This window comes from Peromyscus leucopus, chromosome 1, assembly GCF_004664715.2.
Source record: "Peromyscus leucopus breed LL Stock chromosome 1, UCI_PerLeu_2.1, whole genome shotgun sequence".
Taxonomy (NCBI): Eukaryota; Metazoa; Chordata; class Mammalia; order Rodentia; family Cricetidae; genus Peromyscus; species Peromyscus leucopus.
Window position 1 is genome coordinate 4,370,497 of NC_051063.1, and position 64,394 is coordinate 4,434,890.

General features: G+C 55.2%; 1 protein-coding gene across 1 annotated transcript; it reads right to left on the bottom strand.

Moving 5' to 3' along the window:
- Positions 1-358: 358 nt before the first annotated feature.
- Positions 359-58,388, bottom strand: Dagla (diacylglycerol lipase alpha). Its single transcript, XM_028884279.2, has 20 exons — positions 58,256-58,388; positions 24,808-24,945; positions 24,238-24,449; positions 22,912-23,013; positions 22,368-22,506; positions 19,283-19,370; positions 17,390-17,524; positions 16,756-16,833; positions 14,934-15,058; positions 11,727-11,880; positions 11,161-11,244; positions 10,989-11,066; positions 10,513-10,593; positions 9,643-9,785; positions 9,215-9,283; positions 8,828-8,900; positions 7,463-7,662; positions 6,440-6,569; positions 5,754-5,941; positions 359-3,699 (listed from the first exon to the last, which is right to left on the bottom strand). The coding sequence occupies exons 2-20, from the start codon at positions 24,900-24,902 to the stop codon at positions 2,742-2,744; spliced, it is 3,132 nt and encodes a 1,043-aa protein (XP_028740112.1). The 5' UTR covers positions 24,903-24,945; positions 58,256-58,388; the 3' UTR covers positions 359-2,741.
- Positions 58,389-64,394: the final 6,006 nt, after the last annotated feature.

The window sequence follows — 64,394 nt, forward strand, 5'->3', positions numbered from 1 at the left end:
ACCATAGGATTCCTGGGAATCAAACTCAGGCAGTCCAGCTCAGTGACAAATGCCTTAACCTATCTATTAAGCCATCTTGCTGGCTTAGCACTTGAATTTTAGCAAAACCATGGGAACTGCATCAACTTTGAGTCACACAGTTCTAACCCACTGGGCTGTTCTTAGACAGCCCTCCACGCCTTCTGTCTTTAGTGGCACAAAAGCCTTGATCCCAAGTATCCTCACGTTTTCCCCTTATGCTTTCTGGCTCATCTAGGGAATGGGCTCAGAGGTCCTCATTCCCTGCTGTGATCTTGGCAGCATGTCCCCACACTGCCTCCATTCCCACCTGATGAAAAAAAACCACATGAGGCAGAGGTGTGCTTCTACATCCAGTTTATACACAGCTCTATACAATATACAGAAAACTTTATATACAGATATATTTATAGAATAAGCTATATTAATTTGTCTCTCCTTTTTACAGCAATATTAGTGTGGATCTTTCATACATTAGGTACAAAAAGTCACGGGAGAATGGCAGGTGGAGTGCAGAGGGTTTCCGGGGGCCTGGCTGCTCGCTACTATTTGCATATGGAAGTCCCCCACTCCCTGGGAGGACAGGCCAGCTCACGGCTGGGAGAGCTTGTGCTGTGGGTCTGGGGGACGATGTGGGGGTCAATCTGAGCTGGGGTGAAGGGGGTGGCTCAGACCCCCCCAGATGTGGCATGGAGTGACAGGAACGTGCAGCAGGCCCACCCTTCTGGGGGTCAGGCAGGGAGAGGACAGGGAAGGAAGCGGTGGGCTGGCCCTGGGTGTCTAGGGCTGAGTCCAAGTCTGCCCCAGCCCCAAGCCTGTAACACAGTATGGCTGCAGCCTTGGGGCTGGGGGGTATGTCCCTGATGGCTCAGTCCTGGGCATAGGGGCACACCCTAGAGGAGCCCCTCATACCTACCCTGGCAGAGGAAGAGTTAGAAGGCCAGATCCATACCGCTCCTTGCTGCTGCTGGCTGGGGTGCTTGTTGTATTGTTTCTCTGATTTAAGATTTCTGTCTAACATTCGAATTCTAAGGACCACTGATTTTTATCTTACTTCTGTGCTAGGCTGAGGCACTGCCTTGGCAGGGGGCAGGGAGGCCAAGAGTCTGGTGAGGTGGGAAGTCACAGAGGAAGGGGAGGCCCAGCTCCTGGGTCTCTGTCCTCATCTGTTAGGGTGGAGAGCTATCTGAGCCACCCAAGCTCTGGGGGTTACAGTTAGGGCTCAGGCCCAGGTACCAGGGATCATGAGGTGGTCAGGGGAGTCTGGGTATCCCCGAGAGGCTGTGAGTGGATCTTGAGTGGGAGGGACCATGCTTCCAAGGAGACCAGGGCACAAGTGGGCAGTTGCTTGCCTACACACGCCAGTAACTGGCTTGTCCCAAGGCTTCATTCACTTCACAGGCTGTGTTCTAGGCAGGTTAGGGGCATCAGGAGGCAGGCAAAGTGGGGAAGGCGAGCGGCCCTCTGCAGCCCCTTCCTCAGGAGTGGCGCACATTCATGCGCATGCACACACACACCTGACACTAGCATGCACAACCGCCCCACCCCAGCTTGGGGGAAAGACTAGGTTCCTACCTCCCGGACTGCTTCTCCAGACCATACATAGGAAAACCTATGAAGGCCTCAGGCTAACTTGGGACAGCCCGAGTCCCTGGCCCCTCCCCTCAGCAGTGGGCAGAGGTTTCCAGCCAGGACTCACAATACCCTACTCTTGGCCCCTCTTCTTATGGGCAGGACACAGTAGGAGGTGAAGCCCAGACCCGGAAAGGAGCTAAGTAGCCAGGAGAGCCAGTGGGCAGAGGCATGTTTGGTTTCAGACCCCAGGGCCCAGAACTGCCTAGGCATGGTGGGGTGACATAAAGGGGTCAGGCAGGTTACCCAGGAGACGGGGCTTTGGATGCCTTCTTTCTTCCCAGGGCCCTGACTCTGCAGCCAGGGTGATGTCACAGGAGTGTCCACCACCCTTTGAATGGCCAGAGTCCTGGGGGTAGAAGGTGAGCCAGGAAGCCAGGGAGTGGCAGGTAGGCAGGCAGGCCCAGTGGCCAGGGCCCATGAAGATCAGGGGCACCAGGCAGAGAAGGGATAGCCCTGACCCTACTCTCCTCCAGACCCCTCTGGTCCTCAGGTCCCACTCACAGGGGACAACTGAACACGTGATTTGGGGTGGGGGCTTACAAGCCCAGGATGCAACCTGAGCCAAGCCCAGCAGATTCTGTAAACATATACATCACTGCAGGCCACCTTGGTGGGGATCACCCCAGGGGGCTGGCCAGCAGGCACCAGATCTGGGGGATAGTGGCCAGGGCAGGTGCCAACTTGAGCGACATATGAGAATATGTGGAAAGGGGGCTGCTTTCTGCCTCGGCTCTGGGAGAGTAGCTGGAGGGCAGTGACAGGAAGCTAGCTTGCCTAGCGCCATTCCCAGAACGGAGATACCAGGCTGCCCACACAAAGGAGTCAGGCTGAGGGCTGAGGACTGACCATCCAACCTGAAGTCTCCCCCCTGTACCAAACCCACCCCTGTTCTTCCCCGACATCTTGGTTCTGAGGGTCCTAGGCTGAGGTAGGGATGCAGACCCTCTGCTCAGCAGCAGGGCTCCAGGGCCTGAGGCCACTCGGCCTCCGGGAGCCTCTCCTCAAAGCTATCGGGCCCCAAGTGGCCATTAGGTACCCACGGGGCCTTGAGTTCTGGTTGGGGAGGAGGTGGCAGCCACTGCCAGGTGCTAGCGTGCTGAGATGACCAAGTCATCTTGCTTGGTCGGGCTGGCCCCGTGGCCTGTGGGGGTGGAAGTCCGGATCTTGTCTGTGGCCAGACACTCCTGGCTGCTGAGGCCTGTGGGTGTCAGGTCCATGAGCTCCCCTGAGGAGCTGAGTGGGAAGGAGGGAGAGAGTGAGATGCCAGAGGAGGGGTCAGCAGATCCCGCAAAGAGCCTCGGGGGCTTGGGTACCAGGTTGGGCTCAAATTGGGCCCGAAGCAAGATTTCCTGTTGGCTGGGGGACTTGGGGCCTTCCGCGTAGTCGCTCGTGGGGCTCTCGGGCACCACCATGCAGTAGAGGTCCTGGAAGGAGCTGCTCTTGCTGTCCAGGTTAAAGAGGCTGTCAATGAACTCCGCAAATTCCAGCACCTGAGGGCTGGGTGAGTCCCCCAGGCGCCCATTGTGCAGGGCCAGCTCTCCCCGGGGGGCCACTCCGCCACCCTCGCCACCTGCTGCCTCCTCTTCCTCATTGGTTGCACTCGGTGGCCGCTCGGGTGTGACGCCCCCGCTGCCCAGAGCTGCCTCCAGGGGCTGGGTGTCCTGCGAGTGCTTGGACAGGCTGTCGGCTGCCAGAAGCTCTGTGCGTGAGCTGAGGGACGGGTTCTCCTCTGGAATGGCCGGGTCGATGTAGAAGAGATGGCCCTCGTCACGCTCCAGTACTGCGTGGAGGCTGGGCGAGCCCCGGATGCTGCGGAAGCCCGAGGAGCGGCGCGAGTCGAAGCTGTACAGTGATTCGGTGTCTGAGAGGCTCTCCATGGTGGCCAGTGGTGCCCGCCGGGACTGCAGCTCTGCCGCCAGCCGCTCCTGGGTGGACAGCAGTAACAGCTCTACAGGGTCTTGGCGGGCTGCTGATGCAGCAGCCACTGGGGACAGCAGCCGCCCCTCGGAGAAGCCCTCCAGGCTCATCTCAGACTGAGACTTACTCCTGCAGAGGAAGAGCATAAGGATGAGACTCAGAAGGACAGAGGAGACTGACCCAGACTGGAAAGAAGTGGGGGACAAGGACAGAATTTATCCAGTTCTCATTGAATGGTTTGGGGCAGAGAATCCTGACTTTTGAAAATCAACTCATAGTGTCTGGAGAGATAGCTCAGTGCTGTAAAAAGCACTGGCTGGGGCTGGAGAGATGGCTCAGAGGTTAAGAGCACTGGCTGTTTTTCCAGAGGTCTTGAGTTGAATTCCCAGCACCCACATAGTGGCTCACAACCATCTGTAACTCCATTTCCAGGAGATCCAACACCCTCTTCTCACCTCCAAGGGCACCAGGCATGCACATGGTATGGTACACAGGCATTCCTGCAGGCAAAACATCCACACACATAAAAAAATGAAATAAAATTAAGCCAACCCATAGGGCTTGAGATATGACCCAGAGTACTTCCTGCCCAGTCATGGGGACATGGGTTCAGATCCTACCACCCATATCAGGCAGCTCACAGCCCCTAGTAACTCTAGCTCCAGGGGACTCAATGTCCTCTTCTGGCCTCCATGTGCACCCACACATATGTGTACAGATGCTCACACAGTCACATACACACAGATAAAAAATTTTAAAAAAAAGGCGGTGGTGGCGCACACCTTTAATCACAGCACTCGGGAGACAGAGGCAGGCAGATCTCTGTGAGTTTGAGGCCAGCTTGGTCTACAGAGCGAGATCCAGGACAGGCTCCAAAACTACACAGAGAAACCCTGTCTTGAAAAACCAAATAAATAAAATAAAAAATAAAATAAAAAAAATCTAAAATAAAATGAAATAAACCCAACTCATAAGAAGTTAAGACAGAAAACAAAAGGCTGACGCTAGGTGGACAGGAATGGGGTCCCCAAAAGGCCTAAGATCCCACCAAGAGCATTACGATTCCCGGGGGAGTCTGGGCCCTGTGCATCCATACCCATTATGGTACTAACCCTTCATGGCGTCAAGGGATTGGCTGCTCTGGCTCACTCCTGAGGCCACAGTGAGTGGGAGACACAGAGGGTAGGACAGAGGGACAGGGAAGGAAAGAGAGCAGGGAGGAAGGGAAGAGGGATTCTGCCCCCAACTCTCAGATCAGCACTTTGCAGGGTCTCTTCTATCCCTTCCTCACCTGGGGTTCCCCCACGTCTCCCATGATCCTGCTCTAGGCTGGAAGGAGCAGCAAACTCTGCGGCCACCTTGCTGTTGGGAAGGAAGGAGAAGCTGGGAAATGGGTGGTGGCCTCATGTACAGCGGCCAAGGACAGGCTCTTCATGGAGACATGCAGCCACCACAGGAAACACACAAGGAAGGGTGTCTTGAGGGGTCCCTACCAAAGACCGGGAAGCAGTGACATCCTACTTCTCAGCAGCCAGATTTATAAGGAAGGATGCAGGCCTGGAGTCAGAACAACCCCTGGAAGAGGCACTGCTCTAGAATCTCCCATGACGTGTGTGCACATCTGTGAACGCGTGTGTATGCCTTGGTACCTGTGTGCGGCTGGACCACATGTACCTGTGTGCTGTGGGTATGGCACAATACAGCCATGTGTTTGCATGTCTACCTCTCCAAGTGTGCCCACAGCCATGTGTGTTCTGCCTGCCTTGGTGTGTATCCTGTGTAGAGTATTCTGTGTACTTATGAGGAAAGCTTCTTGTCATATGCCCCAGTATATATGCACAGCTGTGTAAGTATGTGGGTGTATATCTGTTAGATCTAAGTGGGAATGGGCAAATTCGTGTTTAGGTCTAGTGTATGTGGGTCTGTATATGCCTTGGAACCCCCCATGTTCCCTGGAGACCACCCCGTCCCCCACCCGAGACATTGATGGCAAGGTGAGAGACAGCCACAGCAGAGCGAACAGGATCCTGGGCAGACTTTAACTCCCACATCGAGCATATGGACACAGCTTGGGGGACATGCATGGGCCCAAAAGGCGCACAGAATGCATGGATGCACACATGCGCAATTAGGCAGACTCTGAACCCACACTCCCTGGGGTGGAGAGGGGATGCGAGACTCACCTGACGCTGCTGTTGCGATGGTCTGGGGCAGGCAGCTCCAGGGCCAGGCCGGTGGGCAGAGGGGGCCCCGTGGGCAGTGGCTGCTGCTGGAAGATGAGCTCAGGAGTGAGGTCTACCTCAGTGGGGCTCACCATGACCTTTGCAGCAGAAAGCAGTGCTGTCTTTCCCTTGTTGTAATTCTCCAGCACCTGGGGACAGGAGGGGGTGGCGCTGGTGGCAGGCGGGTGGCCAGCCCAGTCTTGTGCCTTCCCAGAGCAAAGAGCCTGATAACTCAGTGGGTCCCCTTTCGTTGTGGAAGGCCTGGGATGTGCCATGGGATGCTTGTCTCTAGAACAGCCAAGGTGGAGTACTCTTCTCTTTCTAGTCCTTCCGTGGTCCATGAAGGTAGATGCTGTCCCCACTCGGCTACATATCTGGTAATGGCCTTCAGGGCCTCTCAGATCAGTCTGTCTCAGGGATAAGCCCCTAGGAATCTTCTAAATTCCCTCTTCCCTACCATGGGGCAACTCGGTGTGTGGAAAGAGCCAGGAGGGTGGAGCAGAAAGACTGGAGGTCTTTCTGACTACCAGGGCCCGGCTGGGGACTGTGCCTGGGCTGTGGGGCATCCGGGTCTCAGGACCCTGTCTTTCAGAAGGGGATACAGGGACTCAACCTCTAGGGCACCCATGGGCTCTGCCTGCACTCACCTTGTTGAGCCCCTCCATGACCACGTACGGCAGGTGCTCATGGAGCATGGCTGGTGAGATGATCACCTCGTTAAAGGCTTTGTTGTCACCCCAGATGGCGAAGTATGTGGGCTCCTCCTGCTCACAGCAGCTGAGAGGGACACAGGTAGGGAAGAAAGGGGTCTGGGGCTCTGTTCTGTGCACTTGCTTAGGGATCTAGGCTGCATTTGGATGCCCCTGTTTACCCTAGGCGGCAGGTCAGTGTTCCCAGGCCTGGCTACTTCGCCTGTAGTCTATGAAAGGCTGATCTGGAGCCTCAGTCACAGTCCCTACAAGGCCTCTTGTCTGCTTTTGGTCTAGGCTACATCTGCTACCCCTGGGCAGGGCTCAGCTCCCCAGCTTTTTGTTGAAGGTGGGGGCAGCCTGTGTTAAGAAAGAGGGCCCAGGACCCAAGGCTCTGAGAGTATGGAGAAAGAGAGTCTACCTACTAGCACACTGTTCTTGTGTTTGCCTTGGCCACATTCTTGCCCACATTAATGCAGGGACACTGAGGTATGAGCTGGCCAGAGCCTGGTGGCTGCTATAGGTCATCTATTCCTAAATGCACCAAGACTAGAAAGAGCTGGGAGACACCAGTGAAGGGCTGATAGTGGGGTGGGTGCCAGTCAGAGGTAGGAGAGGCCTCAGTTTATCCCAGCTGGACAGCCACTTTTGGGTCAGGTCCCTGACACCTGCTTCTGGATCTGATGAATGCCTGGGCCTGAGTGTGGCCCTGTGAGGTGTAGACACAGCTTCCAAGGACTAGGCTCCTTCAGAGAGACAGAATCATAAAGAAAGCCCTGTTGGAGATGGCTGCAAGCTGGATCTTGTTTCCCTTTCCACGGTGAGCAGCTGGGGGAACCTCTCTATAGGAGTTCTGGACTGTTACCTCTATTTCTACCCCGGTTGTGAGTGGTTAACTGACCAGAGGCTGGTCCAGCCCTCAGCAGCCCCTGCCCTGAATTCACACCTACAGGAGTGGCCCAGATCTCCATCAGCACCTACCAGCATTGTTCTGCAGGATGGTTATGGACCACGTGGATGATGCGGCCAGGTGGGTAGAGTGGGGTGCTAGCCGAAAGGGCGATGGTCAGGTCACTGGGGTGGGTCCAGAGCCGTGTGCTGGCCAAGGTGGTCACCTCCACCTGATCCTCAGGCAGCTCTGACTTGGGGATACACTTCGTGGCCCCCACGATGATCCGCCACTGTAGAGGGCCAGAAAGAGGGGGATAGAGCTGAGTAGCTCTGACTGGGTGGGTAGGATCAGGGGTGCTTGCAAGGAGAGGCTCAGCAGATGAGAGGAGAGGGCTGGTGATGGGGGCAGTGGTTAGAGCATTAAAGGTCTGTGCCCACCTGAAGAGGCAGTGGCTGAGGTGTATGGTGGCCCAGTGGCCAATAAGATGCCAAGGACAGATGACACAGAATTGTTGCATTTCAGGACTGGAAAGGGCTTGGAAGACTAGCCAAGCCCTTCTCTAGTGGGTAAGAGACACACCTGGTAAGAGGAGGGATCTGCTGTGGGTCCCTGTGCAAGGCAGAGGTGGGACAGGCCTCAGTTTGACCCAGCGGGACCTGCCGGGTCAGGTCCCAGATCTGATGAATGCCTGGGCCTGGCTCTGTGAGGAGCAGACACTGCTTCCAAGGACGAGGCAGTCTTCAGGGAGACAGTCTCCTAAAGCTATGCTGACCCACTGCCTGACACCCGACCCAGGGTCCTGACTGCAGAGAGGCATGGGCAGCAAAGGCTAGGAAGGCTGCAGACAGGCAGCGGAAAGAGGGTGAGCGGCTGCGGGTGAGCGGCGGCGGTGGGTGAGCGGCTGTCTCACAGAGCACCCTCTGGGGAAAGAGGGCTTCTTCCTATTTTTGGCTTACCCCAGGATGTCTGGCCACAACACCTTGCCCCACCCCACCTGCCTGGCAGTGAAGGTCTTTTTGCATAGAAAGGGCCTCCAGGATCTTCCTCGGCCTGGTGTGTATTAATAAGCTGGCTCTCTCCTAGCCCCAGCAGAATAGTGGAAGACGCTGGGCACAAACCCTCGACATAGAGCCTGGGCAACCTCAACAGGCTTTTCTCTGCCTGCTCAAAGCACCCTTCAGGGATTGCCTTTCTCATGGCAGGCAGCTCTGTGCAGAGTTCCAGCTCTGACACCATGACAGCTTACTATGTGAGCAAAGTTCCTTCCACACTGGACCTCAGTCTCCTCACAATGGCAAGGATCGGATGGGCTGAGCTGGGACACTGAGGGTCTGATAGCCTGAAGTGTCCATAGCACAGCTGTGGCCTCTTGCGCTCTGTCCCTGGGTCAGTGAGGGAACAACGAGAGGGACAGCCAGGACTTCCCAGTGGTCAGGGAGCCGGTGGGGACTCACTTTGGGCTTGGTGCTTCGCTGCAGGACATCCAGAAGCTGCCGGCGGAAACCTTCCAGCTGGGAAAGGCCGATCCTGTGGAAGGGGGCGAGCATTAGCCTGGCCCAGGCCGGGGCTGGAAAGGGGCAGGAGAAGGGGCAGTGGGGGCGCCTGGCCTCCAGGAACTAGAAGGTAGGTCCAGCTGGGTCATGATGTGGGGGCAAGTCAGGTCAGAGAGCACTCAGGAAGGTGTGGACCCCACACTGTCTGTCTTCTCACCACAGGGCCATTAAGAACGGGAAGGGTTACTAGAGTCCTTAGGAAGAGGGTGAGGGGGGCTGAGTGAGACGTGAGCGCTCTGGCGTGGGGTGAGGCTCGCTAGGGGACCAGAGCAACAGAGAGGGACTTACCTGGGAACAAGGTCTTTGCCCAGAACCACAGCAGTGACAAACTCTTTGGAGTACTCCATGGCGTCCTCACTGCAAGAGAAGTTAAGGAGAGGGGCTTAGGCCCGGAGCAGGGCCCTGGCGGGAGTGGCCCCACTCTGCACCTGGGTTTGAGGCTTCCCAGGGAGCTTAGAGTGCCAGGCCGGCCTTCAATTTCCGCCCTTTCCGCCTGTGATTTTTCCAGAGGTCTTTGGAGGAGGGTCCACTTGGCACGTCATAAAGCCCTCGACCTACCACCCAAATCCTGTCCCGTGCCCTTCCCAAGTCTCCAGTGGTCAGGAGGTGGGCTGCCCATCCAGCCACCAGCTTCCAGGCCTGGCCAGCCCAAGTCAGCCCTTGGCTTTCAAGGGTCCTAGTTGCTCCAGGTAGCTCGAAGGCCTCAAGCTTCTTACCTCAGCAGGCCTCCTGGCGGGGAATAGGCGAAGCACTTGAGGGTCGGGTACTGAGGGCGCAGCAGGAAGGAGAGGATGGCAGCTGTGCCAGCGCCCAAGGAGTGGCCTACCACAATCAGGCCATAGTGTTTGGTTCCACGGCCCTGGGGACCAAGAGATGCCTGAGAGCCCTGCCTCAGTTTCCCAGCTGGCACTGGGAGCATGAGGGCTCTTCTCAGAGTCCTGGGATCATGCTGTCCTGCACGGATACTAGGGCTAAGGGAGAGCCAAGCTAGGTCCGTCCTCACAGGGCGAAGGCTCAGTGAGACTGTTTTCACACACTCCTGTGCATCCTCTGAAGCCTTTCTCAGAAATTCCCTCCTTGAGGAAGCCCTCCCTGATTTCCCAGAAACAGCTCCCTCCCTCCTAGGCATTGCACCTGCCCTGTGACCACTCTGGTGATTAGTTATAATCTTTTGATGACCCCATTCCTCCACCTGACCACTAGCCTAGAGTCTGGGAGACCTGGGAATGGGTGCTGGCAGCATCGTCGGGAGCTACCCATAGAGGGAGCAGTGGCTGGGCTGACTCAGGCTCCACTTAGCTGAGGTGCTGAGGCCCCTGCTCGGTGGATGATTTTGTCATTGGGTTCTGTCAAATGCCCAGCAACAAGTTGTCCCGACTACGAGGCTGGCAGAGCACACATCTGCTAACTGGGTACAGGGTACCAAGTAAGGACACTTGGAGAAGGGGGGCCTGGGAAGTGGGGTGGGCAGAGTGGAGCCAGCTATAGGGAGTTGGGAATGAGGGAGGGACGGACAGGAGCTGGTGTCTGGGGAGGGGTGCCATCATTCACCTCCTCTCCAGCATGGGACGGCATGGAGAACTCACCAGGTCCCGCCCAAAGGCCTGGGACAGGACCATCTCCTGCTCCAGCTTCTTCTTGATGTACTCAGCCGAGAGCACCATGCCCTGGGTGGGAGGAACAGAGCAGGGCTGGTGAGAAACCTCAGGGACCGGCACAGCCAGTGATCTCAGCCAGTGCCCGCTTCCAGCCCTCGAAAAACAGGCTGTGGGGGCTGGTGGGTACTTCTCCGGTTCCATTTTGAATTGCGTTTTGCAAGTGAGAAAACAGAGGTTCAGAGGGAAGTCTCCTGACAGAAACAGGTATGACATCTCCCCACTGCCTTCCCTGGAGATTTTAGGGACAGCCCCTGGCCCCCCAAGCCTTGGACTGGGCAGGCAGACGAAACCACAGCCTCTGACTGATCTCTGAGAGGGACGGTGATCCCTCAACTGCACGCACCTCAGTGCTGTCAGGGTTTGGGGGCAAAGGTCAGGGGACCTCAGGATGTTGAGGCTGATACCTTGTGGCCCAACCAGGTGCCTCGGTGTCCCTCCACAGGGAGGCGTTCAGCATCTCCAGTCAGGTCAGTCAGGGCATCCTTGAGGAAAGAGAGAGGCCACATGAGGGTGGCTGAGGAGGTCAGGCAAAGGCCACAAGTACTTGGGCCTGTGGGGGAGCCACGGGTAGCTTACCTTGGGGGACAGGGTTCCCCGGATACTGATCACCACTTTCTTCTTGTCATGGTCCACAGCTACGTAGAAGGGAGTTTCATAGACCTAGGAGTACCAGCTCATGAGCCGAAGTGACCCCAGAATGAAGTCAGACTCAGGGAATATCAATGAAACTCCCCACTGGCCACAGGGTCCCTAACACCTGCCACATCCAGGGCTCCTGGAGCTCACCGAGGAGTCTTTGGTCCCCGACCCTCCCACTCCACTCTGCCTCGGGCAGCCCTGTGCTCAGTCCAAACGGCCTACTGCCTCTCCCCAGTATCTCTGGGTTCTCCCATTCCCTTAAGGCTGAGCCTGGAGGTCCTAATTCTGAATGGGACTGGCATCCATTTCCCCACCTAGCTTGAGGCAGTGTGGGTCTGGGTCACCAAAATGGAGGAGGCCATCTCTGGACTACATACTGGAGATGATTTGGAAACTTACAGCTGGCTCCACTGGCCTAGGGATTGCTTTGGTGGCCTGGGTCCCCAGTGGCTTCCAGAGGAGCTGGGGCCCCAGCTCTTCCTGTCCCCAGCCTGGCCCCTCACCGCGTCATGACAGGAGGTGTAGACGATGTCGACGGCAGTCATGTTCTCATCCAGGAAGTGGCGGCGGATGGCGATCGCGTTGCAGCCACAGCAGTTGTCTTCCTCGATGGTGACACCAGGGACGAATCGGGGTCGTGCAGGGCAGAGACAGCACCTGGAGGGGGTGGCGGCAAGCCCAGGGCTGGTCAGCACCAACGGGGTGGCTTGCTCCTTCCACCCTCTCTGTAAGTGGCTGGGGGGTGGGCTTCAACCTCGCCCTGTCTCTGTCTCCCGACTGACCCTTGCTAAGCCCTGGTGACCTCTACGTGGTCAAACCCTGGACCAGCTCATCACACTGTCTCCAGGCAGGACCTGACTCAGGAATCCCGCCCCCCCATTTGGTTGGAGACCCCATCGCTCTTCTTTCTTCCAAGACGGAGCTTCCGCTCCAGCTTTCCAAGGTCCTGGCTCCAGCCTGGACCTCCCTGCCCTCTAGCAGCCTACTTCATGTGCTTGCCATCAGTTCACTCTGGACCCCAGTAGACCCACTGCAGACCTCCAAAGGCACCTTACCGGACTCCTACATGGCATCTCCCCTCAGCCGGACTGTCGGCCCTCCGGGTCCTCAGCCTGCTCCCTGGCTATCACACCAGCTCCTCTCAATCACTCCACACCAGTCCACTTTGTCTTTGCATTTAAAACCAAACCCACCCACTGTCCTTTTCCAGGAGACTAACTTAACTTCCTCTCCCTTGTCAGCCCTGCCCCTGCACACCAACCCAGCAGCACAAGGACCCTTTGGAGAGACATTACGCCACTAGGACATTTCCTCATCGGGCCCACAGGAAGGCCCTCCTTTTCAGCAGACAGGTCTCAGTCTTTTCCAGGCTCTGCCCCGTCTGGCCTTGTCTGACAGGCTGCCCGACCCCCTCTGGTCTATACCACTCTTGCCTTCCCTTCCTCTGCCTCCGCTCCCTCACCAGATTCTATGCACCTTATCCTCCTATACCCTTTAGTTTCCACCCCAGGGGACCCTACAGTGAGGTCGGCCCCAGCTACCTCTCTAACGGGCCCGTCCTGACATGACCCCTGGTCCAGCACTCAGTCCTTCCAAAGCCTCCATGTGTTCCGACCTGCCCTGGAGTCCCTCATCTGCCTACTATCTTGGCAGGAGCTACACAGGGCAAGGTCTGCTCTGTGCTAGTCACAAATGTTTCCCCGAGCACCAAGCCTAGACAGATGAGCCAGGGCTGAAATGGTCACTCAGTTAGGGGCGGGGGTGGGGGATGGGTCGGGGAGAACTGCATCTGCTTCTCGGGCCACCAGAGGGAGCCAGCACCCAACAGACTGGGTTCCAGGAGCTGGGAGAAGTGTGCCTGGGCTGCCAGCTGTCTTGACATTCAGCGTGGTGTTTGTCCTCCCAGAGCAGTGACTGTGGGACTGTGACTTCCCAACAGGGAGAGGCCTCACTGAGAAACCCCAGCGTCAAGCCGAGACCCGGAAATGCCTGAGTCTGGGAGTGGGACTACCCCAAACACAGGATACAACACACAGGATACACATCCCAGAGTTGAGCCTGGAGAAGCCACCATACCAATCAGGCCAAGTGGTGGCAGGCTTGGCCCAGGGTCTGAGCTCCTACCTTCAAGCCTTCAGGAAGCTCCCCTCTTTCCTCAGCTGAGCAGGAGGCTCTAATGAGGTAGAGGAGAGTCAGAACTTGGGTTCAAATCCTTCCTGGCATGTCACTTCCTGATTCTGTAGCCACAGTCCGGCTCAGCCTCAGCTTCCTTCCGGCGCTGACTGCTACTTCCCCAAGCTACTGGACCCCTGCCTGTCCCTTGTGTCACGCCCCTTGTCCCGCTCACCCTCCACGCACAACAGGCCCTGACAAAGTGGTGATGGCGCACCTGCTGAGGCAGACAACCTCAGGGTAGCATCAGAGAGCTAGTGGAAATGACAGCGGCGGCAGCGGCGGCGGCAGCGGCGGACGGCAGACGGTGCCCAACCATCTCTCTCTCCAGTTATCCCTGTGCTTTGGGCCTTCCTCTCCACCTTACCCTAAGCTCCTTCTCCCAGGACGGGGCCTGACTGTGCCCCACCGAGGCTGCGGACTCTGTCCTCTGCCGCTGCAGCACAGGCTCATACAGGTGCTTATCTTCCCACCGTGCCCAGAGCACTCAGAGCCCCACCGCCAGTGGCCCCGTGGTTCTGAACTGTCCTATGGGCTGATAGCATTTGCCAGAACCAGGGAAACAGGCCCCTGAGAAGTGGAGTAGGTCCACCTGCTTGGAATGCAGGGGAAAATAACAGGCATGGACATTTGGCAGAGATGGGAGAAGCATGTAGTGACCTGGTCTTCTCTGATCAGTGGCTGGGGGGTGGTGAGGACAAGGTCTCAAGAGCCACCAGCTTTCTCAAGAGAGAGGCACTGCAGAGCAGGTGTGGATGCTGTCATCCCCCAGGACAGGGCGTGGAGGACAGAGGTACTGGCCTATCAAGTCAGCTTTTCTGGAACAGGAGCCCAGGGAACTGTCCCGCTTCTGTCTGTCATGGACTGAGGGTGGAGACACCACAGAAGGACAGGGTCCTTCCAAAGCCCTTCTCTGGCCCACTTAGAAGCACAGAGCCCCGCCCCTGGGTGGGGCTGAGGGCGGAGCCAGTTACAGGCCAGATTTGGTTGGGTCCAGCCAGGTCTTTCTCTGCTCAGAGCCTGATAAAGCCTTTCAAAGTGCCTTCTTGGAGCATTTCAAGAGACCTCTGTGGAGTGGGCCTTTGTCTCCAGAAAATTCTTCTAGAAAGGCAGAGCACAGGAGGGGAGCCAAGAGAAGGGAGATGTGGTCAGACAGGAATGGCTGTGGGGGGCAGAGGAAGCCCAAAGAGGAGAATCGGCAGTGTAGACACTGCAGTATTGCATCTCAAAAATGGATGCGTCAACATCCCACCTCACAGATGCAGAAAGCCAGGCTCACAGAAGCGCACTGACTTGCCCAAGGCTGCAACTGAAAGTCTGCATTCAAACCCAGAACTGTCTACTTCGAGTCCGTGAAGGAAGCAGGAGGAAGGCAGTGGCCCAGTGACCATATGGGAGAGAAGCTGCTTGGTGGGGACCAGAGGAGGTGGGGGCAGGATAGCAGTTTCAAAGCCCTAGGGGAAGGGGGTACCAGCACATCACTGAATCCCTTCCCTCTACCCCATGCTGGTGTGGCTGGGGACTGACAGAGTACTCACGAGCAGGACCGAGCCAGTTGGCAGAGGCCACAGGTGGGCTTCCGCATCAGGTACATGGGCCAGCCGTAGGCGGCCAGGGCAAAGAGCATGTAGTAGCAGACTTCTTTGTAGCGTAGCATCTCATGCTGGAAGACAGGATATAGAGAGAGGGCGGTAACCTCTGCCCCTCCTGCCTGCTACCTCAGCCACCACCAGCCCCTGAAGTGGGAGCCTGCCTACCTGCTCCAGTGCCGGATAGCTTCTGGGCCCCAGGGTGGAGGAGGGGCAGCCCCTTCAGACACTGATTGCATTTGCCCAATTATCTCCCTGTACGCAGGCCAGAATACTCATGAGACCTATCCTACCACAACACTCTTAGAATTCATGATTTGGGGACAGAAAATCACTCGGAGCACTGGCTTGTTTACCCAAGAAGGAAGGGAGTGTGGGCTGTGAGTGGCAGTCGCTCCGCCTCAGCAATCAGGCCCTGGGAAACTTAACCCTGTGAAGCCCTGGGGCCCACAGCTGGGGGTGTCTTGCTATGGCAACAAGACAAGCCATGCTGGGCATGGAAACATGTCACCAAATGTCTCTGGCTCTCCAGTTTGACTCATGGAGTCCCAGGTTCCTGAGGCTCGGGGAAGCCGTCTCCCTGAGATTGGGATCACGCTAGAGAAAGGTGCCACTTTGAAACCCAGGAGTCTGCTGCCCGACAACTGTTCTTGATGCTGTGGTTGATATCAGTGTTACAAGCTGTCCAGAGGCGGGATGGCAGAGTCCCAGGAAAGCCTGTCAGTCAGTCCCCAGCCCCTGGGCACCAGGACTGTGGCACTTAGAGGGAATTAGTCACCTTGTAAAAGTTAAGGAGGGTGATTAGTCATCTTGTGACGTGAAACAGGTAGGCCTCAATCAGCACCCTCTGCCTGCTCTTCAGGAACTCAGGAAGGAGCCAGTAGCTGCAGAGGCAATTACCCGGGGTGACAGGACAGGGAGGGCGGGGCACTGGCAGCCTCTGCCAGGTGACAGGTGCAGACTCTGCACCTCTCCCCAGGGGGTGGTAAGAGCCAGCCAGGCAGGGCCCTAGTGAGTGGCAGGCACCTGGCTAAGGGCACCGGCTGTATATATATGTGGCTGGTGAAATGAAATGATGTCTGATTGGGGAGACAAGACACCTGGGGCTTCTCTAGAGACAGATCCCCAAAGGGCTAAAACTTCTCCAGACCCGTCTTAATTGGCACCAAGTTTCTAGCACCTTGCTGGACTGGATTTAGGATGGGTCACTTCCTCCTACCCCAGCTCTGGGTGCCTAGGGCATTTTACACCTCTCCTAAGGCTTTGGGGATGACAGACTTGCTCCAGGTCGCAGAGAGAAGCCATGGAGCAGGGATGCACATGGGTTTGCCTTCTCTGGGCCAGGCTGACTGTGGTTCCGCCCTTGGCCATGCTGGCCTGGGCTGGACCTCATACCACAGAACCCGCTTTCCCTGAAACACATGAGCTTTCTACTACAGGTGCTTGAGGAATGACTCTACTGCTAAAAAGGCTTTAAAAGGCAATGCCACACCCCACTGCCTATCATGAGGGCAGCAGTGGCAATAAAGTCACAGCTCATCCCCGTGAAGCACTATGCAATCTCTAGAAGCCAGGCTCAAACGTTTTGGAGCTTGGCTAAGAGATTCAGGGTCCTACTTATAGAAATGGCACGATGTGAGGGCTCTTGAGGAGCTGAACTGAGAGGAGACTCCCTGGACGGCTGAGCAAGAGCGCTGGGGTCAGCTTACACCATGTAGTTTGTGGGGAGGTGGTAGAGAGAACTGGGGAGAGGAAGGGATTTCCAACTCACCGAGTTCTTGAGGTCGAGGTACTTGGTGTTTCTGGTCACTGGCATCCCAGACAGGAAGGCCAAGATGTCATTGTTTGCCTGGAAAACAGGAGAGGTAAGATGGACAGTGGTCCAGATGTGAAGATGAGAAGGGAGTTCAGTTTCTGCCTGCTTCAGAGGTCTGAAGGAGCACGAGGCTTGCAGCTCTTCCAGGATCCAGCAATTTTCCAAAATCATACTTCCCTGTATTTCTAGTTCCCCCCATTCTACGCAGAGCTTCAGACCCCAGGGGATGGTCCTGTGCCACCTCAGAGGGAAAGGAATTTTGTGTGAGATGTGCTGAGACTGGAACTGGTGTGCTGGTGAGGACAGGAAGGCAGGACAAACTTCAGACAGAAGGCTGAAGCGCTCGAGCGGGCACTGGCCATCTAACCCCAGAGATCAGGATGTCCTCGGAGGCTGGCCTCAGAAGCAGCCACAGGTGGCCCAGAGAACAAGTCACCCTACCAGGAGTCAGTGGAATGGCTGGCTGAAGGTTTCAGCTAGGACACCGGAGGGCAATGAACAGTCCACAGTGGCCTGGGGGCTCCTGGGGGAGAGGACGCCACAGGATCAGCCCACAGCAGGGCCCCACGGGAGAGCTCGGGGTGCTCACCTCATCCAGCACCGCATTGCGCTTGGCTCGCTGTCGCTGTCTAAGCAGCACCAGGCCAGCAATGATGTCGGAGGGCACGATGTCGAGGTCACGGAAGAATTCAGCAAAGAGGTAGGCAATTTCTGAGTAGGCATCCTGTCAAGCAAGGCCCAGGAAGGGCAGGAGGCGGTGGCAAGGCAGCAGGAGAGAGGAGAGAGCAGGAGTGAATCCCCGGGGCAGGTTAACTAGGAACCTCCACAATCCTGGCCAACGTGGGCCTCAGGCAGTGGCTCTGTGCAGCAGGAACCCTGGGACCCTGTTCTGGGTTCAGAGCCTTCACCATCTGTGGGTCCTTCCTCTTCCTCCCAGACCTCTTCTCTCCGCTGAGGTCCTTACAGCTCATGCTACCCTTTGCTTTCAAGTGCCAACCTGAGGCCCTACCTCTCCTCTTGCTCTAGATACCCAGAATCAAGGCCCAGGCAGCCCTTCTCCAGGAGAGAAGTCACACAAAGTATCTGGCCGCCCCGCCCCGCCAGCTGTGACCCTGCAAGACCCACTAAGAGCTCTGGAAGGCTCGCAGGTCTCACGCGCCCCCTGCTCCTCAGGAGCCTCAGCTCAGTGGGCCCTGTAATGTGTTTGAGAGAAGTACAATCTCATAGTCGGTGGCCTCTCTGGCTTCAGACTGGCCCTGGGCCTTGGGTAGGAGGCAAAGGACAGAGACAAGCCCTGCCGGGCGTGGGTCCTGGGTCTCTGCTGCCTTCTGCTGCCTCAAACCTGTCAGGAGAGGGTGGGGTGGAAGCAGAGTCACAGCAAGTGAGTCTGTCTCACTGGGTCTCACCCTTAAGTGCCTGGCAAGCCAAGGGCTGCAAGCACAAATCTCCGAAGGGCCACACAGCCTGCTACTGTTCAGCCCCAGCTGCCCAGCCCAAGATGCCATGTTTGGACCTACAGACCTTTATGTAAATGCTACTGGTGTTTTCAAAGACTGACATTTAAGTGTAGTTCTTTAGCACCAACATACAAGCTGACGAAAACCACTCTGATGGGATCTGCCCCTGGGCTGTCTGTACCTAACAGGACCATGCTGTGGGCACCTGCGACCTTTACACCAGCTTCTCACAACAGCCCTGACTCTGTGTTGTGCGCAGGAGAAGACCATGCCCTTCCCAGGCCCAGGCAAGCCTCGTGTCCACCTGCCAGGGCTCCACTCTCTGCCCTCTGCACAGCACACCTGCAGCCAGGATCTAGAGAGCTACAGCATAGAAAAAGGAAATGCAGAATACGCTCTACTTGCACTCCCTTCCCACTAGCACTTCCTTCTGCCCCAAGCATGGCTACTGACTTCTCTAGCCCTTCTACTAACTAGCTGTGGGATATTGAACAAATCATTCCATCATCTCTGGGTCTTAGCTGCCTGATCTACAAAATTAGGGGTGGGGCTGGATGACCTCTAACCTCCCTACCCTACACTAAGGGGGCTATCTCCCCACTCAGAGCCATCCTTAGCTGATGCTGCCTTCCTTCTGCTGAGCTTGCTTCTCAGGGCTTCAGAGATGAAGGCTGACTGTACCACCCAGCCCCAGGCTAAGCACTCAACGGCACCCCAGACCTTCCAGATCCACCCACTTCTGGCCACGTGTTACTGTTCTTCTCTTAAACTAAACTGTGTTCCAAGGGTATCAAGTCAGTCTTCACACCTTTCTATTTTCTCAGTAAAGCAGGTAAACGGTTGCTTTACACAGTGGAGCAGTCCATCAGTGGAAGGGCAGGCTGTCCCGTGAGCAAGCTGTCACTCTGCTCTCAATCAAGGCCCTGCCTCCTACCAGCCCCACCCACCCAACATCACCAGACAGTGAAAGGCACCTGCATGGCAGGCAGAGGACCCGGGTGAGGCAAGCAACCCCGGGTACTTACTGACTGCGAATCCTTTGTCCGGGTGCAACAGAGGAACACTTTAAGACGTCGGGACCAGCTGGTGGCCTGACCCTCCTCTAGCCGGTGCCTGTGAAGGTAGACCGTTGACAAGTGTGAAGTCAACGGGCTGGACAAGAGGAGCTGGGCCAGATGTTATGGAAATAGGACGGTCTGTTCCCAGGACACACCAAAGCGGGGCTGGGGGGAGGGTAGGCAGCTGGCTAGCTACAGCTGGGTGGCCAGTGACCTAGATATCAGCCAGCCACGGTATTCCCTGGAGACTCTTGCCGGCCAACCTGGTGAGTTGTTGTGGGGTGGGGCAGTCCCTGACTTTTGGTAGACTGACCCATGGGCATGGCCTGGGGACTTCAGCAACTCATGTGTTGAGTACTGAGAGGAAATCTAGGGGGTTGGGCAATGCCCTGGCATTTCCCAGTTCCTCACAGCTGCGGTCTGGGTAGGGCAGGCCCGCTGCCCGCATAGTTGCCCCTGTCCATTCTCTTCTCCCTCTACAGTTCAGGTGGGGACTCAGGAGGCCCAGGAGTCAGTGAGCAGAGGCGGAACAACAGGCTACTTTCCCACAAAGACACCATCGTGCTGGGCACACAGGGACTTGGTGCGTTTTAAGCACAAACATAATAGTCCTGGCACCAACCATGTAGATCTCCAAACTCTCCAAACTAAGTCAGCAAAGGCTAGCTGGGTTTTGAGCAATGTGATGCCCCCTTAAACGCCCATCACAGGGTGGTGGGGGGAAGGGGGAGGCAAGGTGGTTCTCAAATGCATTCAAGGCACTTTACAGCCACCAGAAACGATAGACTGGCTCTCCATGAGCTTCTTGGCTCCTCTCTGCAGTCAAGAACTGCTCCCCATTCCTTTAACCCTGGCTACATAGGCAGCTGACCAAAAAGAAGGGAGCAGGAGGGGCTAGGGGTGATGTAAGAGATCAGCTGTCTGGGAGACCTGCAGTCCCTAGAAAATGAAGCAGCCTTGCATTCCAAATCGATACCCCACCACCCTTGACAAAGAGAGAGTGAACATGGCCCAGCTGGGTTCTTAGGGCATCACATACTTTTTGCTTTCTAAGCCAACCGGGCTTTCAAACACAGGATGTGAAATTTCCTCCGCAGCCTCTGGCCAGATAGAGAGCTCACTCCACTGAAGTACCTCTCATGAACACCAGGGGGCAGATGACCGTAGGAATGTATGAGAAGCTGACAGGTGTGGTCAAGTGCAGTCCACCGACCACGCCAAGGAGACCACATACCAAGTCTGAACAGAAAGTTCATGGACCCCAACAGCCCTCTGTTGGGAGACTCACTGTGTGAAAGGGGGCAGACATTCCTTCTACAAAAACCCAAGGTCAAGCCTCCTGGGAAGCAGCCGGGAATAACACCCTCCCCCAGGCCTCCCCAGATTTCACTAGAAAGAGAAAGGACCAAACCTTAGACACACTCCCGGCTTTCAGAAACCAAAATAACTTAACCATGTGGTAGACGGAATGCACATGTCCCCTGCGGGAGTTGATAGCTTGAAAAATGTCTCTGTTAGAAAAACTGTTGGTTTTAGAGCCAGTGGAGGACACTCAGGCAGGTGGTAAGCTTGACAAAGCCCCACAGCCAGACTGTGCTCTCCAGCCTTGCAGGAGACCTGGAGAAACCACAGCAGGTCACAGGCCTGCGAGCTATGGCCTCTGACAGGGCCTGGAAACCACAGGGAGCTTCCTAATTAAAATGACAGCAAGCACCAGGCCCTGCTGTACAGGCTCCTACTGCCTGGAGCCCCAAATCACCCAGAGTCAGGAAGGGAAGAAGGTTTTCCCCAGGGCCCAGGAGCCCAGAAACGGGTCGGGTGCGGCATGTGCTCAGAGCAGGCAAAGTGGGACAGGGGGTGGTGGCCAGCTGCACTGGGGACAGAGAAATGGGCTCTTGAGCCCTGGCTCCAAAGCCTGACATTTCAGGCTGGGAGGTGGCCAGACCAGGCATGGGTGTGGTGCTGGAGGCAGTGACGAGCTGATGGGCTGACGTGGAAGGTCTAAGGCATGAGTGGGGGTGGGGGACAGGCCTTCTGGGCAGGGGTCTTGGCAGCCTGCTCTCCTGTGGCTTGGGGTAGTGACTCAGATTCTTCATCTGTGGAAGGGGTCTCACAGCTGCTCTGGGATAGCAAAAGAACTAACTGGATTAGTCACAAAGGGCTAAGCACCGGGCCTGCCTTCCAGGGGAAGCCTGCCTGATTATGGGGGCTACTGTACTGTGACTCATCCTGGGAGCATCCCTTGCTTTCAATAAAGAAGTCACTACGGCCATGCTGGACACCCTCTCTCATTTTCTCTGCCATTCCACTTCTTTTAAACACCAGTGAAATCTCCTCCAGGAAGCCTTCTATGATTAACTTATTTCAACCTCTGAGACCTAGAGGGAGCATCACCTAATCGCTAATTAAGGGCTCCAAAGTTAGGCTGAGAGCTAGTCCTCAGCCTCACCACATAACCATAATCATAGAACCTTTGTGCCTTCGTTTCTCCTCTCCCGTTATAGGGAGGACATGGGCTGGAACTCACTTTGCACAATGCTTGTGTCTGCTGTTACTACTCATAATTGAGACGATGAGTCCTGCTCCTGCTGCTGACAGCAGCAGCTTCCCATTACCTCAGCCCATAGTGTTAACCACTTGGCACATATTATCTCACTTAAACCGCACACCGACATCCCGAGTCAGTCCTGAGCCAGGAACCGTTAGTCTCACTTTTTTTTTTTTTTTTTTTTTTTTTTTTTTTTCCGGGGCAGGATTTTACTGTATAGCTCTGGCTGGCCTCGAACTCACTATGTAGACTAGGATGGCCTTGAACTAATCCAAATGCCTCTGCCTCAGTAGTACTGAGTGCTAGGATTAAAGGCACGTACCACCACGCTCATCCTATTGTTATTTTTTCAACAAAGGAATTGAGGAAGTGAGAGAGTGAGGCTTTCACAAGAGCTGCGGCTCACAAGATGCTGGCGTGTGATTTGGGAGGGAACAGGACCCCTCTCTGCCTGTCAGTCTGCAAAGTTCACGAGGGCACCACCCGCCTACCCAGACCACTGACCGCAGGTTGTAAGTCCGCAGATTCCGCTGCCTCCTCTTGGTGGCTCTCAGCTTGACGAAGGTGCGGCCCGTGGGGTCAAAGACACAGAGGACAGTGATGCAGACGCTGAGGATCACCACCCAGTTGCAGACAACCATTCCTGTTGACAGCAGAAATGAGAAGAAAGAATTGCTGTTGGGTTCACCTTCCTGGGACATGAGCTCTGCACAGAGAGACACTGTAGCCTTGGTGTCCCCAGCTGCTTCTGAGACCTAAGAGAAGACTCAGAAGTCTTTTGTCTCCAAGGCCCGCTCATGGCATAGAGCAGGCAGCCTTGTGGGCTTTTGAGAAGGTGTTGAGAAGCCCTCACGTTGCCTGGACAGTTCTGTCTCTGCTGCTCCCCCTGTCGGGCCTCAAGTGAAATGGCAGAACACAGGGCGAAGGACGCATCCATGCTTGAGTGTCTCCCTGGAGTGGTGCCTGGGCCCCCTCCTCTGCAAGCTGGGTCCTGTTACCACCCCACGGGCTGGCTGGCTTCAGCTGACAGGGCAGGTGGGGTGCATACCGAGGGTGACATTCTTAGCAGTGAGGTCATTGCAGGAGGTGTAGTACTGCGTGAGCCAGATGATGCCCACGATAGCGTAGATGAACTCGATCACCAAAATGGCTGCAAAAAGAGGTAGGTTCTGACTAAAGGCTACCGTCCTGCACCAGGGAAGGACCCAAGAGCCTAAGCCTGACTCCTGCTGCTAGGCCTCTAGCCACCTTACAACAGGAATGCACAGAGCCCTGGCCTGGTCGCCTGCCCTGTGCTCTCCCGTCCCAGTGCCTCCCTGAGACTGTGACTGGACAGGTGAACAAGGAAGATGTACTCCCCAGCTTCTTTGGGGTTTCAGAATTTTATGCATGAGCTCTGGAATCAAACTCATTTCAGGCAAGAGACTTAATCTCTCTGAGCCTCCATCTCCTCATCCATATTTGAGAGTGCCAATGACTTCATCACAGGACCCTGAAGATTGGAACTCACGAAAACTGCTGTTTCTTTCTCAGCAGACTCAGGAACTTGGTTTGGTGGGACAGGGGGATGAGAGAGGAGTCCCAGAAGCCAATCCATGGTGGTCCATGCACTCAGTTTTCTAAGTCCAGAGCCCCGGTGGGGGTGGGAAGGAAATACAACACACTGGCAGGGCCAGCAATGTATAGTAGCTAAGAGCCTAGACTACAGAGCCAGACAGAAGCATGGGTTCAAATCCCAGCTCTGACTCTTCCATCCTGGTTTAGCTGAGTGACCTTGAAAAAGCTAATTAGTCTTCTTGGGCTCCAGTGTCCTCATCTACAAAATAAAACTAACATTTTCTTCCCCATGAGCCATGGAGAAGTTTGAGAGAAGTGTTCCCTAGGAATACCCCAGAGGCCGCTGGGGCAGGGTCCAAAAGAGATATGGGCTGGTCCTCAGGGGAGCTGGCTCAGCCTGGCCTCAGGGTTTTCCGGGTCTGTTTCAGAAGGATCACCAAAGCACTTTGCAGACAAGCTCACAGTTTCAAATAGGGGGTCAACTAAGTTTGTCTATGAAGGGCCAAGAGGGTAAGCATTTTAGACTCTATGCTATGGCCATTAGTCACAAAAGCAATCTCTCAGCTCTGCCATCATGGTACCAAAGCACAAGAAACAACACATAAATAAGTGGGTGTGTTCCCCAGGGAAAAGATTCACAGCCGCTGGGCTGGACTGGGCCCTTGGGTCTAGAATGTCAGTCCAGTAAGGCACCCCATGCTCCCCAAGGTTTGGGTCTTAGTTTGTGTTAGCAATCAAAACCCGAGGTAGCGAAAGAGTTCAAGAGAAGGGTGTGGCACTCTGGACCATCCCCAGCCCCCAGCAAGGGGTCCCTTACCCAGGCGCACGTAGAGCACGTACTGCATGGAGTCCCGGGGTTCTGTGTAGAGGATGCCCCCACGCATGCTCAGCCAAATGATGGCCATCTCGGCAATCATGCAGCTCAGAAGGATGCCCAGGTAGCCGCGGCCGTGGTCCACCAGGTTTAGGGAGCAGGCCTCGTGCGGGTTATAGACCAGGCCGAAGAGCACCACGGACAGGATCACAAACCTGGAGAAGGGCACAGGTGAGCAAGGGTGGGCTGCCTCTGTGCTGTGTGCTGCCCGTGGCCGGCAGAACCGGTGCGGCTCAGCAGGAGGAAAGGGAGGCAGGTATCTCCCCAACAGTAACATTGCCCACCTAGCTTTGGGTGCCCCTGAGGTGCCCTGCTGTCGGTATGGGGAGGCAGCGGCAGCTACTATGCCCACTGCCAAGGTCAGGAGGGATCCTGACTCCTGTGGGAATACCGAGAGGAGCGCCAGGGAGCAGGAGAGTCACATTTGGGCCTGGCATGGAGGAGCAGGTAGTTGGAAAGCTTCCTTTCGGACCTCCTCAAACCCAGGACTGTGCCCTCTGCTCTAAGACTCACCAGGTGGTGTGCAGGAGGAAGAGGAAGATGGCTGGCAGGACGAGGTCATCGCTGCCCACAGACCAGCGCCGCCGGAACACCACGATCCCGGGCATGGCTGGCGGCTCTGGGAGGTTCAGCGGGCCTGGCGCTCACCTCCTGAAAGCAAGAAGAGAACCCTGGAGCTGTCTGGGCTACCACCAGGTGGTGTCAGCAGCACAGGCATCTTGGGTGTTGGCACCAATCCCCACCCATGGCTGATGGGCCTCCAGGCACCAGAGATGCTGACCCATCTGCCCTCTCAAGTCTCACAACAACAAAGGCCTCAGCAATAGGATACCAGTCTCAGCAGGGACCCCTGAGGTCACTCCTGCCCATCACCAGACTCCCACTGCCTAAGGTCATTCCCATAGTAACTGCTCAGCACCACTGAAGACCGAGGTTCTGGTTGGCCTGCTTGAAATCCCAGCACTTGGGAAACTAAGGCAAGAGGAGCATGATTTTGAGGCTAGCCTCCGTCTCAAAAAAAGAGACAAAAAGACCCTGAATTTATTCTCTTTCCACCATCAACGGGATGCTCAGTCCCCAAGGCCCTCACTGTCTTTCCACAGGGAAATCTGACTAGTACTCACAGTTCTGGGCCAAGGCTTCCAAAACCAAGAACAAGTGTCCCTTAGCCCAGAGCCCTGGAGAGTGGGAGGGATGCTGAGGGCTTGGGGAGGGTTGAGATGAGTATGTGAATGGTGGTGGCTGGGACTAATGAACACCGAGGGTGGCGAGGCCCAGCATATAGTCGTTCTTGGAAGTCTTTGCACAGTGAGGCCTTTGGTTTCTTGTTCGCTGGAGTCCATTGAGCTGTGAGTGTGGTTTGACTTGGCTTTGCACCCATCTGACAAAACTCTGAGCCACTGTCACGGTTCTAGGCAAGGAAGGCTATGGTGGAAGCATGGGTCCGGAGTGTGGCTAGGGCCATCTGCCCCTCACTGTGAGAACAGCAGCCGCTCTAACATGCTCACGCCTAGCCTGATAGCTTTCACTGCTTGGTGTCTATGTCTCTGAAGTAGCTGGATACAAACCAGTCACCCACAAGCCCAGGAGTGCTGGTCAGGAGCTGGGGGCCTCCTCTGGAGCTAGGAGAAAAAAGTGGTGGCATAAATGGAATGCTGATGCGAGCAGAGAGCCAAGACTGTGCAGAGAGGAAGTCCTACCATAGAGGTCTAGGCACACTGCTAGCAGGCAGCTTCCCCCAAGGCCAGCAGAGGCTTACATGGCACCAGATCCAGTGGTGGGCAGCAGGTCTCCTCTCCCTAATGACAGCTCCAAGGAAAATGTGTGCACGTGGAGACTGAACTCAGTAGGGAAGGAACCAGCCAAGCCTCTTCTTAGACCAGTGACCACAGCTCTGACAGTGGACAAGGGGGCATGGGGCCAGGTGGCTGGGCAGCATGTCACGCTGGGCCAGGCTCTGCTGGGCTCATCTCCTAGGAGCAGCCACTGCATGCTCCCAGGAGGGTGCCCAGAAGCAGGGCTGGCTGCCTGAGCAGCGGCTGGGCTAGCCTGCTGGGGTCTTGCCTACTCCCCCCTCAGGAAGTGACATCATCCCACTCTCAAGGAGGAGTCGAGCGGATTGTGGGAAGCAGGGGAAGGATGGGGAGAAGCAGCAGCTGCTGCTGGGGTGGCTCGGGTGTGGGGAGGTCTACTGTGGACAGGGGCTCAGGACTGGAGCAAAATCTGGGACAAGCAGCCCAGGACACAGCTCAGAGTTTGGGGGAATGGGATGGGAGGGAACTGGGGCATCATGGGTGGCAGCAAGGCTGGGACAGGCAGAGCTGCCAACAGCTGGTGTACCTGTTCCTTTCCCATCTGCAGGTGACTCACAGAGCGGAGAGCTGGAGGTGGGACACACACACACTCAATGCACCCAGTGAGGTGGGGCTGGTACGGAGCTGCCGTCTGCTGAGGCCCTGCCTTCTACCCTCACCAGGCCAGGGGAGATGCAGTGCCATGCTCGCCTGGAGACGCTGGTCAGGGAGGGCCCTGTCCATCCAGACTGCTGTCTGTCTATCCTGCCCCTGCCAGCAACCCCGTACATCTCCTCAAGCAGAATATGGCCCTTTCCCAGTCACAGTGGGTACCTCCCCCCTCCCACCCTTCCTCAAGGAGTTAGAAAGGCTGACACTGTAGCCAGCCAGGTGCCCACCATCCCAGTACTCTCACTCAAAACCCTGGCCGGGCCTTACCTGGCCTGCAGTGCCCTCTCCACTCACAGATTGGAAAGTGAGCCAAGACTGACTCCAGATCTTGTAGCCGGGACTGCAGAACTATCAAGACATTGGGATGATAGAGCTAATAGCAGTCTCTGCTCTGTTTGGGAGGGGGTGAGGAGATGACCAGTCTGTGGCTAACAGCTGTGGTCAACACCAGGGCCTTTCTATCATGTGGCAGAGTTTTGAGGGGCTGACCCCACATGTCCTGTTACTGGCATGGGGTTCCATCCCCCTCCAAGATCCCCTCCAACTTCTGACCAGGGCAGCTAACACAAGGTCCTAGACGCGGTAGGTGGGAGTCCAGGCCCAGGAACTCCAAGGCCAGCACCTACCACCCAACTGTGTAACTTACTAGGTCTGCCTTAGTTCCCTCATCTGTGAAATGCCGATCGATTGCGCTTCCCTCTTCAAGTCCCAGCCAGGATCCCAAGAGAGAAGGTCTGCAGAACCCTCACGACGGACGCTGGACAAACGCCAGCGCACATCAGTTGGAGGGGGGGTGGTGGAAGGGCCAAGGAGTGCGTGTGAACCCCTGGCAGTCAGCTGCCCTCTCAGGCCAGGCTGTGGAATCTTCAGCTGGTCACCCCCAGGTCACAGGATGGGGGAGGCAGGGGGCATCCCCTGTACAGATTCATAAATCCTAAGGCTTCTATTTTTACGGGCCTGAAAGGCGTCCTTTCTCTGGAGACCCCAGCCCATCACAATGGGGGCCTGTTCCTCTACTGGGGCTGTGATTTCATCTGGAGGAAATGTCTTAGGAGGGGGAGGGCCTGGCCACTTCCTGGCCCGGAGCGACTGTGGAGCACCTCCTCAGTCTCCCTTTCTCCACCCCCAGAGTGGCCCCTAATGAGGACTCTGCCTCCCAGAACCCCGAGGACTTCCAGGGCAGGCAGGCCACACCCTCTCCAGCAGGAGCTCTGCTGCCCTACCCAGGCAGGTGTGAAGGGGTACCAGGACCCAGGCAGGTGTGAAAGGGTACCAGGACCCAGGCAGGTGTGAAGGGGTACCAGGAGAATCCTTCATGTGTACGGAAGGACTTAAGTAGTAGCCCTAAGGGGCCTCTTTCTCTGCCCTCTCCCTTACTATGGCCCAGTTTTCCTGGTGATGATTCACGCCTCTGGGTTAAATACTGACCATTCTGCAAGTTTCTCTTCCTAAAATGCAAACTTCTTTTTAAGATGCACATGCTGTCTTCTCCATTGATTTATTGTTATTAGTGTTGTTACTGTTGTTGTTAAAATTATAGGGTCTCTGTATCTCAGGCTGGTCTCCAACTCTGTGTTTAGACCTTGAATTTCTGATCCTCCTGCCTCTACCTCCAGGGTGCTGGGATGACAGTTAATGTGCCTGGTTTCATGTGCTACTGCAGATCAAACCTGGGCATTTTCTCTGATTCGAGGCCTTGACCCCTGAGCCGAAAGGGTTCAGGTGCACACAGCTTGCCCTCAGGTGGCAGAATCCTTTTAGCTAGGGAGGCTCTCCAACCCCTCCCAGTTCCACATTCCCTTCCTGAAATGCCCCCCGACCCCACTTGCCCCAAGCTTGCTGCTCTCCGCCAAAAGTTGCCTCCCTTTTGAAGCCCTCCTGGACCATATTCCTTTATGAGGGACTGCAGGTCCCTCAACCCAACCTGGCCCAGACAGGCCCTGCAGTCAACTTACTCAGTACTTACTGCTGCTGTTGCCTGGGCTCAACTGAGAGTCTTGGGGGTTGGGACTTCAGCAACCATACAAGGCCCAGTGGCATCACCCCAAACCACCACCATATGGCACAGCTGCCAGCGACAGCCATGTCCTGGTTGGGAGGAAACAGCAGTCCCTTCCTGGCTTACACGCGCTCTGCTTGCCGGCCAGTGCTTCTCTGATAGCTCAGTGGAGTCCCCTCCAACCATCTGAGCAGTGCTAGGTGCTTCCTGCCTTTGGAAAATGGGATGCCACTGTCACCAGGCTGCAGTGACAACCGATGGGTGCCAACCCCACAGGGCTGCCTAGGCCTGAGCACGGCCGAGGTCCCTGCATGATGGTGACTGTAGTAGAACCCTCGAGCCTATTGACAACCTAGAACTGCCAGGGACCAGAGGGTAGACTGAAGGCCTTGGCCTGTAGATCCCGCGGTGAGGGCCAACAGCAGCCTGTGTGATCTGTCAGCCTGACATCTCCTTCTCGGGCACATCCACACACACCGGGGCCACAACCCCAGAATCCTGGAGGAAGTATTGTACTGTCTTTCTCCTTCCCAGGCCCGCAGCCCATCGGGGAGGGGTGGCCGAGGGGCTGGCCTCTGAGAGCACAGGAAGGGGTATGGCGGCAGAGGAGGTGATAGAAAGATGCGTGGGCTGAGGGCCGCGTGCGCCACCAGCCTGTGCCCGGGCGTGTGCAACCCAAGTTAGGGGCCTGAAAGCTGTTGCTTTTTCACACATCAGCTGTGCTGGAGCAGAAGGCAGAACTGAGTCTGCCCAGGGCCGGGGCAGAATTTCAGCAGGAGAGGGGTCCTCAAATGCCTGGCCCCACGGGGCATAGACAGTGTGCCCGGGGCAGCTGGGCCAGGAGAGGGAAGCCAGTCTTCTGACCCCCACCCATGGCCTCGAAGGGCAGTGTTTCACCCCTTCCGCCCCTCCCATTAGGGGTCCTCACTATACTCCTCCAGGTTAGTCTGTCTGTTTGCATCTCACAGATGGGGAAACTGAGGTGCCATGAAGTCAGTAACACAGCAAGGGTCAGAGTCAGGCTGTGAAGCCAGTCCTGCTGTCCTGTTGGTAAAGCATCAAAGGACAGGTGACCAGAGGCCGTTTCCTATAGAAGCGCCACCTAGGGGTCAGGCACGGAGTTACAGGAATGGGGTCGTCAGGAACCAACCCTACCACATAAGGCTGATGATACCTATGACCACCTGCACTGAACTAGACATGATTCCAACAATTATTCAGCCACATTTATTTTTTAGATATGTAGTGTTTACTGCTGCTAGATATGGTAGCAAGCAGTCACAGAATCCTCTTTTAATACTCCCAACACTCTCTACGAACTGCTATTTTTCTCCTCATTTTATAGATAAGGAAACCGAGGCTCAGAGGGGTTAACATAATCTGACCAAGGTCACTCAACTCAGCCAACACTGGAGCCAGGCATAAGGCTCCAGAGCCTCTGCTTGGCCCTGCCGGCCCCTCCCCACCAACCCTCACCAGGCTCCATTTATCACCAGGTTCCACTTCCAGTTCTCACGGTAATTATTTCCCACTCCTCTTCAATGAAAAGAATTTGCCATCTGCCACCAGGCCCTGCCACTGACACCAGCCAACTCCCTAGGAATCAAGTGGGGCCTCTTGCTTCCTGCTGGCTGTTCTGGGAGGGCTGCTGGCTGCTGAGGAATGGGGGAGGGAGGGCCAGAAAGAGCGGCAGGACCCTCTCTTTGGCAGCCTGAACCTGACTTCCCACATTCTGTCCTGGGCAAAAAGGTTTCCTGAAGGTAAAAGATCCCTCTAGTTCTGGCCAGGCCAGGCTTTGCTGCTGGATTCTTTCTCGGAGATCATGTCTTTTCCTCCCCATAGGCTTCTCATGCTTGTCTCAGTTCTCTGGGCAGAGGTGGCCTGCAGGGACCTGGACAGGCAAGCTATGCTGCCTCAGGTGCCGTTCTTCCCCTGGGAGCTGCTGGGCCTGCAGCCAGTCTCCTCCCACGCCTGCGGTCAGCTCACTCCACTGGATCTCCTAACCACTCCCCCTTTCAAGTGCGCAGACCTGGAGGCTGCTCCAAGAGCAAGCATCACCTTCCCTCTGCCTGTTGGCATCTCACATCTGGATCAGGGCTGGCGTGGTGCTGGATCTTGGTCCTGTCGCTTCTGTTGGTCTGTACCCAACACTTCTCTGAGCCTCAGTTTCCTTGTGTGTAAAATGAGACAATGAAGTGCTCACTTCTCGGAGGGGCTGTGAAGGGCAGGTCAGAACATCCCAGAGCCCAGTCTGCTCCCATTCTGGCTCATTCATCACTTTTCCCCGGTGTATATAGAATCTTTACCTCTGCACCAAGCCTACTGCCCTGCAACAGAAAGTCCCTGGCCCTCTTTTCCCAGGGGCAAGCACACCGGCACCTGTCCCAATCCTGTTTTGAGTGATCTTCTCAGGTAGGCTTGGTGGCATCTCTGAGGAAACTACCAGGGTATTGACTCCTTGCATCCGCAAGTCAGTGAGGTGGGAATATCATCTCTCTATAGGGAACAGCTTGGACTCCTGAGCTCTCACCCACAGCCACAAGGCTGTAGAACACTCCAGATTCATATCCCTATAAGAAAGCTGTGCACCTATCTGTCTGGGCAACCAAGTTTCAGGTAGTCACACTGCAGACCTCTTCCCCACCCAAACTCAACATGCCCTGGGACAGAGATCCCCTCATGCTCCCTGCCCAATCCAGTATTCTTTCCACCACACTGCTCTTCCCAGAAAGTTTCCCTTTTGCTGGGGCCACATGCTTGGCTTCCCAGATGGCTCCCCTGCCGGGAAGTTCATCAGCTCTCAGCTGTACCCTGTTCTCAGCTCCTCAGAACTTCCTCCAGAGGAAACTGTCAGTCTCTGGTGCTAGCGACACCTCAGAGAGGAATTAGCACCTTCCCCTTCCTTAAGGGATCCCTAATGAGGTCGTTAATGAGGTGTTAAGTGGGCACACCAAGCGTGACACCTTCCCTCTGGGGACCCCCACCCCTTGGGCCCAGCCTACCCTTCAGCCCCACCTCCTCAGGCAGTAGACCAGCCCTTGGATCTGGTCTGCTTGGGTGCATGCTGTTCAATGGTGAGAGAGAGCCTCCAGATGAGCTGTGTGCACCTCCGAAGGCCACCTCCTGGGTAGTACAGCCCTCTAGGGCACAGGCCAGAGGCTCAGGCTCTGGGGTTTCAGCCACTCCCCAGCCATCTTCAAAGCCAGCAGTGATCAAATGACAGCTGAGCTCCTTCCCCAGGGAGCTGCTCTACAGAGCTCTGGTGACCCGCTGGGCCACCACCCACCCCTGCCCCCCCCAGCTGTGGAATGTGGAACCACCTTCAGCACGAGCTGTGGCCCGCTCTGTCATTTGACTGGCTCCCCTTCTTCCTGGGCCAGCTGAGGGGACCCCAGACGAAGGGAGCTGATGATGGCAGGCAGTCTCTGGAGCCTGGCACTCCATGTCATTTAGTGCACCTCAAGGCTTTGAACAAAGTGCTCAAAAAGGCCTGAAAACCATGAGACGGAGGAGCCCTCTAGTCAGTTCTGGCATCCAGGGAGAGCCTGGGGTTGCTCCTCAGGTGCCTGGACTCATGAGACTTCTCACATAAGTCTCTTCCCTTGCCTGAGCCAGGAGGCCAGAAGGGTCCTGAGGGGAAACTCTTGCCCGCAGGCCACAGCGTCTTCCATTCTCACACTCCCTCTTCCCTCCTGCCTCTCAGTAGGACAAAGCTGGACTCATCACAAGTTACACAGGCCTCCGAGAAGGGAGAGTGCCTGGGAGGCCCCTACTGCTGGGTGGAGCCCAGGCTGGACCTGGCACTGGTCCTAGGGACTCTACTTCTCAGCCATCCATTGGGCGAAGACTTCAGAGCGCAGTGCAGGGGCCAGCCACTTCCTACGATGAGTCAACAGCCATTCCCCGTCAGTCAATGGCTGACACTGATGACGGCGCTTCCCTCGTGGGCTGGGGGGTGGCAGGACAAAGCCTTTTCAAAGTTGCAGAGTGTTGAGAGCAGGCGCTGGGGGAGGTGGGGGGGAGGAGGTGGGAGGAGAGGAAGGAGGGGAGGCTGCGGTCAGGATGTATAATAAATAAATAAATTAAAAAAAAAAGGGGGGGGGGAGAGAGCGGGCTCTGACACTGCCAGGGTGCTTGGGAGTATAAACTGCACGTACTCACTGCGTGAGGAACCGTTCTCCCCCTCAAAAGCCTATCATGGAGCCAGTGAGACGGCTTGGCAGGTAAAGGCACACTTGCCACGCAAACCTGATAATCCAAGTTTGACGGAACCCACAGGCAGAACCAACTCCACAAAGCTGTCCTCAGACTTCCATAGACACGCTATGGAATGCATGCTTGCCGTCTCCCATCATATACACACCAATAAAGTTTTGTTTGTTGGTTGGTTTTAAAGAATGTCATGATTCCTAAATGGCCTTTAAATAAAATTAAAGCTCTCAGGCATTGGCTCTAAGGCTCTCCTGCCGACGGCCCAGACCCCTCGCATCCTGCCATGATGGCCAAGACCCTCCCCTCTAGCCGGACTCTTTCTTGGGTGCCAGGTCCTGCTCCTGTCCACAGTTTCCACCAATTGCACCTGGCCAGAGGCTCTGTCCTCTCCTGACCCCTTGCTTCGTGTGCTCCTGCTGTTGACGGTTTGGAGGTCTGTTTGGGTGCCTGTCCCCGCTGTCCCCAAGCTCCAGGTGGTGGCTCAGCCTGTGGCCCACTTTCTGCAGACTTCTGGTGTGTCAACTTCACATTCTCTGCTACATGGCAAGTTCCTGGGGAGAAAACTCTGGCTTCTGCCTGCTTCTGTCCTGGTCTGGGGGATAGGCCCAGTACTCTGAGCAGCCAGGAGGCTGAAAGGAAGAGGCGCTGGGGAGCAGGACACAGGCCTCCAAGCCAAAGCTGCCCACACAGGACCTGGACGGACCCCATGGCCCACTTTGTTCAGGGTAGGTTAAGGCTGGGCAGAGGCAGGGCCCAGCCTGTTTGGCGTTACCTTCCTTCCCACAGGCCTTGCCCTCGATAGCCAGGTACCCAGCACCGCCACACTGCCACATCTGTGATTTTATTCCCTTGGTGCGTCAGGAGGTGGAGCTGGGGCCCTCTGCTGCCACTTGGCAAGACCAGAGCAGGGGCAGTGGCAGGGGTTTGGCAGGCCCTGCTTCAGTCAACCTGGGGCTACCTGCTGCCCACTGCAGAGGGATGAGGAGGCCTCTGTGCTGGCCCTCACCGGGCTGACAGAGGCCAGGGGACCCTATCTTCAGGGGGCAAACCTTTTAAGGAAAGGGAGAGTGGCAATGTGCATGAGGGTAGGTGAGTGCTAATGGGATGCCCATCTGGTGTCTTCAGGCCAGACAAGGTCGTGGTGAGACCAGAGAGGCTGAGGCTCCTGCCAGGCCGAGACTAGTGCCTCATCTCCCCCAGGGCTCAGCTCGGCAATGTGACAAAGGCTGCTTCCTCAGCAGGCACAGTCCTTTCCTGCACATCCCAGGAAGGCTCTGGAGTGGGGGACGGCAGTGGGGGGGGGGGGTCGGGCCTGCGTCATAGCTCGTGCTGGCTTCTCCACCCTCAGTGGCCGCTGGCGGCTATAAATACCACTCCATTCTCTGGATGCTGCAGGAGATGACCTAGAATCGTGGGCTTGGAGGCCTCCTGGGGCCCCTCCCTGCTCACTTCAGATGAAGCCTGTCTGACCAGAACATCCTTGCAGCTGGAGAGTCAGCTCCCGACCTGAAGCAGGGGCAAGACCAGAGCAGTAGCCAAGACCAGAGCAATGCCTCAATCAGCCATGGGAAACCCCAAACCCAAAGGACGGTACTTGACAGGCTGGGTACCAAGGACAGCAGGCCAAGAGACACCAAAGAGACATTACCCAAGAACACCAGACACCTGAGACCTGCTGCCATTTGTACCACTAACCCACCTGGCCCCATACGGCCTTGGGCTCTCTCCAGAGCCCCACTCAGAGCTGAAAGCTCCAAAGCCATTGGATCCTAAGCCATCTTCTTTTCCCCCACAGTCCCACAGTCTCTCTGTGGTTTTTGATTCAAACTGGATTCCAAACATGTCATCACCCTGGGAGCCTATCTGGGACATACTCCACTTTGTCAGTGACCTTTGGAGGGCTGAGCCGTTGTTTAGACAGGTGGCAGCTTCCTCCTCCTACCTGGCAGCCTGCCTCTGAGGGAGGCCTTCGCTCTGAGAGGTCCAGAACTGGCTGACCAGGAACACAGGACAGAAGGAGGCTCCCAGACACCAGGAAGAGTGAGGACACCAATCCTCACAGTGATGGGGTTCGGTTCCAGGTTTCCTAGCTTGGGACAGGCCAGGCTTCAAGAGAAGACAAGGAACAGCTGACTGGGGGGAGAGCAGGGCCGTGTGAACACAGGTGTGATCTGGCGATTGTTTCCTGTAGCCATCCTCTACCCACCAGACAATCAGAGTGCCCACCACATGCCCAGGACCTATGGGAGTGGCCAAAAGGAAAAGCTGAGATGGAGTGATGTGGGGTCAGATTCCCATGGCACCTACAGTCCAGAAGGAAAAGGAGAACCCAAGCTAATCTTCACCTATGGCAAGGAAAATTCTATTGTAAGACAGAGAGGTCACAAACCCTGAGTGTGGCTGCCCAGGGAACACGGAGCTGGAATTGGGTCAAGCAAGGCAGAGAGACTACAGAGAGGACAGGAGGGGACACGCACAGAGCACACACCTCTGCACAGGCTACATGTGAGGAAACAGGGTACGGCCAAGGCCAGGTCGGCAGGGCAGGGACAGTGAAGAGACTGAAGGGGTGGACCGGTGGGGCGGCTCAGCAGGGTCTTGTGGGACTTTGGCCAAGGCAGATGTGAGGAGAAACAGCATCTGTGGTCCAGGTTGAGAGTCAGCATAAAGAACAGTGATGGGCAGGGTACCGGGCTGCGCAGTGGACAGGTCCTGGAGGGATGCCTTTGAATCGCAGGCCTGGAGCTACCTAAGTCCACACAAAAGCACCATATTTCCAAAGAGTTCTGGTTCAGCCCAGTCCTGATTCAGGCGAATCTGTGCACAAGTATGCCGGAACATGCCCATGGCAGGTACCACTCAGGAATGGTCACTGGGTTCTGTTCCCAAAGTATGCTCAGAGTTTGAGGCATCTCCCCTGAACAGTCACCTCCTCACTGTTCTTGTCACCCAGCCTTGACCATGATAATCACCAAACTGGGAGGCTGAACTCAGGAGAGAGACTCAGCTAATGTAAACTCCACACAGGGAGGGGAATGGAGAGCAGATCTTTCTGAAGTCATCCATCCATTCAACTATCCATTCATTAAAACATCCATCCATCCATCCATCCATCCATCCATCCATCCATCCATCCATCCCTCCACCCATCCATCCAATCATTCATTCAAGCACCTTCTCCACCCACCCACCCACCTAACACATCCATCCATCCACTTAAGCACCCATCTACACATCCCTGCTTCCTCTACAGTCCTCCGATTTCTACTCATTTCACAACGCCCATCACACTAGAAAGCGTTCTCCTTCTCACACTGGGCTGCTGGTCATGTAGGAGCTGGTCTCTGCCTACATTCACCTCCTCTCATGCTGTCTCGTTCCTTTCCTAAACACAAGCCTTTACTCTGGCCTTCCAACCCTGTCTTCACTTCCTCCCCAACTCCGCCTCTGAATGCCTGCCTCTCAGGTGCCACTCAGTTCCCAGCCCAGGGCCCCTCTCCTTAGGTCTGCCCGCCCTGTCTCAGGTAACCCTCCCCATCACACAGGTCGGTTGCGTTTTCCTCTCAGCACTGTGTACCACCTAATGCTCTCTCGGTTTTCTGTGTGGCTCTCCCACCAGGGTGTGGCTCCCCAGGGGCAAAGGCATCTCCTGTTCTCCTCCCTCCTATGTCCTCAGTCCCTAGAAAATGGCCTGGGAGGTGGAAGGAGCTCACCAAGACTCTGCTGCCTGAAGGAAGAACCATTTCTGAGCAAGGCCCAAGAGACAGAGAGATGATGTACAGGCGCCAGTGCAGAGCTGTGTCCGGAGCTCAGGGCTCTGATCTCAAGCTCTTTCTTTGCCAGGATGCCAAAGCCCAAGCCCAACTGCCCCTGTGGCAGGGACCCCGCAGGAGCTCACACTGGCCCCCAGTGGGTGTGCTTTGGGCAGGGCAGGAGTAAAACGGTGTCCTTGTCCTATGGAGCAAGCTTGTGGCAGGAGAGGAAGGTTGAATGGTCTGCGTGTGGGGAGGTTCTGTTGCCTAAGGGGCTCTCCAGCCTCACCTCCCAGATCTGAGCTCCAGGTCTTCCTGGGCAGTGTGACTGGTGCCATCTTTATTAGGTATCTAGGGGGAAGGAAGGAGGAACTCAGAGAAGAGTCCTGAGGCCTGTGTTCTCAGGACAAAACCTCTGAGCCCTCTCCTCATGACAGGGCCTGACCAAGGATGCAATGGCGGCCTGCCTATAAGCAAAGAACAGGGCCTGGGGAAGACTGTCTCTGGGTTCCCGTCTTCCCTGGCACCCTCAGTTTCTACTGTCTTCAGCCTCTGCCTCAGGAATAAAGCCCCTGGGAGAAAATGGAGCTCAAGCCTGCTGTTGCCTTTCTAGGGACCCTGCCGTGCCCTGGGTATTATAAATGGAACAGGAATTACTACTATGACCTAACTCTACAGGGGCCTTCATTTTTGAAGGCTACCAGAACAAGCCTATTCAAACCTAACACCCGTGAGTCCCTGTGATCCAGGCAAGGCTCTAAGCCTGGGCTCCTCTTCCTACGATGAAGACAGAAGCAGCCACCGCATCCTTGGCCACTGGGGAGAGGAGGAAGATCCTGACCACTGAGCCTGCTCTCGGGATGCTTACTCCCTCCCCCTCCTTCCCTGGGACTCTCACTTGCCCGCTGCCAGCTTGCTGCAAGGAAGTGTTACAATGGCCACGCCCCATTACTCCTGTGGATTCACACAAGACACACCCGGACCCGGGTGGCAGGGTTCACCTTAGCTTCTCTTCCTCCTGCTTATCCCAGCACAATCCCAGAGAGACGAGAGGAAGAGTACGGAGGAGTTTTCACGCCAATACCTCTTACTCGGAGGCTGAGAGCTGAGGAAGGGCAATAGGTTGGTGTTGGAGCTAAGGCTGGGTAACGGCTGATTTGAAGTCCCTGTGGTCCATGGGTGCCAGCCTTTCCCCATCATCTGCACAGAGCCTCCTCATAGCTCTTCTGGGGCTTTGACAGGATGCATGAGATCACGTCTGGGAAGTGCTCAGAGAGAGAAAAGGCCAGAGGGATAGAGGTAGGATTAATTATGTATTAATGTGTTTATTTTATTAGTGCTTCTGTTGACTGCAGGGGCAGAGTGGGAAATGCACGGGACCTGGGGTCAGTCAGTGTGAGCTACAACTGGACCTTAACAGGTATGTGCAGGGTGCAGCCTCTGAGCTCCGATGCCTGGAGAAGAGGACTAACAACTGCAGGATGCTGGTGGAAGAGCAGCTCAGGCCAGTTTCCTTACCTGTAAACGAGAATGCCGGGAGTCGCAGACCACAGGGCCGCTCGTGGGGAGGAGTGGTAGCAGGCACCTGGCACCAAGGTGTGTGTGAATGGTCAACAGTGGGCACTCCTTCCACCACTGGAGGACAAGGCATGGGAAGAAAGCCCCCACGGTGGGCTCTGTAGTACGCCAGCCCCCGCCAGGCTAGCCAGCTGTGTTTGTACCAGGCGGCATGCTGTGACAACTCCCCCATGCCCACCCTGGGGTCAGAGAAACAGCTCTCTCTTTCTCACCCGTCCTGCTTAGTCTTGGGCACCTGGGATCCCCACAGCTAGGAGCCAAAGGTTATCTCTGTCGTGTCAGGCTGCCTTCCCGCCCTTAGCACATGGGTGAACTCTCCCAGGCCAGTCTGAAAGTGACCAGGCAACCTCCTGCAGCTGTGCCCACCTGGAAAGGTTGTTATCAAGTCTGAGCGAACGTGCTCGGCCAGCCTCCCTCTGTTTACAGAGCTCTTCTCATGATCATGGGAGGTATAGCACAGCTTCCTGGTGACAGCCTGATTGCCCTCTTGGCTCATATGGGCAGGTACCTGGTGACACAGATGTTATGAGCCATAGTGTTGACTTTGCTAGAGGTGACTACAAAGCAGAATGGAAACTCAACAATGGTGCTTAGAGTTCCCATCTTACAGGACTAAAACCACTCCACAAGGCTGGCCATAGGCAAGACTACAGGAAGTGAGGTACCTGGCTGCCTGCCTAGCTAATGCAAGTCCCATCTTGGGCTGCCAGCTAAAGGATAAAGGGGGTTCCTCATCCTTGGATCTAGTTACTATTTACTTAGCCTGTTCCTTTGACCCAGAGAACCCAGATCACAGTCTCCAGGAGCCAGTGTGGATGAACTCCTGCCAGGCAGGGAGGGTGACGGAAGGGCAGATCTTTAGGAGGCAGAACAGCACGGGAGAAGTTCAAGTTCAAGCTGCTGAAGCAGATTCAGCTGAAAGGGGTGAAGGGAAGGTCAGGGATAGGATGGCTTGAACCAAGACAGGCTCTCCTGCTAGGAGGAAGCGTAGAGGCCTGCAGACTGGCCATTCCCGGACAGAAAGGAGCAGATGTGTCTGCACAGGGCTCCTGGCTCTGGCCATGTGTTTCTCTGTCCTAGCCACACAAAAGTCCCATTGATGCTGCCCCTCACCCCCGCGTCCTGGGGCCAGTGCCCCAGCACAGGGCTCTGGGGGCCTCTCCTGCTCCTAGCTGACAGTCCAGCTGTTGCTGCTGCCGCTGCTGCTGTCCAGGCATGCCAGGCATGCCAGGCCTGAGCAATATGAAGTCACATGCTCTGCGCGGGCGAGGCCATGCACTGACTGGGAGAGTGTCAGAGAGCCCAGGAAGGTCCGTGTTCACGTTCAGTACAGGATCTGCAGAAAAGTCGGGTGCCAAGAAGCACTGCCACCTGCCTGTCTCCCCGCCTCAGTCCCGCCCACCTTCCAAGAGGGCAAATCCCTGGGCAAACAGTCAGACAGGTGCAAGAGGCAAAGCAAAAGGTGAGGCAGGAGAAAGCAAACACCAGAGCCTCTGCTCTGTCGGCCACTGTGCCCCAACACTTGGCCTGTGGTATCTGGAGAGTCCTGAAGAGCAAATGAGTTGCCTCTGCTATGTATTCCCCCAGAGGGCCTGATCATGAAGCAGGGGAGGCAGCAACAGGAAGAATGGGCAGGGCCTGAGGCCTCCAAACTAGGCTCTGACAGTTGCCTGCCACCCACCTAGGCCCGCCACACATCCCCCCTCAAGCTTTGTCTAGGGGAACAGGCTAAGTAACTCCACAGGAGACATGCTGGAGAGGGGCCGGCTCACTTGGGCTTGGAATCTGCTGAAGGACTTTGAACAAGTCACAGGGCCTTGGGGCCAGTGATGCCCACCACTCACAACCTTCAAAGTTATTTGTAAGTCCTCGGCATAGGAGAGATACTCTAAAGAGAGACACTTGTGCCCCTCCCTTTGGCTATCAGGCTATAAAAACAATAGTCCCCAAAGAATTAAAAAATGTCCTTAGGAATCTCATGCTGGGGGAAGAGAAAGGTTGAAGCCTGGTGCCAGCCAGAGGACTCCTAGGAAGGGATTTCACACAATTCTGACCACCTTGCAGGACGGACTGAAGCAGAGCCAATGACCAGCAAGGCCACACCCTGACCAGGACTGTTTAGTTAGGCATAGATCTTGCCTTCTATTTAAACCTAAGCCTCCCGCCAGGACCCTGGAGACAGATGTGGAGGAGTCGCTGGACCCTTCGCTCTTCTTCCTTCGGCATGGCCGAGTTGAGCTCTTTTTTCCTTGCTGTTTGTTTCTAACTGGCCAACAGGGAACAGATGGTCCATCTAGTGTGTTGGGTCTGCCAGAGCTCAGGCTTTGACCCTAACAGCTCCAGACACAGACACAGGGTTCAGCACACACGAGACACTCACTATGTGGATGCTCAGTCTAGAGCTGCCTGTGGGTGTGGGTGGACTGGGGACAGAATGAGGGGTAGTGCTGCAGGGGTCTAGCATGCTCACCCAGCTCTTCTTGGACCCCACGGGCAAACAGTGCCAACACCTGACCACTGACCTGTGGCTGTAGGGCCAGGCAGGAGGAAAGGATAGGCTGTAGTATCACAGGCTGCTCTTGCTGGCCTCAAACCCAGGGCAGAACCCCTAGAACTGAGAGAGATTCCTGCCACTCGCATTTGGAGCTTTGGCTGTAGGCTGACTCCAACCTAGATGCAAACAGGCAACAGGCCATATTCTAAGGGCCCAATGGAGACACCATGGCCTTCTTGTGCTCCATGTGCCTCAGTTGGGTGAGCTGCAGGCAGGGCTCTTCAGGCCTCCTGTTCTCAGCCCACGGTGCTTTCTCCAATCTTGCTGTCTTCAGAGTTCTTCAGGTTTCCCAGGTTTAGCCTAAACAGCCCCTCCAAGACACTGCTGGGGCCGTCCAACCCCCTAGGTGGAACAATAGATGTTCCTCCATCCTACACTCCCTGAAGGCTGGGGGCTGCTACAGGGCAGAGCTGCACGCCCTGCATCTCCATGTCCTGGCATCTAGCACAGAGCCCGGTGCCTAGCAGCTGCTCAAGAAATGTCAAACAAGGCCCCAGCCTGGCTCCTTGCTCCTCTCAGATCATACCGCCAGCACACTCAGCCCAGAAGATCCGAAGTCGGCTAGCAGGAGCCAGGGCAAGACTGTGTCTCTGAGCCGGGGAGTTCAAGGCTTCTGCGCCTTAAGAACGTGCCCAACTCGCATCGAGCTTCACCCACCATCAGAGGCAGCTCTGGGGACATGAAGGCTGCCTCTCCATCTCCAAAAGCAGAAAGCAAAGTTAACAGGGGGTGAGCAAGGGAGGCGCACCGGAACTGCGGGAGAAAGGCAGTTGTGGCTGCCATCTGCTGTGAGCAAGATGTTTGGAGAACATGCGCTCCTAGCTCCGAGGTCTCCCAGCCAACTGGGGAGGGCGGGGTGGCCCCTCTGCAGATGGGAGTAGGCGGCCCAGCCAAGACCCGAGAGGCCACCCAGGGGTGCTAAGGCCAGTCCTACCCACCCAAACTCTGTAGCTGCACCTGCCTGACCTTCTGATTCTTGAGCATGTGGGGGCCAGGATGCTATTGGCTTTGGGGAGTCAATTCTACAATATGACAGTGGTAACTTACACGTAAGGGTAGTAAGGACAACAGTATCAGCTACTGTTAACTGAAAGCACGGTGCTTGTCTGAGTCTCTTCCAGCCGTCACCTCACTTCACCCCATCATTCCCACAGAAGGGCAGAGAGGGTCCAAGGAAAGGTGACACTGTGGTGAGACTTGACTCACTAGGACCCACCCAAACAAGGTTCTGGAGTCCTTGACTTTTTTTTTTTCCCACCTCAAGACAGGATTTCTCTGTATAGCCCTGGCTGTCCTTAGATCAGGCTGGCCTCGAACTCCCAGAGATCTGCCTGCCTCTGCTTCATGATTGCTGGGATTAAAGGCGTTCGCTGTCACCACTGTGTCCCTTAACTAGTCTTTAAAGTCCAGGAAGCAACAAACAGAACACCCTGACAGAAAGGAGCCTCCTGGGCCACTGAAGACCAAGGATACAAAGACCTGTCACAGGCCATACATGCTCAGCAGCAGGAAGGAATCAAACCCGAGAACTCTGCCTGCTCCCTAGGTTCCTACGATCTTGCCCCACCCCGGTCCAGGACTGGCCTTACCTTCTTGTCTTTGGCACTACCTAACTTACCACACAGGGCTACCCTGCCTCCACACAAGCAGCTTGACACTGTGCTCACTCACTGGGAAGAACCATCCCAGCTGGGACCTGACGCTCCTTCATGGCACCCAAGTATGTTGTCTGCTTAGGTCACAACTGGCTTAGCCTGTGTCCTCCCTTCCCCAGTTGTGGGCCAAGCTGAGGACCAGATTAGGCTTAAGGCTGGTCAAGCCTGGGCTTCCCAGCCTCATTCCTGCCTGGGACACCTTACCACTGTGCCTGTCCACAAGGAATCAGCATCCTTTGGCCCAGATGTGCTGTGGACATTCGGATCCCCTGCTCGCCAGAGGTGCTGGCTCTGGCACCTGACGGACAACGCTGCCACATTTCTCACAAGGCTGGCTGGCTGGCTGGGTGTCATGACTGAATCATGCCTGGGCTCTAACTCTCACTCCTCGAGGCAGCCATCTCCACAGCTACGCTAGCCCAGGGAGTCAGGGGGCCACACCCTCCCCCACTGGTAACAGGAAGACAGGGATTCTGGGGCTAGTCACCCAGAAATGCACATCCCCCCAGCCACCCCCCAGCTCATCCCACGCGACACTGCTGCCACCGCCCCCACGGGCCTGCTAGCAAGCCACGCACTCCAGTGCTGTCTGCTCGGTCCTCCCCCGCCCCTCCCCACACTGTGATTGCAACACCTCTGTCCTACGGATGCCTGAGGACAGCTCTGGGTGTCTGAGGACCGAGTGCACAGGACCTGTGGGCTTTCTGGCGGGGTGGGCGGGGGGAGCCAACAGTGTTCTCCTTTCCTCCCAGGGGTCCTTGGCCACTGCCAGGTCACTGGGCTGACCCCACTTCCTGCCTCTCACAGTCCTCAGCCTGGCGACCCTGTCTGTGTCTGGTAAGTGCCTCTGAATCAATGGCTTCCCTATCCCCTGGTCTCTTGTCAAGGGCAGGGCAAGAAAGGCCTTGGGCTCAGGAATTTTCAAGACCTGAGCCTTGCTTGTCTCGCACTGGGAAGCAGGGGTGGCAGGCTCTTTGGCAGCCCTGGAGCCGACTCTGTCCCCCTCACCCCATCCTGGGATTGGGTGTGAGCTGCTGTCAGCACCCAGACACCTTCACAACTCCTGCCTCCTCGGCAGAGGCCCAGCCGGTCCCAGGGTGAGTCAGCCAGGGAAGTCCCAGCATCAGCACCCACCACTGGAGAGAGGCTCCTCTGACACCTCTGAGTGGGGCACCCAGCCCCTCCCACAGAGGGTGAGAGGAACACCGGGCTCCCTCACCCCACCCCTGCTCCCCGAGAGGGGAGACAGGCAGGTGGAGCAGGAGGAACTCAACTACAGACAGCCCGGAAAGGTAGGCCATGGGCACACGGTCGCCCTCCGGCAGCCTCTAACCCCTCAGGCTTGGCACATGAGTAGAAAGAAGTCTCTGGCGGCTCCTGCCCAGGGCCAGTTACCCTGGCCTCCGAGTACCCTGCTTCCCAGCTTCTGGCACCTGTGTAGCTCCAAACGATGATGGGATGGGCACCCTACCTCATTCTTGAGGTGCCTCATCTTTGCCAAGCCAGGGCAGAGGAAGGACTGAGGCCCAGATGGGTGGTCCACCCCATCCCCTTTCCAGGAGGTGAGATGAAGGCCAAGCAGAAAACAAGGCCAGGAGAGAACGAGGCAGAGCCAGCAAGAAGTCCTGTTCTGAAAGAGACAGAAGAGATGGCCAGGCCTGTAAACCCACCAGACCAGGTGGTGCCAGAGGTCACTGGCTACCTCCTGAGGCTTGCTTGACAGTGCAAAAGAGATTGCTGCCTTCTGCAGGATCCCCTTCCCCATACACACATACACACACACACACACACACACACATACACACACACACCTCTATCCCTTTCTGGTCTGGTACTCACATAGGGAGGGCCCTCTGTCTCTGCCTAGGTAAGAGAAGTGAGGTAGGGATGATGTTCTGAGCATGCTCCACCCACAGCCTTGGGGGGCTCAAAGCCCAGGGCAGGAGAGCAGGTCTATGGCCTGGGAGCTCCCAGACCAGGAGGCACTGGCCACATTCTGAGATGCCGCAGTCCAACTTCTAGGAGTTTGCTGGTCAGATTGACAAGAAACCCAAGGTGGGCCAGCGAGTACAGGGTTACAATGCAGGAGACTCAGAATGGGGTCAGTGCTCAGTCGGGAGACAGAGAGGCATCCAAGAGGGAAGATGCCTGTCTGGGTCACATTTCCTCTCCTCCTCCCACCCCAGGACCAACTGGGAGATACACCTTGCACGGGGCCACTCCCCTGCCTCTGCTCTCAGGAGGCCCCAGAGCTGAGCACCACCATTAGTCCCCACAACCTTCTCCGGGCCACGTGCGAAAGTAGCTCCTCTGGGCTCCTGGACTAGAGGGTGCACATCGGAGAAGACACAGAGGCCCAGGGGCTGCTTCTCCAGCTTCTCGGGGTCACATGCATGCTGGATGCTACCTGGGCAGGTATTAGAGACCCTGTCCATGGGCTGTGGGCTGTGATAGGCAGCCGGAATGCTCCCGTTTAGGCTTCCCCAGTCCCTGCTAGCTGGGCTTGATCTTCAGCTCCTGCTGGGCTCACCCCTTCTCCGTTCTGCCTAAAGCTGGGCCTCTTGCACTTCCGGGGCAGGGGAGTGGGTGGTGGGAGAGATCCAGAAACCCACCCACTACTTTGAAAGAGGACTGGAGACATGAGGACATATAAATTTCCTGGTTAACTCAAATGCCTTAAATGGCTTTCTCCTACCCCTTGGATGCGCGCGCGCGCGCACACACACACACACACACACACACACACACACATACCACAAACTGAGCCACTCAATGGAAAAATAGCAGCTCAAAGCACTGAGTCCCAGGGCCGCAGGGCTGCTGGAGTGAGGCAGGCATTGGGGCACTTGTGAGGCAGCTCAGACCAGGATAGAGAGAGAGAAGGCAGGATAGACTCTACCCACGAAATCCAGGAGGCCAATCTCAGGGCCAGGATCATTCTGGCACCCTGGATCTCTCGTAGGTCTACAAAGTCTCCCACCACTCACCATATCCCTATGGCTACAGGCATGGAGGCCTAGATACCAGAGACAGACGGCCCTGAGCAAGCCCTTGTCCATCCAGGGGACCATGTGCCAGCAGCCATTTAGATACAACCTTGGCAGCTGGAACAGACAAGAGAGGTCTTCTCAGGCAACCTAAGCTGTTCATGAGACCAGACAGCAGAGTAGGAACGGGAAGACAACAACTCACCACAGACCAGACCAGAGCTAGAAGTGCCAGAGTTAGAGTTGAGGCCTCTCCATCCTCACAGTCTACAGACAAGGTCCCAAAGCCCAGAGAGGTACACTGGCCCGGCCAAGGACACACAGCTTTGGGTTTTGCCCTGTCAGAAATGCCACTCAAGTCTCATTTAGTCAACCATTACTTCCTTGGCATGCTGTTCTATGAGCCTAGATTCTGGAGTTTGTGTTTGGGCACCTAGGTGACACATCCTGATGGAGAATGAGCTGTACTGTGTGAGGGGGCATCTGGCTGTCTCTCCTCACACTTTCTCCTGTGTAGCAGACAGGTGTCTTCACCATCACCAGAGGAAACAGAAACAGAGAGAAGCGAGAAATAGATCAATGTGATGGACAAGGAGCACCAGGACCTGGAGAAGGTGAGGGACTGGACAAGGTTCCCTCGGCCAGAGTACCACAGTCCTGGCAGATGGATCTTCCACTAGGCAAGGAGGCCTCTTGTCTCATGCTGAGTGAGTCTTCTGTGTCCCAGGGACCCTGGACCAGACATGTTTATGTCACATTTTTCCTCCTTACTATGAAATTACATTCTCTATGGGAAACAGAAACCACCACCACTAATAATAAAAGAACCAGAAGCCGCCCCCGATTCCACTAGGAAAATTAACTATGAACAACCATCTAGTCCTTTGTTTTTTCTGTCCAAATACAGCGTGTGATGGTTCCTGCTGACAGAATCCCCTAGGAGGCAGACCTGGGCATGCCCGAGAGAGAGTGTGAAGCCTGGGTTAACTGAGGTGGAAAACCCACTCTACCTGGGGGTGCCGTCGTTCCCCAGACTGGAGTCACAGACGAAATAAAAGGAGACCGTAGGTGGAGCATCAGCATCTGACTCTCTGCTTCCCGACTTTGGGTACCGTGTGACCAGCTGCCTCAGGCTTCTGCTGCCATGACTTCCCTGACATAATGGACTTGGACGATGAGCCAGAATGAACTCTTCCTTCCCTGCGATGTCTTTGTCCAGTATTTTAAGGACTCGATGAGCAAAGTAACGAGTGGACGGGGCCACTCTGCATCTGCCACTTCTCTTCAGGGAACTAGAGAAAGTGGTCTCTGCTCATGAAATGGTTTTTACCACCTCTCCTCCACACAGCGGAATTTCTGGAGCTTATTCACCCAGTCCCTCAGTTTCCCTCTGCCGTGAGGAAACCGCTGAAGCAAGCCTAGCGAATAGACCTCTGGGCTCCAGGCTTTGGCGACACGACGATGCTAGATCCTGTCTTTTTGGCAGGTGAAGCTTTTCTGCTCTCTTGGGTTTGAGGAGCCAGGGTTCTGCCCTTCACACGGCTCTAGGGTAGTGAGTGATTCCCAGAGATGTGCAAAGGGAAGTAGCAGTGCTGACTGATAAATGCAAATTCTCAGTCCCCTTCCCACTTCCCCACTTCCCCACCCAGCAATTCTGAATCAGTGAGTGGACGGTGGGGCCCCAGAATGCGTTCAGAGGAGCCCTGATTTAGAGAGTGGGCCCCAGTAGGGCTGCCATCTAAGCATGCAGAAACTAAACCTCCATTTGTCAGGCCCTGCTGGATTCTGGGTTCCATCTCAGAGAAGTCAGAGGGGGGTGCTGAGAAGTACCAACTCAAGGACCTGTGTGAGTACTGGGCAGTGTAGAGACAGAGCGTCACACTCACTAAGGGTCACACACTGTGCCTTGGCCACTCAAACCACTGTACATGGACCAGCTGCAGCCCATTGCAAGTCAGAAACTCAGCTTGTTAGAAATGCAGATCTGGGTCCACGTGGCCTGAGCTAGAGCCTACATCAGCAAGCTGCCCACATGACATGTGAGTGGTACCGCAGCACCACACCCACTCCTGGACAAGCAACCAGAGTGATCCCGTGTTTCCCTCCTGTGTTCTCGGGGGTCCAGTCATGCCCATTCTACAGGCAGGAACTCCAGCTACGGCTAAATGACTGGGAAAGGACCCAGAAGCTGCAGCAGGAACCCCACATCAGAGCACTCACTAATCCCCAGGGAGTTCCAGTCCCACTTCTCAGATCAGGCTGCGGCCCAGTTATAAGCCAGGGTCACGGCAGCAGAGGGGAAGTCAAACCAATGGCTCTGCAGCCCTCCCCGGCCAGCAGAGCTGTCGCTGACCCCCACTGTCTGTCTGGAGCCCCGTTTCCTCCCGGCCCACTGTGCCTGCTGCAGTCTGCAGCTCGGAGCCAGGCTGGACGTCCTGCCTCCCAAGCTTTCAGTCTCTGTAGACACAGCTGGGGACAGGAAGTAGGATCTGGGGCGGAGGAACCAGGAGCTCAGTTTGGTCTGAGGACATTCTTTCTTCGCAGCCAGACCCAGTTCTGTGTGCCTTTTGAAAGGAAGTAGAGAATAGCTGTGCTCAGCCCAGTGAGGCCGGCTTCTTTCAACATTCCAGTTGCTGCCATTTCCAATTACAACTTCAGAGGGCTCCTATAATTTATACATCCCAGGATGCACTGCTCCAGCTGCTTTATGATGGGAGTTCATTACACCATTAAGGTTAAACTTTTATAAAGTACTGAGCAGGTGGTGGGCCGGGCGCCCAGCTTAGTTACCGCTCCCAGAAGCCCGCTGAATGGGGTTCACCTGGGGAAGGGAGGGGGCAGGCTCGCTGAAGGGGCCATGAAACGGAGAAGGCGGCTCCTGAGGTGCCCAGAGCCTCCATTAGCCTGTTTATTAAACTGCATAGTATAGCGGGCAGGCAGCAGGGAGAACAATCTGGAACAGCTCGACAGCACTGGCAGGGGGCATGCGGGGTGAGAGGAACCGTCCTGTGTGAGGCTGAAAGGCGTTGCTAGGGCCAGGGAGGTGTGGGGTCTGAGGAGGACAGGGCTGGGAAGATGAGCGACAAGGCAGCTACAGATGACAATCAGCCAACACATGGGAACAGAGCTGGGCTTCCGGGGAGCGGAGGGGATCGCCTTCTCAGCAATGGGGTATCCAAAGGGAGGGCGGCTACCCTCTGGCTTACAAAGTCCCCAGCGGGGGATGAAGGCATAGAGAAGGATCGAAACCCTGAAAGTAGGGGCCAGACAGACAGAGGCAGCAGGGCGTGGCTTCCAACAGATTTCCTGTGCCATCAAGGAAGCTGAGGTTCTGCCCTCTCCTCGGCTGTGGAACACTCAGCGCTCCTCCAAGGTGCCCTGGGACAGTCTTGAGTGCAAAGGGGATAAGTGTCCACAGCACAGGAGCTGCCAATACCCTGCATTAAATGTGACCCTGAGGCTGGAGCCCTTTGAACTGGGTCTGGAAGGACACCCCAGGGAGGATGTGTTGTAGCGGCTGTTAGGGCTACAATGGCATGTGTCAGCCACTAACAGAACCAGGAGGGATCTTTCCTCTTATGCCTCCCAGCTCCACACAGAAGTCCAGCACACAGTAGGAGCTCAGCTTGATAATGACCTTTTTATCAACAGCCTGATGAAAACTGAAAGGACCCTTGAGAATTCCTTGGCTCAGCAAGAGGGAAGAGTCTCCATGGCTGGTGTTCCCAGGCCTACTTGGCCCTCCTGGCCTTCTCCTTCATATCTTTATAACCGAAGGGGACTTCTGCCTGGGACTTCAAGCCTCAAGGGGCATGCTCTGGTACCTACGGACTAGGATCACTTCATTCTCCAGTCATTGTTGTCACAGGCAGATCATGCTGTGGAGCCTCTGTAGAGGCTGTCAGGGGCAGGCCGTGCTGTGGAGCCTCTGTAGAGGCTGTCAGGGGCAGGCCGCGCTGTGGAGCCCAATCTGGTTTGCAGGCCCATCCTTCATCATCCTACAGCCCTAAGGTGGCTCGGGGGCCACATAGCTTTGCTTACAGGAGCTGAGAGAAGCTGGCTTCCCCAAAGGCCTCAGGAGAGGAACGTTAGACAAAGGCAAGAGCCGGATGGAAGGGGTGCCAGTGGGAAGCAAACCAAAATAGGAGAGGAACCAAAAGGAGCTGGGGGTTGGGAAGGCCAGCTTCAGAGCCGGCTGGGATGTGAACAGAGTGAGACGCCAGAGGGGGACCAGCGAAACAGGGCCAACTTGGAGAAGAGGTCCAGATGCTGGCAGGGAGGGATGCCCAAGAGGTGTGGCTTGCACTGAGGAAGGGTTTGGGTCATCTAGCTTCAGAGGAGGCACAGCACTGGGAAAAAAGAGGGTCTCGGCACTGGCCTTTGGCTACTAGAACAATAGAGAGAAATAGTCATGGAAGTTACGGAAGGCGACGCTTAACCAGCATTGGGCACCTGTCACTCCGGGCTCTGGGGAGGAATTCCTATATGGGTGTCATTTGATACCTATGTGCCACATTCCAGCAGAGTCCCCTACCCCTATTTGGGAGAGGAAACCAAAAGGTCACACGTCCTGCCCAAGTAGCACTACACTACAGTGAAGCCCTGTCGTTACACAGAGCCCTGTGCCGTTTAAAAGCAGAGAGGATAAACGAGAAGCAGGCAGAGGTACTCAGGGGTGGCACGCTCTTGGTGACAGGCAGTCTCTGAAGAGGAAGAAGCAGACAGGGCACTGCGGGTTCCAGGCCCCTGCAGCCGAGGCTGCAAAGGCTGGAACTGTCCCCTCAGCTACCAGCCTAAGGCTGCTCAGCCATTCTGTAGCCTGCAGAGAAACTGCAGCAGGGCCGCTGTCCCAGGACAGTGGAAGAGCTGTGAGAAGTGGGAGTAGGCTACAGGGCGTGCCAGGGGAGCCTGATGTAATCCCAGCATGCCGAAGGCGGAAACTTGGGAAGTGAAATGAATCGTCACCTAACGGCAGCCTGGCCGCAGATTTCCAACAAGCCGCGCCAGGCCTGCCTTGCCCCCACCCACAAGTCAGTCCTCTGCGCTGTCCTCTGTTCTGGGGCCCTGGGAGGATCCCTGCAGACCCACAAAGAGCCCTGTGGCCTTCCTGAGGGAGCCCCTGCCAGGCGCTGAGCTGATGGGCACTGGCGAGAGCTGATGAGAAAGCAGGGGATTCCTAGCTGACGCCCTGGGAACCCTGCCACGGAGAGTCTGGCGGTGTCCTGCTTCCGGGATGCAAGGCTCACCTCTTTCCCAGACTTCTGCTGTTTTAGGGGGTGGGGTGGAAGAGATCTAGGTAGCTGCTTGGCAAACTCTCTCTCTCCCTTACTAAACCCAGCCTGAATTGACCTAGTTAGGATGCACATGGGAACTGAGGGGAAATAGAGCCCAGAATCCTGGAGAGCCCTCTACACTTCATATAACCAGGGGCCCGGGTACTTCTCAGGCAACCAGTAAACCTAAGCCAGGACTAATGACTCTCTCAGGACTCCCTGCCCCTTTCCTGGAACCACAAGGTTCTGAAGTTCCTGGCAGCTGGCAAGCCACAGGATTCTCTCAAAGCCTGTCTGGGTGGCTTGGAAGGTGGGTATACATGCTCCAGCCTGAGTCTGTGTGTGCAGTCTTCAGCACTATTGGTCTGCATGCCAAGGACCTCACAGGCAACCCTAACCTTTGTTTAGCACATTGTCTTCCCAAGGTCCCTTCCCACCCAGCATCACCTTTAAACATAGGGCATCCAGGATGAATATCCTGACTGCTGGCCTGAAAACAGGGAAACCGAAGCTCAGAACCGACAAGTAACTTATGCATAGATGCCCGGCAGAGAGGAACAGAATGCAGGCCCAACCCAGTACACGTCGTTCTCTGAAAGTACCCACTCGATGGAAATCGGCAGTCCTGGTCCTCACAGCAAAGGAGGGGCCTGACACAGGTGATAGGGTGGAGGAGTTCCAAGGAGACGTAAACACCCTCAAGTCCAGCAGCTGAATGATGTTTAGCGAGTTTCTAAACATCATCTATAAAAAGGGTTCATGCCACCTGCCCCTGGGGTGCTGAGGACGAAATGAACTGAGGAACAGAGGATGCTTAGCCTGGTGCTGGCATCTCTGTTCAGCAAATGTTACATCACTAGTTCCTCACTCCTGAGGAAGCAAGGGTAGGCAAAGGGAGCCATATACATTCTCAGGGCTGTCTTGATAGAGTGCAGTTCAGTGGAGCGTGGAGAAAGGCTTCCTGTAGGAAGAGGCTTGTGTGGAGCCTGGGAGAGAGGCAGGGCTGGGCCAGGACATGACAATGAACTCAACCTGTCAAACCCTGGTTCCTGACCTGGCTGCCTGTGTATCCCTGAGCAGGCGACTCGACCTCTTCAAGCCTTTAGTAAGATGGAGCTTACAGGGATGGAGGAGTGAAAGGGAGACCATTCAAGTAATAAACGTGATACTCTATTTCTCAAGTTGGCATTCACAAGATGAAAGTTATTGTTGTTATTATTACTGATGTTGTTGCTTTGAGGTAGAGTCTATCTACATAACCCCAGCGACCCTAAATCTTGCCATGTAGACCAGGCTCATCTCAACCTTGCAGTGATCCTCCTGCCTCTGCCTCCTGAAATGCTGAGATCTCAGCTGTATACCCCCACACTCAACTCCTTACTGTTACTTTGTGACACAGCAAAGCCCCCACACTCCACACACACTGGTATCCTCTAAGACCTCAAATATACCAGGATTGGAAAAAGTCAAGTGGAGGGCCCTGTCCCCAGAGGGATAAAATTACAGTCCATGGAGCCCACCCCTTACATGGCCTGTCCGTCAGGGCAGCCACGAGGGGGAGGTGCAGAGTGTATGGTACATAATGAAGGAACATCAATAATGAATTAACCACAAGTGAGTCCAGGAACATCAATCATAAATTAATTAAATGGCTCCATGAGAGACCGTGACAAGAGCCTACTGGGGATGAATTAGCACGGGACTCCTATCTCAGCTTCCACAGCCAAGGCCACCTTCCCCAGGCCCCAGAGAGACATAGCAGCGCCTTGGCCAGGAAGACCTCCAGGTGAGGGGATGCTTCTCGCAAACAGCGCCCCCAAACACAAGTACAGAGAAGCCCTGTTCTCCCACCCAGCCCCCAGCTTGGAGAACTCTCCAACGCTGGAAGGATTTTGATGAAACTTCCCAGAATAGTAACCTCCTGGGCTGAACTCAGGCAGGCGAAATTTCAAGGGGTAATTTGGTGAGAAAATTATTTTTAAAAAAATGCCTAGAAGTAAGTACTAGGAATAGCAGAAGCCCTCCGTGGGCCTCAGAGACAAGGACAACCTTGAGGACAGTGTCAACAACCTTATGGGGATCCTTGAAAGCCTCTAGAATACACTCTGGCCTGGTGCCACCCTGCTGGGACCCACCATCTCAAAGTCACAAGGGAAAGAGACTCCAGGCCCTGTGCAGGCTCTCCCGCCCGCCCCCATCCCTCTCTAGCCCAGAGCTGTGCTTTGCTTTTCCTTTATTTATTTCCTTACTTTCAGGTGACATGTCTATGTTTTACATAGATGCCCCCTGCCCCTGGGGTGCTGAGGACGAAATGAACTCAGGAACAGAGCCTGGTGCTGGTATCTCTGCTCAGCAAATGTTACATCACTAGTTCCTCACTCCTGAGGAAGCAAGGGTAGGCAAAGGGAGCCACGTACATTCTTAGGGCTGTCTAGATAGAGTGCAGTTCAGTGGAGGTGGAGAAAGGCTTCCTGGGTCTACCTTTGTGGTCCTGGGGACCTAGCTCTTCCCTTCCTTTCCAATCACGGCTTTCATTGCTCTTAGTTGCTTCTGGCTTGTGACCCATGCTGGCCTTCCCAGCCACATCCACGATTGTGGTCTATCCTCCCACTGGTCCTAAGGGCCTGGGTTAAGAGCCAAGGCCATTCAAATCCCTTTTAATCACAGCATTCCAATTACTTCCCCTCATTTAACCTCTTGAAGCACCACTTCTGGAAATTCAAACCCCTTGAGGGCAGAATCTACACCTTCCTCTCTAGTGTGCCCAACTTGTCTTCATGACCCTCTTTGACCCCAACCCACAGCCGGTTCTTAAGAAGAAACTAGCACTGTACCCAACAGAGGCATCTCTAGAGGTGATGTTACTAAGAGCTCCTCCAGGGCATGATGGCCCTGCCATCTCCTTATCAAGTATTGGAACTTGCAATCCCTCCCTGGTTCTAATCTATTCAGATCAGGATGTCACACTTTTTGGTGGAATAGATTGTGACTAGAGAGCAGAAATCCTGACTGTGTGAAAGCTCCATGGCTCCTGTCTTGCTCTCTGCTCCACGGGCATTAGAGGGTGAAATTCTTACAGCTCTGCTCAGTGAGAGGTTCGCTGGCCCTACCTTACAGATAAGGAAACTGAGGTGTGGAAAAGTACCAGTACCGAAATCTAGATCTAGCCGTCCTCAGCGTCTAGAGTCACAGTATCCTCAGGCTATGATACTATCTGGACTGTCCCCATTGGACTTCTAGGTACTGGAGGAAGAGGTGGGAGGCAGGCATGAATCACCCCCCCCCCCCCGAAATTCCCAGGTCACGTGAATATAGGACTTTGAGAGCGAGGCTCTTTCTAAAGAATATTGAGAAAACAGAAGGGCTCCTCAGCAAACACCGTCACAGGAAGCATGAAGACCACCCCCCGACCCCGATCCTGCCCCATCTAGAAGGCTTTCCCCGTCGGCTTCCACTGCTCCTTCCTGCTGCAAAGCTCCACTCCACACACCCACTGACACCAGGCCAGCCAGACACCAGAGCCCACAAATTCCCACGCCACCAGCCGCTCACACCCCCTCAGCCCTCACTTCCCACAGACACACTTGCAGGCACACGTGGCTCCACACATGTGTACTCTCTGAGCAGCCCTGTGGTGGAAACAGCCCTGCCCTGCTTTCCTCAACCACAACCTGCTAACCACCTCATGAAAACCACACCTTCACCCTTAGCTACACTGGTCCCCAGCACATCCCCTCTCCTGGGCTCCTGAGCAGCAAAGCGGTCCCCACCAAAAGTCAGCTCCCTGTCTTGGAAAGCCATGCACACGCAGACATGTCCCCATTCAACCCGGTTCAAAGAGGTATCAGTAAGGAAAAAGAGAATCAAGATAAACATTTTTCAGCCCTGCCCGCTGGTAACCACATCCTCAGATGTCCTGGACTCCGCGGTTCTGAAAGATTTATCTTCCCCTGACCACACACTCATTGATACTTCCCCAAGCGCTAGTTGCCCGGTCTGCTGGAGTGTAATGTTAAGATATTCTGGTGAGAAATTGAACTCAGATGGAGTGCTGGCCCAACAGGTGATGAACGCAGACGTTCCCCGCTCTATACTGGAAAGAGGGAGAAGACCAGGGGCAGAGTGGCTTGCAGAAACAGGCCACACCATTAGCTGCCGCAGGCTCACCTGGGAATCCTTCCTCTGGTCGATAACCTCTGGTCAGTAATGCCGGTTTCCCTGGCACCCCTCAAGCAGAGCAGCTGGTCATTGTGACTTACGGAGCAGCCAGGGAAGGAAAGCATGCCAGGAGCTGAGTAAAGCAACTTTTAGAGAAACACGAACAAAGAAAATGGGAGTAAGACTGAAGACCAGAGTTGAAAACCTCAGCTCCAAAGGGCGGCTTGCCCTCAATGTCTACTTCTGTTACTAGACCCCTGCCTCTGCTGAATCGGTCAAAAATCAGCTTGTCTGCACAATGACCAAGCTGGTGACCTGGCCAAGCTCCCTACTATTCTCAAACCCTGGGGACGGCATGGACAGCACAGCTCTGCTTTGGGGGAACAGAGGCCAGCTCCTCCTCTCAGCATCTTCTGATCTACCCCACCTGCTGCCCAGTTCCACTGTGCAGAGTCCAAGGATCCCAAGCAGATGGTAAGGGGTGGTTGGAAAGGGCCCTGGAGCCCCAAACCATAAGGCTGAGCCACAGATCAGAACACACGGGCGAGCGGAGGTGTGGAGGGTGAGCTGAGGGGACCTAAGGATTGAATATTCACAGCAGAGAGGCCGAAGGCTTCCTCCTTAATGGATCTGTTCTACAGAGCGCTTTCCAGGCAGGAGGTGAAGTGCCAAGCACTTCCTCCTGGGAGGTAGAAAGGCACTGCAGGGAGCATGCAGATGGCCTGGACGCCCCTCATGCCAACCTGGGAACTGCCAAGAAAACACTCACCGCACCAGGCTATGTCTAAGTGGCAGCTACTGAGGCAGGGTGAATCCCCCAGCATGGAAAAGTCAGCTCACCACACCTTTTATTTATGGTTCAACACTGCAGCCTGGACATGAGGCAAAAAAAACTTTTGTGTCTCAGGGATCAAGCTTTTGCAATGAATTGTTGGCCATGGCAGACACTCTCAGGGATGCTAGAGAAAAAGGTAAAAAAACAAAGCAATTTACAGCTTCCCTCGCCTTTCCCATCTGGAAGGGGTGTTCAGCCAGAAGTGGACTCATATCAGGACAGATGTCTTAGGACTTCTCACCATATTTATCCAGCCTTGGAGTACCCCTTAAGGATGCTCATGGGCTCTTTTCCTCCTCCATGTGTCTAGGGTATCATTCACCATATCCCATCCCCCTGCCATACAGTCTCAACCTCCCCCACAGGACCACCTGCCCTGAGCCCACTTAGTAGACACCCTGACCCAGTTCACTTTCTTTAGGCCATGGCCTCCAGAATGCTGACATAACACTCCCATTCTCAGAAACAAGGGAAATTCTCAAGAGAAAATACACTTTCTGAGTCTCCCTCCCACACAGGTACCCTAGATCTGTCAGCTACAGCACCTCCCAGACCTTCCCAGATAATGAGGTGTGTCTGCAGCCCAAGCAAAGGGCTTCCTCCCGTTTGGGCCACTCCTGCAGAACTCCAAAACTGTCACGGCCATGTCCAGAACCGTCCTCAGGAGACCTGGGGCCTGGCTCCAGCTCAGCAGCTGACTCACTGTGTCAACAGACCCCACACCCCCCCACCAGGAGCATGTATACTCTGGCCTCTAATTCTCTATGACAAGCTCTTGGCCTTTGGTTCTCTTCCTTCACAATCACGTGCCATGCCTCCATTTCTGACCACCCTTGTCTCTTGCCCTGGTCTCTTTACCTGATGAGACTCCCTGACCCTTGTATAGCCTCTCACTGCTTATAGAAGCCTCCATGTGCAACATCTCCTTTCATTCTCTGGGTCCACGGGACCACCGTGTAAAGTGGCTCTTATAGGTAACAACACCTGCTCAAGGTCACACAGCCAAGACTGGAATTTGAGTCATCCGGCTCTAAATACAATGAATGCTACTCCAGCTTTAGGGAACTCAGCTCAGTTCCCGCAGATGAGGCAGGCTTCTCCAATCACCCATGCTGGCAAAGAAACACCCTCCCCACGAGAAGCTCAGCTCTTTGCTTCTACCTCCATGCCTTCCCCCAAGAAACCCATAACATCCTGAAGTCTTCTCCAACATCCCAAGACTTCTCCAGGGGTCTGCAAACTCTGTGAAGTAGCTTGTAGCACTGAGAGGAGGGGAGGGAGGGAGAGGAGGGAAGGAAGGACGGAGGGAGGGAGAGAGAGAGAGCACACTTTCACCCCAAAGCTTCTCAGAAGACTGGTGAGGACAGATGTCATCCTGAAACACTCCCAGTAGCCACGGACTCATCTTCCACACTGTCCTCAAAAGGTCCTCTGGACCACAAGGAGACAACTCCCAGAAACCCAGTAGCAGCCCCATCAACTCAATGAAAAGAAAGGGCCCAGGGATGACAGATAGATGGTGAGCCGCATGGCCCCTGACCTACAGACATGAGCCACTTCTCTGCACACTGCTGATTCTCACAGTCAGAAACAAGGACCACCAGTGAGAACCGCCTATTCCCCCATCTTCTCCAAAGTGGGAAGTTATCATGAGCCAGATACAGGTTCATAACCAGGCAGAGCTCTACCTGGGGCAGCAATCAAGAATCTCATGGTAGACGAATCCCATGGTGTCTCTCTTTCTTGTCCATTATAAAGAACACCAACCTTCTTCCAGCCTTCTGCCCCCAGGCCAGCATACCCAACAGGCATTAAAGCTGAGCCCCATAACAGAGGCATTGCGCCTCCTGATCTCCCTGTAAAGGTGGGTATTTACCCTCCTATTTACCAGGGTCTGAGGGTCACCAAGTCTCCCCTCACAGTGCTAGTCATTCCAGGGCACTGCACTAAGCCAAGGCCTTTTCTCACAGCTGGGCCAGAGCCACTAGTCCATGCCCAGGACACTGATTCTTCAAGCCCCCAGGATCATCCTTCCAAACCATGTCAAGCCCAAGGCCAGAACCATCCCAATATCCAAGCAATGGCAGCACTTCCTCATACCCATGCCCACCGCACCACCATGGCCCAGCACCAGCTGGCCACCCACCCCGCACCAGCTGCGTGCATCACCCTCCTGTACAGAGGGTGCACCCTCCTCACACCTGGGCGGCCACCGCCACACCAAAGCGGGGGTGAGTCTTCTGATACCCTCGCCGGGAAAAATCACGCTGCCCGTGCTGGATCCACGTTGCCCACGCCCGTGCCACGCGTGTCACCATCCCCACGCCGGTGGCCCAGGGCTCCGCGGACCTCACACCTGCCACAGGCGCGCGTGGCAGCCGCACCTCCGCCCGCGGACCCGTCGAACCGGCCGCCACGCGCAGTGGACATTGCCCAGCCCGCCACGCCGCTCGCACCGCGCCCGCGCCCGGAGCTTGGCCCGGGCCCCCTTACCTCCCGCCCGCCGCAGGGCTCGGCCCGCCGCGGCCGCTGCGACCGCCACCTCCATCCTGGGCTCCCCAAGGCCCCTATTCACTAACGCTGCTTCCGCAGGGCGCCGGCGCCGGCGCGAAGGCCGCCTCCGCCCCCCGGGGGACGCTGCGTCCTTTACGTAAACCCCACTCCGCCGCCAGCGGTGACCATGGCGACGGTCGTGGGGTGGCAGCGCCCCCTAGCGCCAGGGAGGGGAGCGGCCCGCAGGCCGGAGCTGGCGGAGCCTTTGCGGGAGCCCGGCTCCCCGCGCGTGGGGGCGGTGGGCGCGGGGCTGAGGCCTCCATGGGGGCTCCGTGGGCAGACGAGAGGGGTTGGACCGCGGGCACTGCACAGGGGCACGGGGGCTGCTTGGGTTCCCCCTCCTTCAGGCCCCGCGTGACAGGGTTTAGCGTGGGAGAGGAAAAATAGCAAGTAGGATCACCGGAGAACTGGTTCGTTTGGGGGGAGGAAAGGAGAGAGATGGGTTCCACCTCCTTCAAGGGACCTAGCAGCATCTTCAAGAGTTGGGACACATCTTCATCTATGTCCTCCCTTCTACCCTTACTCCCACCCTCCTCAACGCCCAGCGTCGTGCCTGACAGCCAAAGGGGAGTCTGATCAATTTTGATTTTCTGGTAAATGAAGAAAATCGCCCCTCCTGTTCTCCTTCACACACGCCCATTCATTCACGCTGCAAGTCGCTCAACACGCCTTCCTGAAAGCTGCTTTTGAGCAGGGGCACAGCTATCCTGGTGTGCTGGGTTGAGTCTGAGGAGTGGGTGGGTGCCGGCCTGCCCTGAAGGATCGCGGGCCGCTGCGGGAGGCAGATGAGAGAATCGGCGTTCCACGTGGGGACTAAGCTGACAGCCACAGCTGCCCAGAGGGTCATGGGTATGAGTGGATCTAGAGGTCATGATGATGCAGCCAGTCAGGTCTCAGAGGTCCAGCAGAAAGTCATGAGAGGTCAAAAGGGGAATAACAGAAAAGTCTCTGAAATGTTTCCTGGGCCCAGTCGTCGTCTGGAGAAATCAGGGCGATTGACTTTTGTTCCGCAGGCGTTGAGGCCGCAGGTGGACATCTGGCTGAAAGCGAAACCCTGCGTCCAGGACAGACTTCCCTTTGTTGCAGCGGTTCAGCACCTCCCCGGGTGATTCAGTATTATCTATGGTCATTTCAAAGGCAAGCTCTGGCTTAGGCGAAGAAAATGGGAAGTGGGAACAAACACGAGGCACCTCAAAGAATTCAAGAAGAGGAGCTCCTGGTGTCTCAGGAAAAACAGGAATTGGGGGAGGCCTTGGTTGCAGGTCAAGGACCTTGTCTCTAGATTGTCATGAGTCATTCAAATCACACAGCCAGAGATAATATCTCTTGTTTCAAAGTTCCAGGCCCCTGGAAGGAAGAATTATATTGATCCTGTGGACCGTGGTGAATCACCTATGGCCAGGCAGAACGTCCTTTGCATACCCTCCTCCTTACTCACAAGTTCCCAATGGAGAAAGCATGGCTGTGGGGCCACCCCAAGATGGTTTACTACAGTCCACCCTTTAGCTGTCCAGCACACACGAATCCACACAAGTTCATTGCACACACACTCAAATACACATCATCCTTCCCATTCATGCAACTCTTGCTAAACCGGTTCTGACAGCCTATAATGTGGGAAGTTAATATTACTGGGGATCCTCAAGGTGATGTCCTGTCCACTGAATGGCTGCTCCAGTGGTTCCCATGTAGGGCATCCCGTTGCAGGATTAAAGGGTGCATCTACTGCTGCTAAGGTAGCCTTTGAACTCTGTAGCCTCGGTGGTAGGTGACGTGGACCCTCCATAGGGAAGCTTACTAGAAGCTCTGACCCTCAGACCCAAGATCTCAGCCTGACTACAAAACCCTCAAGGGATCTGTGTGCATGTGAAAGTTTGTGAAACTGTTATTGTGCAATTGGGGGAAAGAGGAAAGGGAAAGGTAAGAAAAAAATGTTTTTTAATTGTGATCATCCCCTTTAAAAAGAGTCTGAGAATGTTCTGTGCTTAGCGTACATGAGATCCTGAGTGCAATTGCCAACCCCCAAACAGACAAAAGGTATTGGTTAATTATTTAGGATTCAACAATGTGAGTCAGAAACAAGGAAAAATGGGTAGAGGCTGCAGGCATTATTTTTGCAACTGGTTTTGAACTCCTGGAAGGAATTTATAACTTCCTTCCTCTGACTCTTTACCCAGCCTTGCCTCCTATCCATGTCTCATTGGGCTGACAGGCTGACCTAAGTCTTTATCCTTGAAGGGCTTCAGTGGTCCACCACATGGTCTCTGGAGTTTCCGTGTGTGCGTGTGCGTGTGCGCGTGTGCATGTGTGTGTGGGTTTGCATGCATGTGTGTGTGTACGTGTGTGTACGTGTGTGTGTGTGTGTGTGTGTGTGTGTGTGTGTGTGTACATGTGTATACATGTGCAGGCCATAGGTTGATGTCCACCTTATTTATCTTATTCTTTGAGACAGTGTCTCTCACTGGTCCAGGAACTCTCAAACTCACTGATTGGCTAGACTGGCTGGCTCGTGAGTACCAGGAATCCTCTGCCTCTGTCTCCCTGACACTGGAATTACAGGCCATGTCCAACCCCCCACTGCCCCCACCCTGCCCACAGGATCTTTCTATTTAGCCCTGGCTGTCTTGGAACTCACTCTGTAGACCAAGTTGGCATCAAACTCACAAAGATCCTCCTGCCTCTACTTCCTGAGTGCTAAGATTAAAGGCGTGCGCCACCACTGCCCGGCTCATCTCAGCTTTTTACTTGAAGGCTAGGAATCTAAACTCGGCCCACATGCTTGTAAGAAGCACCTTGTCAAGTGTGGCATGTCCCCAGCCCTTCTACCCCTGCTCCTGAGAGCCTTGACAAAGAACAGCCATGGAGGATGGCTAGCTCAGAACACACACTTTCTGGGGTTTGTCCTGGCATTGCTTCAATGCCATGCTTGGCTTTTCCTCAGAGTACCTTCCGGCCTGGTTCAGCCAGGTGTCACTAGAGACAGTCCTCAGGGGTGGGAATGGACGAGCTGAGGAGAACAAAATGAGGCCACCAGAACCAATGACAAGTTGTAGACTGGTCCTGGTCCAGCTGCCTAACTGAGCTCCTTGAGCTCTGTGCCAAATCCTCATTCTGGCCTCAGTTTCCCTCTGGGTCCCAGTGGAGATAATAACATGGCTCCTCCTCCCAGGGGGCTGTGTGGATTAACTAATTAATGAGTGTGACATCGCCTGTTTCCACAAAGGGGCTGATTAAATGCTGGGTGTTGTTATTAGAAGCAGTGGAGGGTGTGTGACAGGCAGAGTCGGCTGGAGACAGATCTGCTCCCCTTTGTGTGTTCCCCACCCCCTTCCTCTGTCTGCCCCACATTCTGCAAGCCGAACATCTTGCAAGACAAAACCAAGATGATTTTTTTGGCACCCCCCGAAGACGGCGTATAACTTTTGCACATTTCCCCTGTGCTGGAATGTGACTCACGGCTGAGTTTCATAGTATAATTTGTCTCCAACAGCTGGCACAACTGTACCCTGCCCCAGACTCTCACAGCAGCTGTAGACAGGGATGGTTCAGCCAGTGACTGCAAAATTCCTGAGCTGGACACCACCCCTAAGGTTTTGGTTTTTGTTTTTTTAACCATATTGCCCCTTGGAGGCCTAGACTGAGTGATCTCACCCACTACACACACACACACACACACACACACACACACACACACACACACACACACACAGCCTAAGGGAGAAAGTGCTGCTAAGAACTCTTGACTTCTGCAAAGGGTTGGGAGAATTCAAAACACACAGGGTTTAGAAGTATAAAGTGTCTGTTCATGGCTGGGGGCAGAGGGAAATACCATGACTCCATCTTAGCTTGGATGTAAGATATTGAGTTACTGGATGAAATCATAGGTCTGGGGCATGGTGACTTTGTGGTACCCAGCCCTGGATCCCTGTAGCTGGTGTGAGAACTTTTTTTTTAACATTTTTTTTTTTTTTTTGTAGTGGGTAGCCATTCCAGCTCTGGTCTGGAAGTTCCAACCCCCACTGAGGCTTCGGTAACTATCACTACAAGGCGGGCCAAGAGAGGGCCCTGAAGACCCGAGATCTGGATGTGCCACCCTCTCTTGTTGCCCGAACCCTGGAGGCTGGAGGTGGACCGAGCAGAGTTCTCCAGAGAACACCGCTAGATTGCACTACGTCCTTCCCAGACCCTGCAACCTACCTATCCCTTCATTTGTAAGTTACACCATTAAATAAACCTCCCTCTTAACTACGTGGAGTGGCCTTAATAATTTCACCAATATATATATTTTTATTTTATGTATGAGTGCTTTGCATGTATACCTGCATGCCAGAAGAGGACATCAGGTCCTGTTAAGATGGTTGTGAGCCACCATGTGGTTGCTGGGAATTGAACTCAGGACCTCTGGAAAAGCAGTCAATGCTCTTAACCACTGAACCATCTCTCCAGCCCTGGTGTGAAAACTTTGACCACCCTCAGGGGCTACGTCTTCCACCCTTGAGTATTACAAGGTGCCAGCTCCTGCTCTGTATCCTGGCATCTCAGATGGGGGTAGGTGGGAAGGAACTGCTCGGTTGCCACCAGGTAAATAAGTCTGTTGCTGGCATCCCAAGAGGGGAATGTTGTTTATCCAAATAGCACAAACTCAGCCAGCCTGGGGAGGCGAGAATAAAGCTCTGGAGGCTGAGCTGTCAGACTCCCGGAGGGAGAAAGATTAGCCAGTTGCAAAGTCTAGGAAATGCATGTGAATTGGAGTTTGGGGCACCTGGAGCAAGCACCCTCTCTGGATCATCTTAGGCATCTCCAGTCAGGATTTCAGGACTTCCTGCCTCTGCAAACAGCTGCTGTCCCTGCAGTGCCAAACCTTTGCCCTCTCTGTCTTCCCTTGGCCAGCTTGTCTTCCCAGGGGCCAGCTGACTGGAAGTGGTGGGGCCTGGGCCACATGACTTCGCTGGCATCCGAAGGGCTGGAAGGTCAGCCATCATCAAAATGTGCTGAAGTCCTATATAAGGGGTGGGTTCTTCTCTCCACCAGGAAGGAGGCACAAGCCCACATCTTTGACCTAAACTAACTTAGTTTACTAATAACAGCTCAACCTCTGCATGAGAGTGTCTTAGCAAGGGTGGCAACAGAAGAGACCATCCTGATGGTAGTTTGTTTCTGGGAATAATAGAGGGGACCAAACAACCTTAAGCCTCCCAGGGGAAGGACTAGGAAGTTTCTCCACTCTAGCCTCCTCCCTGTTCATTTGGGCATCACCAGAACCTTCCCCTAAATGTCCAGAGGATTGGGAGATCCTCTCATCTCATTAAGACAGCCTATTTGTAAGTGTCTGCTCCTTGGTGGGCATTGTAGTAACTAGGTTTTCTCTTTGGGGCGCTGGGGAATGACGGGAGTGTAAACACAGATGTCTCAGGGGAAAGTCAGTGTGCTCACTGATAGTATGAGTCATCTGTACTCTCTGGACACCAAAGCCAGAGTAGAGAGCTGGGCGACTTAAGGGTACCCTTCCATCTACCTGTTCACCTGCTCATAATCCCACTCACCTACACATCTATTCATTTGCTCTCCACCCAATGTGACAACCCCCCCACCAATTCACCCATCCATCTTCTTTGCATCCACAACGCCCCCACACTTTTTCTTCCTTCTTTCCTTCCTTCCACAAACCTATCCATTTATCCATCTACTCATCCGTCTATTTATCTGTCCTTCCTTCTATCCACCCATACATCCACCTTTCGATCTCTTCTTCCTTCCATCCATTAATTCTCACATTTATCCATCTATTTACCTCTTAAATATCATCTCTTCTTTATTTTTTCTTCCAATGTTTTTTCTTTTTCTTTCGTGTGTGTGTGTGTGTGTGTGTGTGTGTGTGTGTGTGTGTGTGTGTACATGGTCATGCATATACCCTGCAGTGCAGATGTGGAGATCAGAGGGCACCTTGTGCTCATTGGTTCTAACCTTCCACCATGTGAGTTCCAAAAACTGAACTCAAGCCGTCAGGCCTGGCAGCAGTCACCCCTCCCCACCAAGTCATCTATCCAGCCCCCTTCTATAAATATCCTTGAAAAATGCA

Bases quoted from the DNA above. Each gene is read 5' to 3' on its own strand.
- Dagla (XM_028884279.2), bottom strand. From the start codon at position 24,902: ATGCCCGGGATCGTGGTGTTCCGGCGGCGCTGGTCTGTGGGCAGCGAT. The intron at 15,059-16,755 runs GTGAGTTGGAAA...CCTGTCTTCCAG, and splicing joins ACCTCGACCTCAAGAACTCG to CATGAGATGCTACGCTACAA. The intron at 11,881-14,933 runs GTGAGTACTCTG...CACCCCCTCCAG, and splicing joins CAACTGGCTCGGTCCTGCTC to GTGCTGTCTCTGCCCTGCAC.